General features: G+C 32.8%; 1 protein-coding gene and 1 long non-coding RNA gene across 2 annotated transcripts; both read right to left on the reverse strand.

Moving 5' to 3' along the window:
- Positions 1-27,159: 27,159 nt before the first annotated feature.
- On the reverse strand, positions 27,160-45,368 carry LOC143054168 (uncharacterized). The gene is made up of 7 exons (XM_076227088.1): positions 44,965-45,368; positions 43,894-43,972; positions 42,795-43,216; positions 40,018-40,186; positions 38,685-38,881; positions 37,216-37,264; positions 27,160-31,434 (listed from the first exon to the last, which is right to left on the reverse strand). The coding sequence occupies exons 1-7, from the start codon at positions 45,310-45,312 to the stop codon at positions 27,299-27,301; spliced, it is 5,400 nt and encodes a 1,799-aa protein (XP_076083203.1). The 5' UTR covers positions 45,313-45,368; the 3' UTR covers positions 27,160-27,298.
- Positions 45,369-67,973: 22,605 nt separating this feature from the next.
- LOC143054174 (uncharacterized) lies at positions 67,974-71,806 on the reverse strand. Its single transcript, XR_012971582.1, has 3 exons — positions 71,274-71,806; positions 70,118-70,464; positions 67,974-68,740 (listed from the first exon to the last, which is right to left on the reverse strand). It is a non-coding gene; the product is annotated as an uncharacterized LOC143054174 (long non-coding RNA).
- Between the last annotated feature and the right edge of the window lie 283 nt (positions 71,807-72,089).

Below are 72,089 nucleotides of genomic sequence, written 5' to 3' on the forward strand. Positions count from 1 at the left end.
TCGCTGTCTCAAGTTTGAAAGAAATATGATAACGTCTGATCTGTTTTCATCATAAACGTCTGTTCCGCTGCCCAATGATGTTTGTTTACCAGATCCTTTACAAATTATGACCATAGGTGTTTCTCAATCTGCACAGATAATGTTAACATCTGCATAGTTTTTCATCAAAATATGTACTATTTCATAATTTCCAGGCCCAAAGGCATCACTATTCACCTTGACATTGTCAGCATGTTTGTTAATAAGCAACGTAACGATCTTTGTTTAGCCTTCCTCGCTAGCAATGAACAAAGCAGTCCTCCCGTGCTCATCAATTTAAACGAGAAATTTAACGGTCTTATTTATGTACAAAAATAAACGAAAAACAAATATGTAACACATCAACAAACGACAACCACTGAATTACAGGCTCCTGACTTAAGACAGGCACATACATACAGAATGTGGCGAGGTTAAACATATTGGCGGAATCCGAACCCTCACCTAACCTGGGAAAGTGGTGTAACATTACAACAGAAGAACGAACTATAACAATCTTTTGAAAAAGGCTTAACTCATCAGATGGATACAAATAGAAACATGACGATTTGTTTTCATACCTTTGTCTTTTTCACCATAAATTTATTGACGTGTGATGCCTTTAACTACTGAACTAAAAGAACAAGGGTGTACGTGAACGTCAATTCTGCATTTAATATGTTTTACTTTTATCAAATTATTCTAAAAATAAGAAAATGGAAAAGATGTTATAAAATTATATATTAGACGAAGACAAAAAAGTAGGCTCGATCGTGACGGATGTTACTATAACTATGTGTCCCATAACACTTATTTGTTCACCCTGATTCCCACACATTTTGGTAAAAATTAATATCAAGATTATTGCAATTTTTACTTAAGATAGCAATTTATATGGATACGGATGCAAATGTGTGTAATCGTTTTACACACAATATATACAATCTCTATAACTTGTCTTTATGAAAACAATCAATTTGACTTGAGCTGGAAAAAACCCTACCTTACTGGTTATCCTTACTTTAATAATCCCAAAACAGTTACTTTAGATCTGAACAACAAGGCATATGAGCCTTCCTATGTTAATTTAATAAGTTTCCTACTATTAATAAAAACTTTCAACGGGGTTCTACAGGAATCAGTTTGTTTAAAATATTTACAACTTTGTTTATGTTCTTTCAGACCGGGTCGGAGTAGTCATTCTAAACCTTAAACGGGTTAATATATTCCTAGCATTGCAAATCAAAGCTCTAACAGTGGTCCATATGTCGAAATCTGAGAGTTGATGCTATTGCAATGGTTCTTCAAAAATGTGCAGAGTCGGAAGTAAAGCTGTAATTCAGCACAAAATTGGTTAATTTAAAACAAAAAATAAGATTACACTGACCATTTGGCTGTTTTGTTTTTGTACGTGTATGAAGCAGACTTAATTCAGAACCTTTTAAAAGACAACAAGAAAAATCACCTTGCAAAATATTTTATTTCACTTTCATATTATATTGATGATTTCCTATCACTGAATAACCCATATTTCAGTCAGTACTTGAATCTCATATTTCCCAGTGAACTTGACATTAAGGGTGATACTGATACGAGAAGGACTGCTTCATACGTTGATCTGTTCCTGAAAATTGACACATATGGACTTCACACTTAGCAAAAACATAATCATTTCAACTTCCAAATTATTAATTTCTTATTTCTCATCAGTAAAATATCCTTTACTCCGTTGTATGGTGTTTCAATATATTATCAATGGATACGTTATACTCGTGCATGTTTACAATAAACTGAATGTATGTAAAGGAAAAAGAAAAATCACAAAAATACTGTTCTCCGAGGAAAATTCAAAACGGAAAGTCCCCAATCAAATAGCAAAATCAAATTAAAAACACATCAAACGAATAGACAACAACTGTCATATTCCTTGCGCAGATCCTGCTCCAACGGAGTTATGAGGAGGAAAGATTAAAAATGACACTCCGTAAATTTTATGAACACCATTACAAATTGGTTGATCTATACGATGTGTCTGTGTCTAAACTTACTAATAACATGTTTACCACGTCTCAGATTGTAGTTTAATATCTATGTCGTCTGTCTGCTAAGTACCAAAAAAGTAAAAACAAAAAAGAAACTGCGGACCGAAGAAACACCAAAACGGTAAGTCTTTAATCAAATGGCAAATTCAAAAGCTCAAACGCATCAAACGAATGGATAACAGCTGTCATATTCCTGACTTGGTGCAGGCATAAGAAAATGGAGGATTAAACTTGGGTGTATAGCTAGCTAAAAATCTCACATTTGTTTGACAGTCGTATTAAATTCCACTGACAACAATGTGTGAACAAAACAAAAAAATAGTAAAACATTTCAAAAATAGGGGTATAGAAGTCAACATTGTGTTATAATCTTAATCACTATATACAAAACAGACAAATATGACACAAAGAAGAAAGAAGCACGAAACGGATATATACAAAGTACATCAGCAAAAATGAAATACAAGAATATCAAAAAAAATTACCAAAGCACGATAACACAATGCCGAGATGTATACGTACAGAGCCAGGTCATATGCAGCAAAGGAATACAAACGTTATCATAGAACAAAAACACAATGAAAAATGTAAAAAATCAGAGACTCGTTAAATGGATATCACCATAATCAGACTGAACAGTACACGTAGTATTCATAAAGACAAATAAAAGAATAATATTACTCGTTGTTAAGTTGATAAACAACATCAGTATCCAGAATCATACTTTAAGACCATCGTGTATTACTTGTGAGGTTGGTAAGGATTTTTTTTTTAAAAGACGAGACGTTCTTTGACATACCCTGGTTCGTTAACTTTCTCCTCAGACACTGGTGACGGTTCACATTGTCTGGGAAGGAGCAGCAAGCTCTTGTTTACAGAATAATTTGCAAAATGTTCAATATGCAGGTGAAGTAAGTATATTGGGCCATTCCAGTTAATATCTGCTAAAGGGGGGTGGATTATGCTTTCTGTAAAATCTTAGGGGTGAAATTTTGGGTTTTTTCATCTGACACGTACACTTATACGCAAAAATTTCTGAGGGTCTTACAGGAGTAAATAATTAAAAATAATTACATCTTAGGGGTTACAAAAAATACCTATTTCAGATCTTAGGGGTGCTTTGGAATGAAGACAGTTTCGTATCATGCATTTCATGCATTATCTGGTATTGTATTTAAAATTCTGATGGGTACAATCCTTGCAGTAAAAAATTCTGATAGGTCAATTTTCCCCATGAAAGCCCATCCACCCAATATGAACAGAAACTCTACATCTGATAGGTCTTAATTAATAGATCTGATAGGTAGTTTTTCATGATGTTTTTTTCTGATAGGTATGAAAAAAAAACTCCCCATCCATCCCCACCTGTCAGAAATTAACTGGAATGGCCCATTGCTACTAAGGTGGGGGAAATTGATAATTTTGAAATTAAAATCGTCTCGGTTATCATAGATTCTGGCACGGAGATGATGGTGTACGTGAAATTGGATGTATAAGTATAAAATTGAGGCGGAGTAAGCTATGTCTGGTTTTTTTTAATTTCTAGTTTTGAGGGATATATTAAGGAACCCAATCAGAAAAGTTTCGATTGTTTATGAAATGAACATCGTCAATATATCCGAATGTGAAATTATATGACCTGGCTTCGTTGATCTTTTTATATTGACAAGTGCCTGCAAGGAACACTGATTCATATGAAAATACGAAGAGGTCGCCAAGAAGCGGCTCACAGTTCGTTCCAATAGGAATTCCGACATTTTATTGAAAAAGTCTACCTCCAAATTCAGCAATTGCAAATATGTTGTCCATAAAAAAAACCTCCAGCATACTGATCACTTGTTTCTCTGTGTAAAAGAGGGACGAAAGATACCAAAGGGACAGTCAAACTCATAAATCTAAAACAAACTGACCACGCCATGGCTAAAAATGAAAAAGACAAACAAACAACAGCACACACGACACATCATAGAAAACTAAAGAATAAACAACACGAACCCCAACAAAAAACTAGGGGTGATCTCAGGTGCTCCGAAAGGGTAAGCAGATCCTGCTCCACATGCGGCACCCGTCGTGTTGCTTATGTGATAACAAATCCGGTAAATAGTCTAACTCGGTAGGTCACATTCAGGAAAGGGAAGGGGATTGTAGTTACGACGTAAGGAACATATCCGATATCATTTGTGATACGGTTATTCCATAACGGTCAACCAACTCGTGATGGCGTCCGTAAAATTTACGAAGGGATGGTTTCAACTTCACCATTTGGAACTCTTGGTTTAATAGCTTCCTTGTGAGCAGCAACCCTCTATCAAGAAAATCATGATAGGAAATGCAAGCACGGGAATATCGTATCAATTGGGAGATATATACCCCGTATACATGTGCTGCTGGAATGTTGCTACTTAGAAATGGAAAGTTCACAATTGGAAAGCTGAAATCATCTCTTTTGTCGTAAAGTTTTGTTTTCAACCGACCCTGTAACATGTTTTACCTTTTTGTTAACTTTTAACAAAATATGCCGTATGGTGTCCCAAAGTATAACCTGTTACGATTTTTATGTTAAAAAGCATTACGGTTTATTTCTTTTCCACGAATTTTCAATTTCACGTGTGGAAAGTAGGTAAAAAAATCAAAAGTTTTGATAGAACTTATTTCAGAAAAAGATTAAAAATTATCCAGAAGTTCTTTAGAGTGTTTTAAAATTATACATATGGTTAATTCTACTACCCGGGTGAACAGTTTCACATTACTTGTAAAGACTCTCCCCTTTCACTGCGACAGAATTTTTTTCAATATAATTGACAATTCTTTTATTGGACACACGCTGTTTTTACGGAATTTTGTTAAACTAAGTTAAACATTGTTGTGACGTCATTCTATTGTTTTACCCGTTCTTTATTTCAGTGATTGGACTATCATTTACCTGTAAGAAACCATTATGTTACCTTTAGCTGTCCAATATTTTTAAGAATAGCCCTCCTCTACAGGTAAATGATAGTTCAATCACTGAAATATTTTTTTTTATTAATTACCCTAATTATTTTCATCATGTAAACAAAATTGAAAACAAAGAACAAATGACAATAATTTTTTTTTTTATTAAAGTCACCTTCCAATACAATAATTTTGTCACTCATCAAATCGGTTTCTTTTTGAAAAGCTTCACTTTCAAAAAGATTTTTAACAATACCAGTACTTATATCAAATCCATTTTTCTCATGTTTTTGGTTTGTCTCTTTTAGCACTAATTCAATAAGTTGATTATGCTCGTTTTAAATCTTGTTTTTGTTGCTTTTGTGGGTTTTTTTTTCAAAAGATTTATCCTGGTCTATCTTTAGATTATCAAAATTGACCTCTGCTGTTGCTCTTATTCTCCTCACATCATTTTCAACTACAATTAAAATTAAAAAAAGCAATAAAGTAATGCTTCTAAAATTTGATAGATCATGCCGCAATACAAGGGCCATGAACAACCCAAACCTTATCCTGTGTACAAAGTGCGAATCTAGAACTTCCTTCATGAACTAGGGGACTATAATAGTTTTTATAATATTCAGGTTTCGGCGTTGATCTACAAGTTGTTCTTTTTTAAGTCTGATCTTCTTGCTAAAACATGAATATATTGCAACACTTCGCTTATGAACGACGATGAATATGGGAAGCAGAAGACATTACCACATTTTATCTGTCAAACAAACCAATCGTGTGTCCGATTCGCTCTTTGTTCGCAGTGATCGTTTTATAAAACATTTTTTTTCTAAAGAAAATCGAGACAAAATTACGTTTCGGTAACACTTAAAAGACTCAAGGGACTCAATACACAAATAAACGAAAAAAGAGCGAAACGACCTTGCAGAAAGAAAAAAAAACAGAAAAGGGGGTTGGGGGGGGGGTAGGGTTTTCAGTATTTGTTTTTCTCATTCACCTAGTAAAAAATAAAACACGAGAAGAAACAAGAAACTAATATGAGAGGATTACATTTTGACATATGATATATATAAAACTTGCCATAATTAGCTGCTTTGACTATATCCTCTTTGTAATACACACTGACATAATGTATCTGAATGGATTCTGAATACATATTTGATTTTAATCCAAAGTTTAACACATCACAATCACTAATAACGACAACTCTTACTTCGTTTTTGCATTAAGAATATACTTTCATCACTTTATCCATTTTGAAACACAAACCGCATGTTTGAAAATATGAGTAGTCCTTGCGCACTCACAAATTATGATACATTCCCTGTACGGTCTTATTCTTTATGTAGCAATACATGTTGTTTACCTTTAGCTGTACTTTCTTTTTGTCTATTTGTTTTTAAGTTGAGCAACTTTTTAAAGGGACCAACATGTAGGATGTATTTTAACGTAAAGAAAGTTTATTCACAAAACAATTTTCATACTTGATTAAAATAAATGTTTGCTTGCTTTTTCTTTTGTTTTTCCTTCTTCGACGTGTTAAACAATGTTTTAAGTAGGATATAAGCCTCTAACAGTCCATTCTGTAAAATATTGAACAGGTCTTCGGCCTGCGGACTCAGACCTGTCCAATATTTTACAGAATGGACTATTATCGGCTTATATCCCTTACGTAATCAATACAAACAAGGTAAGTCCCACGATGTTTTGTGCAATGCATAGTTAATTGAAGTCGTGAAGGACTTCTGATTTGCAAAAATCTAAATCTTGTCAAAGAATATATTACCTGTGTGCCCATTTATCCCTAATTCTTTTACAATACATACGAAGTACATGTAGTACGATCTACATACAAATACAAATCATAAGATTCTGCGTCCGCAGGAACATGACCAATTCCCGAGTGTGGCTGTAATGAAAGGCCGTTCATGTCAAAAACCCGATAAAGTAACGCGTTAACATTTAACGCGATAAAATGACATTTAACGCGATAAATGTAGTTTAAACGCGTTAAAATAATTTTTAACCCGTTAATTGATAATTTAACGCGATAAGCAATTCACTACAATAAATGACAGAAAAACTTTCTACTTTCGCCTTAACTAAGTTTTAAGACGTCAGATTTTACTCGAAACCTAATAAATGAAATGGCCGGATGTGTCAAATCTTCGTCAACTAACGCGATAATGTTGAGATTAGCAGCACATTACGTAGAAGCTTCATTAACGCGTTAAATGCAACTTTAACGCGCTAAAAGCAACTTTAACGCGTTAAAAGCAACTTTAACGCGATAAAAGTAACTTTAACGCGTTAAAAGCAACTTTAACGCGTTAAAATGTTATTTAACGCGTTGAAAGATACTGGAACGCGTATAAAACTATTTTAACGCGTTAAAAGTTACTTTAACGCGTTAAAAACTTATTTAACGCGTTAAAAGCTACTTTATCGCGTTTAAAACTTATTTAACGCGTTTAAAGCTACTTTAACGCGTTAATAGCAATTTTAACGCGTTTATAGCAATTTTAACGCGTTTATAGCAATTTTAACGCGTTAATAGCAATTTTAACGCGATAAAAGAAACTTTAACGCGGAAAAAGCAATTTTAACGCATTAAAAAGTTAATATTAGACTAAGAATTTAAGTCTATTTTTAGAAGTTATAACGATTTTAGATATTAGTGATTAACCAATAAGGAAAGCTGACACATTCATTGCTAAAGGACCCGCAGAAGTTGCTTCCAATGTTAGAACACTATTGGCCTCATTACGGTCGAATTACCGACCAGAAGATGAAGAAGATGTGACCGGCAATATATCTCTTGGGTAAAAATAATGATAAAAAAGACATAATCAATGTTAATTTTGTTATACAACAAACATACATCAGATGCAACTATGACCTTGGAAAAGGGGGACCCAAACCCTTTTAATCTACCTTTTAATCCACAAAAAAATGTTTTGAAATGGATAAAGAGACTTAGATTCGCGATTTGTTTGTAATGCTCCCCTTTTTGTGGAGAAAAATTTATGTTGAAATAATAAGAAATCCCTTTTCTGAGTACTTCACTACTTGACCGCGTGACTTTTAAAATTGTCTTCACCCTTATCAGTCAGTTATTCCCCCTATTTTATTTATTTGCGTTGTTAAATAATTTCTTTCGCAAATAGTTTCATTCAGAGGGTTATGTTGTCTGATGAAAAGAAATAAAACAAAATAAACAATAAAAAATATTTCTTTTGTTTTTTACTTTTTAAAATACAAGGTCTTCTTTCACGTCCGCGTCTTGTGATTTGTATGGAGCCTCAACTATCAACTTTTAATGGTAAATTTAATGTTTTTTCATTAAGGATGCTCGCTTTTCATGTTTTGGAATTTTTATCAAATTTTCTTGATCCTCTAGTTCTATCCATTTAAATGCTTAAACAATTATTTGCCTATTGTCCCCCATTTTTCTTTAATAGTTTTCGAGAACAATTATATACATTGTATGCAATATGACTTTACAGAAAAAGGGGGATCCAGCCCTTTCATAACACATTTTGAGATTGATTAAGAGATTTACACTCGCAATCTGATTGCATTGCTCTCCATTTAGTTGTGTGGAAAAAAAACCAGTGCTTAGTTGGTTTCAAAAAGGGGGGGGTCGTCCGAACCTCCCGACCCCCTGACTATGTATATGAACCCTTATCTGATATCAGTCAGTTATTCCCTCTATTTTATTTCATTGCATTGTTTAGATATTTATGTCGCAAATGGTCTAATCAAAAGAAACTAAACAATAAAACAATGCATTACTTTTGTTTGTTAACTTTTTAAAATGTAGGTCTTCTTTTACGTCCGCGTTTTTCGATCAGTATGGAGCGCCAACTATCAAGTATTGTCTTTAATGGTAACTTTAATTGCCTTTTTTCATTAGATAGAAATTAAATCTATCAATTCATTAATGCACTCCTTACAAAATACAAGTGTCTTCTCCCTCGTCCGCAACATTTCTATGTCTATGGAGCGCCAAAATATCAAATGTTGGAATTGAAATAGCACCAGTTAAGGAACAACATTATCTAAATATTTATAGATGATGGGGCTCCTTTTTGAGAAACTTGAGCTTGAAAAAATGGCGGGAAAAGGCTGGCTCGAACTTTTACCGTATTTTTGCATTACTATTATTTGGGTTTTAAAGTAGAATTGTAAACGGTTAACCGTTTGAACGACCGAATACCGAATACCAAAAACGCTCACCGGTTAACCGGACTTTTTTTTGAATTTTTATAGATTTAATATAAATTTGTATTTGAAATCTTAAATAGTTATGTTTTCTTTTAAAATTGTCGTCGTGTTAATTAATTTAACAGATCAATTGTCCAGTATATTGATTGGTATTGTTAATCCAAAAATATAAAATTAATTAGAACTTGTCTCTCCGCTCGTGGCAAGATCTTAAGGAAACATAATTAGTATACATGATTTTTTTAACAGTAACTATAAATTAGTAATACGATTAAATTTTACGATTAACTTCATTAATTCACTTTTGATCTAACATTGTTTAGACCTACATCTGAATGTGCAATCTCCGTCAAGCAAGGCTTTGTCATACTTTAAACGAAATGCTTACTCAAAAATTGTGCAATGCAAGCCAATGTGAATGTAATCAATGTAAACTTGATTTCAAATTGAAAAACTCCACATTATTTTCGGAGACAAGAGACACTGAAAGAATCATCGGTTTCAGACATATTAAATTTTGTGAGATTTTTTTTTATTTTTCAATCAGGAAGTTAGTAAAAACGCCGTAGTTGATATGGCGTATTTGATTATAATAAAAGTCAAACTTTGCCAGGAATCTTCACAGACAAGCCTTTATAATATCCAAGGACAAACTTCAATTCATCGTGTTATAAAAACGTAAATGTATGACTTCACATTGACACTCATACCACATCTTCTTCATGATATCTATGTGTAGGGTACTATAGATAAGGCCTTCAAACATCAACTTAAAACAACCGGTTAACCGGTTAATCGGTCGAACGATTATCCGAGTAACCGGTTAGGCAAAAATGAACGATTTGACAACACTAGTTTAAAGCAAAAAAAAAAATACATCGAAAATTGACATAAGTTCATAATTTTTTACATGAATTGCATATCTATCTATAAACGTTTGGATTGGTCAATTATAATTTTTCTTATGGTTTACACTTTGATGAACCATGTTTCCGGAATTAGTTTTGTAACCTTCACTGTGATTTATTCCTGCGATACTCATGCATGCAGGAATCCCGGGATTTGCAGCTCGGTGTTCAAAATATACATGAAATATTTGCCACTGACCCTTTTCTGTTCTATGAATTTTGACCCTGAGTTTTCTATCTGTACGGGAGAAAGGAAGAAAGACCATTCACAATTTGTCTTATATTTGTTTTTCTCTTTTTTAATTAAATAAAAAAAAAAAAACCTTTCAAATGTACAGTTCATAAGATAAAAAAATATTCCCTGTGGAACACCTCCCCCCTTTTTTTGTGCTCTCTATGTTTAACCCTCGAATTAAGCTTTCCAATCTAATTATATTCAATTTTTATGAAGTTTGGTACGGATCAACACCTTATTATTATATTTGTTACCTGCACATATTTGTGTATGTTTATTATGGTTTTCAATATATTTTTTAATGCAAGCGCTTCAACACACTGATGGACTACAAACATGCATATTTTGAAATCAGCATTTATTCATTTTTGTCAATTCTGCACACATACGACTTGTCTAATCTCGTAAGATCCTTGATAAGATTTGCTTTGCCCGTACGTACAAATCTCCACCATGTGGCACGTTATTCATGTCTTCTGTTATAAGTAGCTCTGTCCTCAGTGTGCTGAAAATGTTATCACCTTCATGAGTTTCATCTCCTTGTATTTGTTGTGGTTCATTTTCATTTACAGCACTTGCATTTGGTTCAGATATCAAATCGCGTAAAGCGATGCAGTCTGAGTTCATGTTGTTTAGAATTCCTGTTACAAAAAGTGCATTGGGACTTCTATGATTTTCAGTTGACAATCCGTGGTTATTGTTTTGAAATCTGTTTTGCTCTAGAGAATAGTTTAATCTTTTTAGGAAGACGAATTGTAAGATTTTGATATCATCTTCGTCTGTAATATCTAGCACACCACGATACTCCAAATAAGTGAACAAATCGTAATATTCACCTACAACATTAATCCCAGACTTCGACCCAATATCTCTCAATGCGAACATTGTGGCAACTTTTGCCCTTGATAGCACTGCCTCGGTCACGCCCTCTGTATTCCTCCATAAACTTGCATACGTCTTCGTTTTCCACACCCCTGTCAACACGAATGCGAGAGGGGACGCCATATGCACTGACTGCTTGTTTAAACAAGCTAAGAACTGTTGCTGACTTGTTATTAGTACTGGCATACAAAAATGTTACAACTCTGCTAAACCCGTCTATTGCTCCATGAATGTAGATGCCCCATCTGAAAATTAAAAACGCATATTTTATAAGAAGTAAATGTAGACACCTCATGTGGAAAAATCATTGCAGCATGTGTAGGTTTTCAAAAATTATGAGTGTGATTATTTTAGCCCAACTGTAACACAGGCATGTTGATTACTTTGAAAGTGGTGTTTATTTTTTCAGTTAGTTGGTTTAGTCTTAGATGCATGATTTTATTTATTGGTTGTTAATGAAGTAGTTGAACTACCTGTCAGTAACTGCAATTTCTCCTAAATCCGATAAGTGTCTTTTTGTTGTTGGATTTTACAAGTATCTGACGAGTTCCATGTAGTATTTTTATGTGTATCCATCTGATGGGTAAAGCCTTTTTCAACTGTTTTTGTATAGTTCGTTATTATGTCGTACATTTACACTACTGTCCCAAGTTCGAGGAGGTTTGGGATCCAACTGACATGTTAACCCCGCCCAATTATGTATGTATGTTTCTGTCCCAAGTCAGGAGCCTGTAATTCAGTGGTAGTCGTTTATTAATGTGTTACATATTTATTTTTCTTTTATTTTTTTACATAAATTAGGCCGTTATTTTTCTCAATTGAGATGTTTTACATTTGTCATTTGACATATATCATTTTTATAACTAAGAACGCCTTAATTTATATACAGTTATTTGGTTCGATAGAAATCAATCAGCCCCAAGTATTGTACAAATATTAGTATAAAGTAATATAAATATTTTTTTTATTTGTATATGTTCAAATAAAGTCACATCTTGCAAACTTTAATGTTGAGCAACTTGTACTACAGATATGTCTTTGTGGATTCCAGATCATGTCGGGGTCCTCGTCACTGTCTAAGTTTCAACAAATTCTCAACTATGTTAATTTCTTTGAAAATAAAGGGAATTATTTACATTTAAACAACAAACGCTGAAGTACTGTGTGTAAATTGTATACAATATATGTAGTATTATTATGTACTTTGTCGGATAAATATACAATATATGTACATTGTCGGAAAATGTAAAATTTATTTGAGCTTTAGAAACAGGACAAAATACTAGGCTCCACCGAGCTGTTCTGTTTCGTTGCGAGTACAAATAAAACATATATTGTTTTTATCCTGAAATTTACACCCAAAACTCGAAACTGTCGTTGCCAAATGTAAATAACGAATAAAGTATAATTGTTCTAAATAATAGGAATGATCTGGTACCTAACAGATAACCCTTGCCATTTTTGGCACAACTTTTTTGAACTTTTGGTCCTCGATGCTGTTCAACTTTGTATTTGTTTCGGCTTTCAAACTTTTGTATCTGGGTGTCACTAGTAAGTCTGGTGGGGACACAATTTCTTCTGGTCTATTAAAATTTTAAACTTTTGTTAGCTATTATTCTTGCGTTTCTTTGTCAATTGTGTCCTCCTATTTATTTATATCGTAGTCCTGTATGTTGTGTTGTCATTTTAATGTTATATTTCACATGGCCATAAAAGAGGGAGGTTTGGCATGCCACAAAACCAGGTTCAACCCACCATTTTTTCCTTTAAAAATTTCTGTACCAAGTCAGGAATGTGGCCATTGTTATATTATAGTTCGTTTCTGTGTGTGTTACATTTTAACGTTGTGTTTCCGTTGTGTCGTTTGTTTCTCTTATTTTTTAGTGTTAATTCACATTACTATAAGACGTGTCACGGTACTTATCTATCCCAAATTCATGTATTTGGTTTTAATGTTATATTTGTTATTCTCATAGGATTTTGTCTAATGCTTAGTCTGTTTCTGTGTGTGTTACATTTTAATGTTATATTTCACATGGCCATAAAAGAGGGAGGTTTGGCATGCCACAAAACCAGGTTCAACCCACCATTTTTTCCTTTAAAAATTTCTTTACAAAGTGAGGAATGTGGCCATTGTTATATTATAGTTCGTTTCTGTGTGCGTTACATTTTAACGTTGTGTTTCCATTGTGTCGTTTGTTTCTCTTATTTTTGAGTGTTAATTCACATTAATTCACATTACATAAGACGTGTCACGGTACTGATCTATCCCAAATTCGTGTATTTGGTTTTAATGTTATATTTGTTATTCTCATAGGATTTTGTCTGTGTGTGTTACATTTTAATGTTATGTCGTAGTTCTCCTCTTATATTTAATGCGTTTCTCTTAGTTTTAGTTTGTTACCCCGATTTTGTTCTTTGTCCATGGATTAATGAGCCCGGTATACTAATGTTGCCTTTATATATTTTATTGTCGGAAATAAAAAAGATGTATTTGTACTCGCTTATTTATGGAAATTAATATATTATATGCTACTATATTCGAAAAACATCAATTGCTATCACTTGCCTGACAAGTTTATGGTTCCCATCTATGTGCCATAGTGAATTCGGAGATGGGACCCTGTATGTTCGTCGTTGAATATTTCGTCTGCTCAATGACCTCGTTGCACAACCAAATGGATCAACTGAGTTACATGCCTGTCGCACTCTTCTCCTTTGAACTGTAATTCCATTATACTTAAGTCGCTGTAATATCGAGTTTGGTCCAATTTTTCTGTTGGTGCCTATAGTATCTTTCACTTTTTCACACAGTTCCTCATCTGATATACTGTGGTATTTCCCCTCACGTAATTTGATATTGAAAGATCTATAAAAACAAAATTATCAACATATACTTTACACAAGATAAAAATATAATGCCATAGGTCAAGTTTAAACTAAAGTCTCTAGCAATCAATATTCATAAATTGACAAATCCCAGCCTTACCTTTGTGGTATGAAACCTTGCAGTACAATTTCAGAGAGATACATACACTTAAAGACAAGTTATTGTCTGGAAATTAGGAAAATGTCTCTAATTCCTTAACATTTGGGCAATTAAGCCAGAACATAATCTCAGCCTTCGAGGTATGGAACCTTGTGATACAATTTCATTGAGAGACACATACTCTTACACACATATTTTTTGGAAACTACAGAAATAATTGTTTTTGGCCCATAATTCCTAAACTGTTGGTACCATAACCTCCAATATAAATTCCAACCTTTCTTTTAACGCAATGTCATACCAAACAAATAGTAATAAATGTTATTAAGTAAAAAAAGTTCCTATCGCTTAATCTATTCCGTTTATGGTACGCTATATCTGATATATAGTGTTGATATTATCAAGACTATATACAAAGATGAAAAGACCTTGAAACAATTCTAGATCTTTTGATACTTTTTTTCTCAGTTTTTATCGCAAGAATACTGTCACTATACAGGAACGTACTCCGTTGGTAGAGTGGTAGATATGAATAGAAACCTGAAGTAAAATTTTGGATCCTTAAAGGAAGCTTATCTGTAAATAAACATGTATAAATGAGTTCAGCATGTTCATTAAGGCATACAGATGATATTTTCGAATCTGAAGTGGCATTTGCTCTATCTTTTCTTTTAAACTATCACAGACAAAATAATCAGTAATCATGGAGAATTTCTATATCTACTGAAATTCATATTAAACATGAACGTCATAATACTTTATGCATCACTTATAGTAAATGAAGAAATCTTCGTTGTGTAATATACTAACCTTAGTCTACGACGTATTGTTGATTCAGACACATGAAATGTTTCTGCAATTTTGCTTGCACTTATTCCATATTTTGTTAAAAATTGAAGTTGACCGGCAGTTATTTCAAAGGCTGGTGAACCCTTTCTTGCCTCTTGTTTTGGTGGTCTGTAACCCTTATTTGAAGTATCTAGAAATGCAAATAAAAATACAAAACATGAATGAAGGACAAACATAAAACAATCAGAATAAAACATGCATATCATGAGAAATAAAATGTTCAAAAATGAATGCTTCATTTCTCGTGAAACTGTGAAATGAAATGCTACTAAAAGATTTGGTTGACCACGAAGCATCATGCAAGAATCTAATACTGCTAGAATTATCAATTTTATTGCTAGTACTTTAATCAATTATCTCCAGTGGTTTTCATACCAAAAACACAACGGAGATTAGTTTTTATGAGAATTGACAGTCTTTACAATTTTCATTTTGATCATTTCCTAATTTTGCAAGGAAAGACTTTTATGTTATCATTGAAGATTGGCGATAAGAGATCGTCCAAAATAAACTAAATGAGAGCAAAATACGAATAGCATACCATCTTCGTCGTTAGCCTCTACTTGGTCCAATGTTTCACCTAATTCAGTAATTGACGCTAATATCATAATGATTTCGTTTTCAGACAAGTGCTCACCACCTCTTCTAACACCATTCTTCAGTATTTTGAGTCTGGAATAAATAATTGTTTTTTTTTCTCAAATGTACAACAAAATTTTTTTTCAACCAATCGTTATAGTTCCAACCGGCAAGTTAATAAAGGGTCTTTTTTTTTTATTGCTATCAATGATATTTCATGTACTAAAAAATGCATAAATCAATTCGTCATCTTCAGCTACATTTTTTCATGGAGTTCTAATACACAGGGACAAAAAGCTAGGTGATAGCCTGTAAGATTTGTCGAAACATCAAAACAACAACGTATACTTGTAATCCCTCCTATACATGTATAGTCCCGATTTGTTTATAAAAGGATAAGAATATTAACAATTACAGGCTTTCAAGAGGCTGTGTCGTTCACCTTGGTCTATATCAATATCCAACAAAGGACACTCTATATTTAATATTGTTTACGAAATAAAATCAATGACAATTTTTTGAGTTTTGTTTTTTGTTTTTTCTTGACTTCTTAGTAGTTAGTAGGATTGTGTCTTTGCTTTGGCTTATCATTTTTGACTATTTAAGGTATACCTATCTATCAAAATTGTGTGTTGGTGATGGTGATGTGTTCGTTGATATTGACCCACCCCTGTAGCGACATATTACTTTGCTGAACACTCTTGCTGTTAACAATAAATCTACCTATAATGCATGCTGCTTACAATTATATCTACCTACAATGCACTTTGCCCAGTAGTTACAGAGAAAAAAACATTTAAAAATTTACCAAAATTTACAAAATTTATGAATAAACTCATCATAGATACCAGGACTAAATTTAGTATACGCCAGACGCACGTTTCGTCTACAAAAGACTCATCAGTGAGACTGACGCTCGAAGTTTTTCCAAATACAGCTAAGGTAATCTATGCCTGAGGTAGAAAAGCCTTAGTATTTAAAAAAATTCAAAAATTTGTAAACAGTAAATTTATAAATATAACCATATCAATGACAATTCATGTCCGCACAAAAAGTGCTGACTACTGGGCTTGTGATACCGTCGGGGAAATAAATCTCCACCAGCAGTGGTGTCCACCCAGTGGTTGTAAATAAACTCATCATAGATACCAGGACTAAATTTAGTATACGACAGACGCGCGTTTCGTCTAAAAAAGACTCATCAGTGACGCTCGAATCCAAAAAAGTTAAAAAGGCCAAATAAAGTACGAAGTTGAAGAGCATTGATGACCAAAATTCCTAAAAGTTTTGCCAAATACAGCTAAAATTGTTTTAAAAAATTGAATTAAAGGACAATAACTCCTTCCGGGGTCAATTGAGTATTTGGCTCAAAATGACTTATTTGTAGGTCTTACTTTGCTGTACATTATTGCTGTTTATTCTATCTATTACAAGAAGTAATTGTAACAGGATGCTGTTACGAAGTCTCTCAAACAAATCTCACATAACTCGCCATTCCTATGGTCCCATCCATTTACAAGTATTCAAACTGGAGGGAGTTGGTGGTGACCACTAAGGACTTTACCTACATTTCATTTGATTTGTTATATTGTCCCATACAAGAATACATATGGTTTAGGGGTGTGGATCTCAACCATTTAAAAGTTTTTCAACCATGTGGGGGTGGAGGTGACCCTCATGGACTCTCACTATATTTCATTTGATGTGCTGTATTCTTCCATACAAGAAAATATATGGTTTAGGGGTGGGATCTTGACCGTTTACAAGTTTTCTAACAAGAGGGGTGGGGTGACCCCCTAGGGACTTCCCTTTCATTTCATTTTATTTGTTTAATTGTCCCCTACAATAATATATATGGTTTAGGGGTGGAGATCTGGACTGTTTACAAGATACTAGCACATTCTCAAATTGAACGGGGTGGGGGTGACCCCCAGAGACTTCCCTCATATTTCATTTGTTTTGTTTTATTGTCCCCAACAAGAATTTATATGGTTTAGGGGTGGGGATCTGGACTGTTTACAAGATAATAGCATATTCTCAAATTGAACGTGGTGGAGGTAACCCCCATGGACTTCCCTTTAATTTAATTTGATTTGTTTTATTGTCCCATTCAAGAATATATATGGTTTAGGGGTGGGGATATGGGCCGTTTACAGGATAAAAGCGTATTCTCAAATTAAAGGGGATGGGGATGACCTCCCAGGGACTCGCCCTGAATTTCATGTGATATGTTTTATTGTCCTTTGATCATTTCTGAAGACTGCGTGTGTCTGTCACTTACAATTTTCAAATTATATTCATTTGAAAAATTTTGAAAATAAAATCCCATAGGATTCTATAGTAAACCCCTCCTTTCTTTCTGACCCTCAAAATACCGCTTAATAGACCCCAATACACAAACAAAAGATTAATGGCTCACCTTGACATATTAGTGTAACATTCTATGAAACCCTAAGTAAATCTGACAAGCGGTTTTAGAGAAAGTTCCAACGCTGCGGACAAGTTCATTTTTAAAGTGGCGGAAGAAGAGGAAGAATAGAAAAACTTTGTTTGGGAGACTTAATAATATTGGAGATAGTAACCAAAAACAGCAAAAATTATCGCAAAATTACCAATTCAGGGGCAGCAACCAAACAACTGGGTGGTCCGATACATCTGAAAATTTCAGGGCAGATATATCTTGACTTGATAAACAATGTTACCTCTAAATTCTTTAAAAGTGTTAGAAACATAAACCTAAAACTGCATTTTACTCCATATGTTCTATTTTTTGCCATGTCGACTATCAAGATCGACCGCCCGTGACACATATTTTAAACAAGATACCTCAATGATGATTGCGTTCAAGTTTGATTCTATTTGGCCCAGTAGTTTTATAGAAGATTTTTAAAAGTAAACGACGGACGACAATAGCTGGGGACAGACGAAGGACGCCATGTAAAAGCTTAAAAGTGCTAAATAATCAAAATACATAGTATATACAACTACAACAACAACAACAGCAAATAAATCATTAGAGTCTCACCTCTTTAAAACATTCGATATTTATAAAACACAATATAATATAAACAGATCAATTTCTAAAAGAGCCACTCTAAAAAGAGTTTTGCGAAACTGTTAAACACACATTAAAATACATTTATATACAACACAATAACGACTAATATTGTGTGTAACTTGCGTGCGTGATTAACATTCTTTTGCAGAGTTTGTTACTGGTAAAAAGGCTGGTTTGTTCACGACGAGTCTGAAATAAAGTGTTTGCTTAAAACATAATTACCTGTCTTGAATATTTTTTCTTGTGGACAATTCTATGGACTCTGTACTCCCAACTCGAACGCAGTAATCTATGGTTGACTTCATTTGATCTAAAAACAACATTCCCAGCATCGGTCGCCATTTTTTGGAAAGGAATAGAACGACCAATTTGATTGGTTATTAAGTAAATGATGAAGGTGCAACTTTTACGCGTTAAATGCAACTTTAACGCGTTAAATGCAACAACGCGTTAAATGTTATTTTAACGCTTTAAATGCAACGTTAACGCGTTAAATGCAACTTTAACGCGTTAAATGCAACTTTAACGCGTAAAATGCACTTTTAACGCGTAAAATGCAACTTTAACGCGTTAACTACAACTTAAACGCGTTTAATGCAACTTTAACGCGTTAAAAGCAGCTTTAACACGTTAAATGCTTTTTCGACGCGTAAAATGCAACTTTAACGCGTTAAATGCAACTTTAACGCGTTTAAAGCAGCTTTAACGCGTTAAATGCACTTTAACGCGAAAAATGCAACTTTAACGCGTTAAATGCAACTTTAACGCGTTAAATGCAACTTTAACGCGTTAAATGTTATTTTAACGCGTTAAATGCAACTTTAACGCGTTAAATGTAACTGTAACGCGTTAAATGCAACTTTAACGCGTTAAATGCAACTTTAACGCGTTAAATGCAACTTTAACGCGTTAAATGCAAGTTTAACGCGTTAAATGCAATGTTAACGCGTTAAATGCAATGTTAACGCTTTAAATGCAACTTTAACGCGTTAAATGTTATTTTAACACGTTAAAAACAACTTTAGTGCGTTAAACACTACTTTAACGCGTTGAATGCATCTTTAACGCGTAAACTGCAATTTTACAGCGTTAAAAGCTACTGTCACGTGTTTTAAGCAACGTTTGATTTAATTAAAGCTTACTTTTCATATGTATATATATATTGACTGATCATGCTAATTAAAAGGATATTTAGATTTACATTTGTCAACCTGTCTTTACGCTTCGTCTTGAATAAATTTTGTTTATATGTCAGGTTTTTCAGATACTTTACTTCGTCTTTTTGCATTAAGTGATGTCTGTATCTAACATTATGGTTTACCATAGGTAGTTTGACGTATACTTACATAAGTCTCTACAGGTGAAGTTTTTTTTCTGCAGATGGTAAATACATGACATATCTTTACTATATCTATCGACCATGCCTCAGTTAAACATTACAATCGGATATTGTTACACGGCTATCAGTCAGGTAACCGAGGCTTTTTTATTTATTTTTTCATTCGAGCGTCATTGATGAGTCTTATGTAGACGAAACGTTCGTTTAGCGCAAATACAAAATTTCAATCCTGGTATCTATTATGAATTTATCAGCTAGCAATCGTGTGTGAACATATTTAAAACAAGAGGCTCTTAAGAGCGTGCATCGAGCATCTAGTAAAGCATGCCCAATAATGTAATGAATCTGTGGCAAAAGTAAGAGGATGACCATTTGATATCCATTGAGGAAGGAGGATGTTATTCTTTATTTTTACTACTTACTAAGTCGTTTTTTTTTCGCCCCGCAATCATTCATTTTCGACATGTTAACCTCTAAATACTGCGTTGTTTTGTAATATGGCATGTACGGAGAACAGATTATTTATCCCCCCCCTAAAATGGGCGCTATTATCAATGCCCTACCTGTAAAGGCTGAAAGACACTGTCTCTTTGTCCGTCCGTTATTAGTCCTGAATTTTGTTTAAGGTTATGATTTTCTTTCTGATATTGTTTGACTCTAACCCCATTGTTTTATTTTGTATTTACATTGAGTCATAGATCACATTTATTCGTTCAGTGTATATTCATTAGTTTTTTTAATATGTCATTTGATTGAGTAAAACCCTTTCAGTTGATATTTTAAAGTGTGTCTTTCTACGTTGTGATATTACACTATTGTTTCAAGTTGGATAGGTGTAAGTGCCTATTTATGGTGCTCTTAAGACACCTTATTGGGTGTCCTAAAGTTAGGACGAAAAATAGGATATATCATAAGTTAAGAGAGCTTCGAGAACACGACTTAGGACAAAGACTTGTCATAAGATAGACTTAGGTCACGTCCTAATCCTAAGATAGCTTCGAGAACACCACCCCTGGTTCATAACCTTGCTACTGAGACACTGGTGTCGATTTATGAAGTCTTGAGTGGTAGCTGCATGATCTTGAATACCGAATAATTGAGAAATGTATATACCATTTGCAAGTGAAGTTGGTGTTCTGATGCTAAGGTGGTGGAAATGCATAATTTTTAAATATAATGAGTTAAAAAATTAAAGGAAATCCGATTTATATGAAAATAAGAAAAGCTCGACCAGGAGAGTTACACAACTGCACCCCATAGGAATACCGGCATCCTGCTGATATCAACCCATAAATTCAATACATTTGCTGTAAATCATAAACGTCACAATACTTATCTCTTATTTTTTAGTGTCTCAAATTTTATTTTTCGGTCAAGTTTTCCAAAGTATACCACAAAACATAAATGAGTAACCTATGGCACCGTTTTTATGGAAGTGAGCATTGTGGATTATTTTTGTACACGGCTTTTTTTTTCTTAACAGACAATGGTGTTAAGTATGGAAAAACATTACCTTTTGTAGAAAAATTATTTTAGAAAATGACCAAAATAAAAAAAATCTAGAAGTTCTTATGAGTCGAAGGACTTGTGGTTTGCCAACCTCTCGCTTTTATCAAATGTTACATTTTTTGTATGTGGGATTACCCAAATGTTCATTTATTCCTAACTCCTTGACAGACGCACGTAGAAATATAATTTACAGGCAAAAACAATATTGTTTAATGCATTGTCAGTTGGAACAAAGACATATTTGTCGTAAACATTGACTCCGTTCATAAAAATATTCTGTTTATAGCATAATAATTTAATTTGCTTAACAAGTATAACGGCCAGGTGGTTTATACATACACGAAGAGTGGGATCCTGTCACTGGATTTTTCAAGTATTCTGCGGAATCAATATTTTGTAATGCCTTTTTTATATAGTTATATGACTTAGGTGCAATACTTTTGGTGAACATTATAGGAACAGATTGATGTTGAAAATAAAGAGGAATTTATGATGCTTCTTCTTTGTTGTGAAGAACGTTGCTATGTCAAAAACAAGAAAATCAATCTTGATGATGTTCTTTCTGTTAACAATCCAAAATTATTTGATTAATATATCCCGAGAACTTGAAATTAAAGAAAATACAGTCCGGCTTCCTCCGCCTCAATTTAAGACTCGTACCTCGAATTTGACATACCAGGTCATCTTAGTACTAGAATCTATGACAAACGAGACGATTTTTAATTTTGATATTATCAATTTTCCCCACTTAAGTAGCAATATACCAACATGACCTCGATTTGGGATTTGTATTTCGTACTAATTCGGTGTTCAAGAGATTGCAGTTGCTGCTCGAACTTTGTAAACGTCACCAGTGTCTGAGCAAAAAGTTGAAGAACCAGGGGTATGTCAAAGAACATCTCTTACTTTTTCTAAGTATATTCATCAGAAGGTACCAAGACCTTGTTGACAAATAATACATAATGGTCTTGAAGTATAGATTATGGGTACTGACATTGTTCGTCATCTTATTACGAGTAAAATTATTCTTTTATCTGTCTTTATGTATTTGACTTTTACTGTTAAGTCCTTTTTATGATATCCATTTAACGTGGCTCTATACTAATTTATTTCGTCATTGTGTTACTGTGCTATTGTAAATTTTTGTATTCTTGATTTTCATTTTTGCTAATGTGCTTTGTCAATATGCCTTTTTGTTGTTCTTTGTTAAATACTTGTTAGTTTTTATTGATTAAGATTATAACACAAAAAAAAAAGAAAAAAAAAGTGCCTATTTAAACGTTTAAACCCACTGCATTTGTTTGCACCTGTCCTAAGTCAGGTACCTTCATAAGTGTTTCCATTTGTTTTTATAGATTAGACCGTTGGCTTTCCTGTTTGAATGATTTTACACTAGTCTTTTTAAGGCCCTTTGTACCTTGCTGTTCAGTGTGAGCCAAGACTATACAGTGAAGGCTGAAATTCATTACTGAGTGTGCTAAATTGTTATCGTCTTCATTGGTGTCGTCTTCTTGTGTTTGTGGTGGTATGTTTTCATTTGTTAGCAGCACTTGTTTTTGATAGTATGTTGTTCAAGATACCTGATACAAATAGGACATTAGAACATGTATGGTTTTCAGTATTTTGAAATCTGGTTTGTTAAGGAGAATGGTTTAATCGTGAGAGGAAGACGAAATGTAATATCTTCATTATCCTCCTCGTCTGAAATGTCCAGGACAACACGCTACTCCAAAAAATGCGAACAGATCATAGTATTCGTTAGCAACATTATTCCTTAACTCCAACCAACGATGTTTTATCGTGTGAAACGATGTTTTATCACGTTAAACGATGTTTTAACGCGTTAAATGAATTAATAATGCGTTTCCTTCAGTTTTAGTTTGTTACTCCGATTTTGTTTTTTGTCAATAGGTTTACGAGTTTTGAACAGCGGTATACTACTGTTGCCTTTATTATACCCCCGCTTTGAAAAAAAGGGGGGTATACTGTTTTACCTCTGTCTGTCCTTCCGTCAGTCCGTCAGTCCATCAGTCCGTCAGTCCGTCAGTCTGTCAGTCAGTCCGTCCGTCCCATGAATATTTTTCGTCACATTTTTCTCAGGAACTACACTACCAGGATTTCTGAAATTTGGTTTCAGGCTTGATATAAGTCAGCTATACCGTGTGATGCGTTTTCAGATTCATCACTCAACAACTTCCTGTTTACCGAACACTTGTTTGATTTTACACATGATAGCCAAGTTGAAAATGTTTCGTCACATTTTTCTCAGGAACTACAATACAAGCATTTCTGAAATTTGGCTTAAGGGTTAAAATAAGTCAGCTATACCGTGTGATGCGTTTTCAGATTCATCACTCGACAACTTCCTGTTTACCGAACACTTGCATATTTTTACACAATTAATATTATCCACTTGCGGCGGGGATATCATCAGTGAGCAGTAGCTCGCAGTTTCACTTGTTTGTGATGATCTGTGAAGTCTGTTGTTGTTGTAATATGTTCGTTGTTGTTCTGTGGTTTGCATGTTGTGTCGACTATTATATTATAAGTGTGTGTGTTTCTCTGTGATGAGTGTTCTTGTGTGTGTGTGTGTGTGAGTGTGTTTGTGCTGTATTTCTGTTACGTCGTGTTGGCATTTCAGCTATATTTTAGTATTGCAATATATAAGTGGGAGATTTGGTTAGACATAAAACCAGGTTCAATCCACCAGTTTGTTTCTATAAATGTTCTTTTCCACATCAAATATAAGGCAGTTATTAACAAGTAGTTCGTTTTTGTGTATGTTGGCGTTTTGTTTTGTTTTTTTGTTCCTGCTGCTCCATGTTTTCCAATTATTTTTTTTCATGTTGTTTTGTTTGTGTATTCTTTTTTTGACGACGATAATATAATTGATGTTTAAATTGATAGTGTTCATATCTCTATAGCTAGATACAGTTAATGTAGAGATTATGTTGTTGGTATTTGTTCTATTCGACAGTTAAATTATTTTCATATCTGTATAACTTAGTTAGATATGGAACGTAATCTCTGATAAATTAGTAGTCAGTTAGACGTAAGTGATGACTTATTTCTCAAATTTCTTATTATTGACTTTTGATGTTTATGCAAAAGAGGACACAGTTCACACTTTATTTATGCCAAATATGGCCTTGAATTTCGACTTTACCATAACATTTCAAAATGGACATTATTTATTATGGTAAAAGAAATATCATCATTAGTGTGCATTATAGACTTCAACAATGTTCAAAGTCAACACAACTCGGGTATATTGTAAAATAACGACGATTTTGTGCATTTTTGTAACAACAACCTTGAGGAAACCTTGACCCCAACATAGGATCCAAAATGATGTGCAGCTAAAAGTTGCATTTGATTACATTGAAACCTTAGACACAAAACCCTTCTGGATCAAGAATGGCGTACAAAATAAAGAATGTTGAACAATTATTGAAAATAAAACCAACACTGGTCAACATTTTGGGGAAATCTATCTATGATTTCAACGGCTCTGGTCTGTCTATTTAAGGAACGATTCTACCGAATGTTACATGTCAAGAGATTTATTTTTGTCATGAACAAAACAGCTGTAATCATTGTAATCGGAGGAAAAAGTGCTCACCCATCAGCTGGATAATACGACAAATCATTTAAAGGTAATCCACATGGGGTTTTTGTCTTTGGTTTGCTGTCATATTTCAAGATGTTCGATTGTTTGTTTTAATTTTGTATCTGCTAGTGAGATAGGTATTCTATGTTAGAGAAACATGTTCAGTTCAAAAGTTCACCTTTTGTTCATATTAAGTGTTAAAAAAATACATTTTCACTGAAAGACAAAGATGGCCTACTCAAAAGCGATACACAAAATGAAGATTCAATATAAAACCAGCGGTGTACACTAAAGAGGATTTACTTAACTTGCTTCATATGATTTATGTAGGTGATTATTTTTTGAAATATAGGGATTTTTAATCTTTCTGTCAGCAATGGGTTGAAGCCTTATCACTACCAGCACTTGTCGAATATTGATTTAAGAAAATATTAAAACAGGAACAGGCACCCAGTATATTGTTGGGTTCGTGTTGCTCAGTCCCTTTTTTTATATAACTTTGGTAACTCTCGACTATTTCTTATATATGGGCTCCTTGAGGGTAAACGGATTTGTGAATTTGTTTTCCTTTCCTTTTCTATATTTTGGCAATAATGCTGTCTCCGTTTCATTTTATATAGACAGCAATGTCCGTGAGTCATATTAATATCTTTGCCCACAGACACCTTTCAACTTTTGCTAAATGTATGAGGAATTTTAGCGCCAAAGACCTGATGTAGCTATTCAGTATCCATTCTACGTAAAGCAAAACTACCCCCAAATCTGTTATGCTTTACTTGTAACAGGATATAACGGTATTCTAATGCAATTATTTTGTAACAATTGTTCTGATTGGATAACAGCAAGCGTAAAATTCTCTATCTCCTTGTCTGTAACTAAGGAAACCGACATTTTGAATTTCGGAATGTATTGACATGTTATTTCTACAATAATAAACAAAAAACTCACTTGTTGCGCCTAAAAATCTTCTTTTTATCAAATTTTATTACATTCTGAAGCGGCACAGAAGCCAGAAAACGGCCGGTGTTTATGTTTGACGCCGGAAGCATACCTATGACGTCACCTAGTGTAGGGACCAAAGAACATAACATCTTTTCGCGGAATTTTCTTTAAAGACCATTTTACACTGAAATAATGATTGAAATTTAATTATAAACTTGTTTTGCATTAGAATAGAGATAACTGTATTGTATTTGAAGCTTTGCGGACGTCCATCGGTAGTTTTACTGTCGCAAATACCCGTTTACCTGTCTCCGCTCCGCGTCGCCAGGTAAACTAGATTTGCGACAGTAAAACTACCGATGGACGTCCTTAAAGCTTCAAATACAATACAGTTATCTCTTAATTCATATTATTGTATCGGGTTGATCATGATATAATTAACACGGTGGATGTAATTTTTGACGTAGGGTCGGTTTACCTGTAAAAAATAAACCAATAAAACACAAAGTTCACATCCTATTTTTATTCTGGTAGCTCAGTAAATTCTATTAAGTATTTTATTACTAACAGAATACACATAGACACATTTAAAACGTCCTTTACAATTTTATTTACTTTTAGCAATTCAAAGCATAAATAACCTTCTTTCCCTTCCGAACCAACTGGGGGGGGGGGGCGGGGGGGGGTCGTGTTGCACAGTGTTTAGATTTCTTTATGTTACTGTGTACACTGCTGTTTGTCTTTTTTCATTGTACGTGGTCATAGTAGTCTTTTTCCAATGTTTGACTGTCCCTTTCTTAACTTTTTTTAAAAACAAGAAAAAAATATTCAAATGTGCTTATGTGATTCAACCTTTTTTTGTTGTAAATTTGAATTCCTTGTTTATGTTTGGCAATCAATTTCTGCCGTGATTGTAGAAATGGGAACCCCAAAAATATGTGGCCAACGTTTCATGAAATAATTGAACATGTTGAAAACGATAATGTCTGACTACGAAACATGAAGCTGATGAAAACGTAGTCAAATAGTACATACAGAATCAAATTGATGAGTATTATTTATTGTTGTGCTAATTTCGGGACGACACTCAAACATATTTAAACAAAACTTTCAAATGACGTTCACTATATTTTGTTATTAGAAAGGCATGTTGTATTGTTCATTTTAATCTAGTCCTTTTCGGTCACTCTTTTGTTAACAATATATCAACTAATTTCATATCTTTGATATCTCTAGCGTAAGACAATACTGATATTCCAGTCCTTCCAAACTTATTGATATCGGCCCCATTTTTTATCAGATTTTGAACTATTTTATAATGATTGTCGTTAAGATTTTTTAGTTGTCCAAAACGGTATGGTGGTTTATTACGCCTCATGTCACTATAATTATCTTCTTGCATTCGATAACGAGATCCTTTAAAGGAATTAAAGTTCCTCCTTAACATGTCATAACAGACTGATTTCTCACAATCGATATTCGTAATACACGCGTATAAGGGTGTAGTACCGTGCTTGTCAGACGCATTAACATCAGCCCCTTTGGCAACCAATATTTTCACAGTTTTGTAGTTTCCTTCTACACACGCTGTATACAGCAATGTTTGTTCGCGTTTACTTACTCTATTGATAGAAGCTCCACGTTCTGTTAAAAGTTTGAATATTCTATGATTACCACATGCATAAACAACATCTAGGCATGCTATTTTATGGATGAATGCCATTTTAAATGTCGTTTTAACGTGAGCCCCTTGATCTAACAGATATTTTACTATAGTATAGTATCCACCAATACAAGCAGCATGCAAAGCTGTCTGACCAAACCGACCAAAGGAATTAACATCAGCTCCCTTCAGTAGAAGAAGTTGAGCAGTATCTAAGTAACCCTCTCGGCATGCGTCATACAAAGCTTTGTTTAAATTTGCTGCGTTTTTAACAAGCAAATCAACTATTTCATAATATTTTCTTTGGTATGCTGCAAACAATGGAGTATATCCATATCGTATGGTACTGGCAAACACATTACCGTCATTGTCATGTGGATAACTGTGTCCGTCGACAGTCAGGTCTACATTCGCGCCATTTTTTAACAGAACGTCAACTACTTCCCTGTGTCCTCTCCTAGTTGCTAAACACAATGGGGTTTGCTTAAACCAAATGGTGCCATTCAGACCTTCCGGTGCAAAAAAAATATTTATGTTCAATCTGGCGAGTCTCTCTTCAAGAAGTGATGATCTTGCTTCTCCATTCATACATACTTGAAACAGATACTCATAGTTTTCAGTACTTTCTCTCGTATGTTCAATTTTAACTCTTTTGTGACATCCCTTCGCCTCGAAACATGCTATTGGCATTAATTGGATGCTTCCGTTGGTAAGGGATATAAACCGTGCTGGATTATGATATAATGCTTGACTCTCTAGATACTTTGCTAAATCATCATTCCCAGCAATGTCCGCTAATATAAAGGGTGTATATCCATTTTCGAATCCTGTCTCAAGGGCACCTACATTTTCAAACCCGTTACCCATGGCCATGTATAATGGATATTTACCATATTTATCTGCTTTGTACGTGCCAAATATTCCTTTGTCGGTTAAAAGCTGGCATAAATCAAGGTTATCTTCAAGGCATGCATAGTGAAACAATGTTGTCCCGTTTATGTCTGCCTCATTTAGATCTACCCCATTCTCTATTAGCATTTCTACTACTCTATTAAATCTTTTTTTGCATGCAGAATACATAGGTGTACTTTCGTCTTCATTGCAATGATAGTTAAATTCTGGCCTTTTTTTTATAAGTAACTCAACTATTTGATGAAATTCATGTGTGCATGCAGTACATGTTGTCGTATGAGTATCACTGAACAGTACGTCATCGGATTTTTGTAAAAGGATTCCGATAACTGTAGTTGATTTGTGTTCACAGGCGACTTTCATGAGCCATTTCCAACCACATCCTTTATAGCCAAAATCTCCCCGTTTGAAGCCTGAATAGATTCCTTTACACATAAGAATTTTAACTGCTCTTTCTTTGTCTCTCTGAACGGCACTTAACAACGCTTGATTTATATCAGCTCCCTCGTCTTGAAGCATTTGTATTAAGATACCATGACCTTGTTGACAAGCAGCGACCAGAGACAGTTCTCCACTGTCCGTTTTCATGTTTACATTTGCCCTATTTTTGATGAGCGATTTGACAGTTTCAACGTCTCCTCGCATACATGCTGCATACAGCGGTGTCCATTTGTATCGTAGCAACTCACTTATTCTATCAGGTATGGGTTGGTAAGATGTTTCTTTTGGGGTTCCAGAGGTAATGACGCTCTCATTTGTTTCCAGTTGGACATTTTCTGAAGTATTAAAGAGAACCGCATCCATAATTTTACACCCCGTCTTTGACACATCTGCAGGGGTTTGCCCATTTCTATTTGTTATGTTTACATCTGCTCGTTTAGCCAATAGTGTTTGTATGACCTCTACCGATCCGTTTCTATACGCTTTGTGAAGACATGTTTCTCTTTCAATATCTAGCATGTTTACGTCTGCATTATTGTCCACGAGAAACTTCACTATCTTAGTAAATCCTTCTTCACATGCAATGGCTAACGCAGTTCTCCCTTGCATGTCGACAATATTCACATCAAAGTCTTTCGTAATCAGTGTTTCAACTATTTGATCATGACCTCCATTAGTGGCACCTATAAGTGAATCGCTACATTTAAAAATATTTGCTCCGTTTTCTATCAACATATTGACAATGTCCTTATGACCCTCTAAACTTGAAACGTACAAAGGTGTGTGATTATAAATATTTTTTTTATTAATATCAGCACCTTTCTCTATCAGTATTTTTATCAAATCATAGTGTCCACCAAAACAAGCAGTATACAGAGGTGTTTCTCCGTCAAAATTAGTTTTATTTATTGCAGCCCCTTTATAAAGAAGAGATTTGACCGTCTGTAAGTGCCCATCCCGACACGCTGCTGTCAACGGTGTAAATAATCCAATTTGAACATCAATAGCAGCTCCTATAGAAAGAAAATAATCGACTAGATCAGCAAAACCACGTAAACATGACACAATAAAGGTGGTCATCCCGTTTTCGTCTTTTGTGGTAATCAAACGCTTTTTTGTGTCAATATCTAGAGCTCTAACAACATCTAACAATTTATGTCTATATTCTTTGTATCTCATTTGCGAGTTGTTCAAACATAAATGTATTTTTCCATTTAAAAGGTCTGTTCTTAACCTATCATTATATTTCTGTTCATCAATTGACGAAACCATTATTGAAAATTCAACAGGTGTTTTTTGTATTGACTCTAGTTGAACACGTTCACGTATTAGTTTATCATCTGCAAATTTGAGAACCGGTGCGATAAACGTTTTACCAAAATAACAACATAGAAAGTCAAACATTTTATCGTGTATTACTTTGAATTCCTTATCTACCTTAATAAAGTAAGTGTCCACACAAGTGTTAAGTTTGTCTTTAATTGCCGAGAGAGGTGTGTCACGTCCTAATCTGCAGCAATCAAAAACGTTTTTTAATTTCATTTCTTCGTCAATGTCTAAATCGTTGGGAACATCGAAATTAGTTTCGTTGATTGTGCCGTAGTATATAACACAAAGTAATAATGCACAGAATTTTTCTTTATCAAAGGTTTTCAATGTATCCCACTCATCAGAAAACGTTTGATATGGACTGTTGAGAAATTCATTAACATCAAAACCGTCATGCTTAGAGTAGAGAAAGCTTATCAATGGCGAAAACTCAACCTTTTTTACAATATCTGTTAATACTTTATCCTCCACTTTTAGATATTTTCTAGCTAGTTTCAATTTATCTTCAGTTGAATAGTTCTTGGTCAAATCGAACTGTTCAAGAATACATTTTAATGTTTTTTCAACGTTATCCTCTTTGACAATTTCAGTACGACAAGTGGCTAATATTTTTGTCTGACCCTTACGTAGAATAAAGGTGACAAATTCCTTGATTCTCATCCAGTTCTCAATATACTTGATATTTGCTGTATATTTTCCACATATGTCATCTACAAAAAACACCTGACGAACATTATCTTTATATCGCTTTTTGATATCCTTCACAGTATTGCATGGTACTATCGAATACCCCTCTTCCTGACATAACTGCAATGCTATATTTTGTGCTGTCAGGGTCTTTCCCATTCCGGATACTCCTGTCAAAAGTACACAATGGTTGCTTTTTATGATTCCTAATATTTCTGTAAATATATCTGTTTTGATAAAATCTTTACTATTCTGCTTCCATCGTTGAATTTCGGGTATATCAGCATCTGCAAAAGCAATCGAGTTTTAACAGAAATATAGATTAAATAGTCAATCAGGCACCGTTGTTTGTCCTATACTTCATAAATTGATATATGCCAAATAAATGTTTCGTTTCTGACAGTAAAGTGTTCATTAAATATTAAGAATATAAACTAGAGCTCTTTTAAAGTTAGGTCTTGAAAATCAATAATTCTGAATAGGCGAGTGATATGAGAGCCAAATTTACATTTTTAATGCACCTACCTAACACACGGCTAAATTATATATCACTGGAAAGCTAAGAATGTGTACTTTCTAAATATCCCGGTCGTCAATAGAAATTATGGTGCATTTTTTATTAAATCGAGGTCAAAGGTCATGGGTGCAATTTTTAATTCACGGATACTTCCATTAGAAAAATCGAACCAAACAAATGCAAAAACGAAACAATTTTACAGGAATGCAGTATTACTGTTGGGAAAATATATTTCTATCATAGTATTAATTAATTTTTGTTGATTTTGACGGTAACGCATGTTACGTAACGTTTTCTCTCGGAGTCTTCGAAAATCAACCATTAAGTCACACAAATGTATCTGTAGTCGCCCTTGTATTATCTAAATCTTATAATACCTCCATATCATTTGATTGCACGAATTTACAAACATATATCTGCAAATTTGATATAAATAATCCGAAACAAAATATTTGAGGCAAGGGGGAAATATAACATATGACGTATTTTTAATTGTTTAGAAAAGTCCCATGATGAACTGTACATTAAAATTGAGGAAGAGTATGGTCTCCTGTTAATTTGAAAGCCTGCCAACCGCTTCAAGATCAGACAACCATAGGGCAGATTTTTTTTAATTATTGTTGTGCAATATTTTGAGGTTGGATCATACCGCAATTTCATTCACATCACTAAATCAGATATGATAAGAGTACTAACTAACATTACTAAAATGAGTAAAGTGCTACTAGTATATTTATATCAACAAAATTTTAATATAAAACATCACAAGGAAAATATGATCACTCATTGTACGTCAAACTGTGTTTGATTTTACTTAAGTCGGCCGCCGTGTATCTTGAGATATCTAATTAATCAAACAACACTTGAAAAAGTAGTTTGTACTTTTTTTAAATTACGCTAGTGATGACGTTCGGCTTCTTTAGCACTAAGTATTACTTTTTTATATCTTGTTTCACCGCTTCAAATGGAGGACAAGGTTATCCTAATATTGAACTTTTTATTTGGCTATCTTATGTTAAAATCACGTTAGCGTATTACCTAAATGATCGAAACGTAGGACCAATGGGATGTTGGACCATTTAGGTGTCGAAATATTGCGATATCGGAATATTATAGCTTCATTTTAACTTGTAATCTCATCATTCTTATCGGTCAACATATCCATACAAAGATAGAACTTCCTTGACATGGGCATATATCAGTACAGCAGAGGTTTTGCTCAAAGCGGACACAAGATCTACTATATACAGATTGAATTAAAAATTTGGAATGGACATGAGGGATTTGTCAAAGAGACACCAACCCATTCAAAAAGCAGGCAACGGCCGAAGACCACCAATGGGTCATCAATGCAACAAGAAACTCCCAAACCCGGAGGCTTTCTTCATTTGGCCCCTAAACAAAAATGTACTAGTTTTAAATGATAATGGACGTCATACTAAGCTTCGAGATATCCTCAAGAAATTAAAATAAAAAATCATACAAAACTAAGAAAGGCCAGAGGCCCCTGATTTGGAACAGGTGCAAAATTGCGGCGGGGTTAAACATGTTTTTGGAAATCTCAACCCTCCCCCTATACCTATACCAATGCGTGAACAGATCAAATCTTGTAGAAAGTTGGATGACATCATACCGGACCGATGTTGCCTTTTAGCAAACCAAAGTCATACGGAGAACTTTTATTGTTTCTGTAGTTAGGTCGACATTGTCTTGGATAAAATCTTGACCCCCAGCAGAAAAATATTGTCATGTAGAATGTATGCCCCTTTTTCAATTTTTCAAATCTCCTGAGCAGTCACACTTGTTAATAATAGTTATCAAAGGTGTGTCCATAAATACGGTGCATTTGTAATAATAAACCTAAATGAAAAAGTGTAAAAAAAAATATTTATAGATAATATACATTCTACTAAAGCCATACATCTAAGAACTTTGTCAATAGGAATATCGTACGCTTTATTAACTGCCGCAGATGCGCCATCATCCAAAAGACAATACAGAAATGTTTTTGAAGCAGGTGGCATAATTTCAATTGAATAATCCAGTGAAATGTTTTTAGATAATGGATATTCATCTGATTGGATTACAACTTTACCCTATATCTGCTTCCGTAAAATACTAGTAGCTGCATAAAGTGCTTGCAACCAGTTTCGCAGTCACTGCTCAGATCTTTAAATTTGACAGACTGTATATCACAGTCATTTTAAACGAGTACTTTTCCGTCATTACGGCATAAGACAAAATTATAGAGCTACTGTATACAAAGGCCTTGTTGATGCTGTATACATGTAACTATAAATTGACCATATATTTTTAGTTCTTGTTGAAGCTGATAATTTGTTGTGTAGTTTTCGTGGCGGCGATCCTCGGGCAGAAATTAAGCCCGGTTAACTGATCAAGTAACTAAAGTTGTGAACCAGAATACTTCCTTGTGTACGGGCACGTCATCTTTAATCGTCGAAATGTTAGTAAAAGCTGTGTTATGTTCAGAATTAAATAGCTCTTTACTTTTTCAAATTTTGTAGCAAATATTTAGCGATGCAAGCTCGATGGTATATAGATTTAATAGTAAAATTAGCATGAGTTATTTTGTAAATCAGATCATTGTAGGAGATATATGTAGTAACACTCTATACAGCTTGAGTTTGCTCCTCATGAGGATACCTTATGAAGTTGTGTAACTTGCTTATAGGCTTTATACATTTGCAATATTTACAAACAGACAAATCAGAATGAATTGTAGATCTACTGCCCTCGTTGATATATGAGAAGAGACTGGTCGGTAGAATTGGTACATGTATTACAAAATCTTTGTACAGACAAAACAGAAGATGATAGGTTGTGCTTTCTTTTGAAATATTTATAGCAACTCTTATGATATTTTGTATTTTTAAATGGGATGTTTTCATTTTTTTCATATTCATCGACCAGTCTTCTGTAAACTTCATCTTCTCGTTTTCCCACTGCGGCAATACAACTGTATCTTCATTTAAGTGTTTAACTACATAGTTTCTATGTAGTAAATGCATGGACAGACTATGCATATCTGTGTCAATCAATGGATAGTTTTTTATTTTTAGCATAGGAATGGTTTCATTGTGAACTGGACTGTGAAAATTTGACACGACTCGGAAGATGTTCTACAATTTTCCGATACGATTCCTTATTTAGAAAGGGGTGAATTTTCAGAACTCAAAAACTATGTTTTAATTTGATTTGATCTTAGTTTCGGACGATTTTATATCATTTTAAGCTACATTGAAGTTAAAGATAGAAATAGAACCGTTTAAATATGATTTATCGTACTCTAATAGCACTATTAAGTACACGGAAATCGACTAATATATTCAGTAAAAAAACGATAACGAAATAGATAAGGGATTTCGGAAACTAAAGTGATTTTACCCAACATCATAAAATTACAGAAATTCGTGATTTTAAGAAATGTTGAGATAAAGTCTTGATCTTGAATGAAAAAACGATAACTGATGAGTAATTTGGTGTGTTCTAAAACGGATAAAGTGCAAAAGCATTTAATAAAAATTTAATTGTAGATCCGAAAAGGTCAGGATTATGAAAATTTTCGTACAAAATGTCAAATATTTAGAAGGAATGCAAAAGCATGCGAACTTACAGTTATCAATATTGTTTTTCATTATTCTAAGAATCTAATTGACTTAATTATTCTGTCTAAAAGAAGAGATACGACTTATTTCCTTTGCTTGAAAAACATGTCGTAGTTTTAAAATTTTCAACTAATTTCTGAAATAAACGTCAATTTTACAAAAACTGCACCGTACGATTTTGTGACGACCGGGCAAAAATCAAAGTTAAATCATTATTCTTTCATTTAAAACAGAATTTAGCCGTGTGTTAGGTGGGTGCATTAAAGTCCTTAACTAGACGTCTTTTTCAAATATTACACTCGCCTAGAAGGAAAACATGTCAATTCTATAACGGTGTTACGATATCTTTGAACAAACAATTTCAACCCCTGATTAAAAAAAAAAATAAGCCAATACCGAGGAAGGACAAACTGCTTTAGTTATTATATGTACTATGATTACTATTTCTTTTTAAACTCACATTAACATAAAAGTGATGATTTTGATAATGCTTCAGTTTTCGAATGTATAACCCAAGATGGCCACTAGAGAGGGACTTCGATTAACATAGGACCATATGGACAATACATATAATTGTCTTCTCTTAGAAAACCATTAAATGGAATGAAATAAAAGTAAAAACATGGCATGACTGTTTAATGAGTTGCTGACCAAGTGTTGCACTTTGACGTCGGTCAATCATCCATGATAGCCGCCAGAGAGTGAATTAGTTTTACATAGGAACCTACGGGTAATACATACAAATGTTTTGATTAGAGACCCACGTAATGGAATGAAACAAGACATGAAAGAAATGAGGTGCTGTCCAAGTGTCCAATTTTTGGATTGTAGCTGAACATTTCAAGTTCAATTGGGAAACTATTTGCTGTTTCCATTGTTAAACTCACGGTGCACCTCAGATATGCATTATAACATTGCATTATACGTTATAGTTGAAGACAAAACGTTTGTCATTTGTATCATACTTTACATGAGTGTGGGCTCGAGGCAACATTATTGGCACATTTCTTTATTCCAAGTATAAAATTTACGAAACTTATTACTTAATTTTGTTCAGCAGGACTCTTATCTATAAAGCTATGTTTTTCAAAAGAAAGAATTATTTTTTCAGGCTAAATCAATTGCATTATAGTATAATTTTTTACCATCCAAACTTCACGATTATATGTTAATATAATAAGACGAACCAAAGAATAAATAAACAACAAAAGTAAAAAAAAAAAATTAAAGCAATACGTCACACAAAGACGGAAGCTTTGCGCAATGAAGCATGCATAAATTTTTCTCATACCAAGATGTGTGTATTTATTTATTAAAGTGAAAGTACAAACACATTGTCAGTTGTGTTCATTTTAGGTCGAAAACCGAATTGTTTACTGACTTTGTCTTCCATATACATATTATTTAAGAGTGAAATACCCCTATAATTGTTGGTAATATAATTTTCTTTGTAATTATTTTCATCTGATAGAAAATTTTCGATCCCTTCTATATTTGTTTTATTTTCAGTTTCTATCCAGTAACCCTGTTATTGGAAGGGATTTTGAGGTTTTCAGATGCCAATGTACGGCATTCAACGCATGCTTCACACTGTTTTTTGAGACTTATGCTTTCAAAGCCTATATCCATTTTGTGCCCTTTACCCTATTGAACGGACTATTAACTGCTAAACGATCCTCAGATAATATCTTGAGATATCTTTTTAGTTCATTTTCATACGATATCATGATACATAGTGCATATAGTTTGAATCATATCTATTGAAAATCATATATTCCAAACTAGCAATTTTAGTGACTTTATTTTGAATAACATGAATAAAGAAGGGTATTTATTTTAGAAAAATATTGAAACTTATAATGCTTATCATTTTCTCCTACACTGAAATTTATTTTGGAAGATATTGGTCTTGTTATTGAACATACCATATGATGATCCATACTCCATTAATGTCTTCCCTTGTATAGCAACTGTCTGAAGAAAAAAAAATGAGTCTATTAGCTGCCCCCAAATGTCTGAATGAAGTTAACAATTACATTTCTTTACAACAGGTAGCAGAATATATTCCCATATAAGCTATATAACACAGACAAGAAACAATCGAACAATTTCAACTGCTTCTCCGAACTAAAGTCACTGTCTTCAAACACGTACCCCTTTACATTTGATCTTTATTCTACTTAGTAAAGTAAATATCACACGCTAATCTATATACTTTACCAGTCTAAACATATCACTGTCAATCGATCGTCTTATGACGTATTAATATATATATTTTTTTCAAAACCCACATCAATTTTTAAACAAATAATACGATTTCAATTTTCAAGACTATGGATTAACGAAATCATGAAACTTCAATATGTAAAAGAAGAGGATGTGATGTGATTGCCAATGAGACAACACCCAACAAAAGACCAAAAGACACAGCTATTTAAAACTGTATATCATCATACAACCTTCAACAATGAGTAAAGCCCATAGCGCATAGACGGCTTTAAAAGTTCGGAAACAAATAATGTTAACAATTTAAACGAGAAAAATAACGGTCTTATTTATGTACACGCTATAAACGAAAATAAATCTGTCAATGGATATTGTATGATAATTCTTATATGATTGAATATTAGAAAATAAGTTTATATGATTTGTTGAAAGAGTTCTTGACGTTATCTATTTTCGATAGACAACGTTGACCGAACTACTTTCTGTAACCAATGTAAAAAAAATAGCGACGATACCACAAATCAGCTCGACGTGAAAATAAATATTTTCACTTACCGTTCATCTTTGAATGAAATAATTCACACAACATATTCATTTGCACGATTATCAGATATTTTTAGATGTTTTCTTGCAGATAACGGATTTCCTGAAGTACGTTAATTTTGTTATGCTTGTTTTAGTGAACAAAATAATATATTCAAGCACCTGGCCAATTCAATAACACAAATCAAAGAAATAAAATCTTACATGTACAACACAACAAAATTTTAATTTTATTGCACATCTTTATGTTTATAAAAAAAATGACGCACGAAAAAGACACGAACACAATATGTTTGGTTTTATACAGTTTAAATGTACAAATATTATACAATAATCATTTATTATCTTTTATGTAATCTTTTAATAATCGACTTTTTCCTATTCTCTCACCGCACTATAAAGCACGAGTAACAACTGACCGAAAGCGTTCAGTGTTTGTTTAAACTAATGTGTGTAAGATTACCCTAGTCAAAAATATTGTTATGTTTCAGTTTTTATATCAAAGTATGACCGTTTCTGTTAATCACACTGTCCTTTGGTAAAAAAAAAAAACCCAGACCTTTCATGAATTCATGAAACAACTGCACAGAGTTGTAAGGAAATCTTTATGATTTAGACAACTTACATTTTCAAGAGTTGATATCCTTTTTCCATACTGTCTGAGCGTTTCCCCTATATCTATCAGCGCTACGTTTACTTTTTCAAATTCTGTATCAGCAGTCTTGTATATAACTTCAGCATATTTCTTAAGGATCTGTATTTGTTGTCTGATTTCATTGGCTAATTCACCGCTAATGGTATAACCTTGCAAGAAACTCGTTCCTATAATTGTGGGTATGCGAATGAAAAATTACTGCAACAAACAGTGACTTGTATTGATAATTAAAATAGTTATTTGAGCAGCAGTTCATTTTTGTGTTCATAAATAGTATGTTATCACAAGATAAATAGTAGGGTGCCCAGTCAGCACATTTTATTGATTAGGGTTAACGAAATAGCATTTGAGAGGGGAGAGTAAGCCCCACCGAAATATTGATGTCGTCGTTGTCTACGATGGGTTTGGGTCAAAGGTCAAAGCTTAAACTTCAAGGAAAACACAGAGTCGACTTAAGCCACCTGGTCGCTCCTGCATTTGTGCGTTTATATCACTATAATTTCGAATAATTCAAAAGATTATAACTAAAGTTTCTTTATTTAAGATTATTTTTATATCTGTATTGTACAATATGGTTCAACATTGGCATTTGGAAACACATAAAGTTGTAAACCAAAACCAAAACAGGTGTAATATTAAGAAAGACTACAGTGAAAATGAGGAGGGTTGTAACAATATATATCTAGTTAAAATTTAGTTCTATGATTTCGTTATCCTCATATGAGCTCATAAATACGAGCACGTGAGTGAATGTAGATAATGATTTTAATCAGTTTGAAACAATAACGAGAAATAAGCTTAGCTATAGCAGTAGCTATCAAGTTTCAATGTCTTCTGTAAAGTCGTAAGTCCACCGACCAGGGTTAGAACAGATAGGTAATTTTTTTTTTTTTTTATCGCATTCGAAGGACGTTTCAGAATGCGAGGTATACATCATACAACCTGATGGTGGAGGCGACAACAACGTTAATTATTTGTATATCTTCAAATACAAGAGGATAGAAGCATCGGATTATCATACTTTGTACATGGATCTATAATGTTACGAAGTTCACGTCTGTAATATGTTTTTTTTTTGTCTGACCTCATTTTCATGGTTAAGTAAGTGTTTCAATTGTGTGATTGACTGTACCGTTGGTATCATTCGCATCCCTTTTATCATGATTTAATAGTATCATTGCAAGGTCTACATACATGTCGATTATAAGTATGCGTGACAATTTTCACTATGATAAATGGTTTATGAAATGGTTATCAGAAAGAAAAAAATAGATCTAAAATCAACCAAAATATAGTTTATTACCATTCTTTCTCCATTTGTCTAATTCGTCAATCATTTGCTTTTCATCAGGTGCATTTAATCTCAGAAGATAAATGAGATCTTCAATCAGTTTTAGCGACTGGACGTACTTCACATCATCCCAGACTGTGAAATTACAGTGAGCCCAATCATTTCTTACATTAGATTTGACCTAAAATATATACGGAATGCTTGCGAAATATGTATTTAGTTTATATAAATATACAGTTTATGTGTATTTGATACACAACATACAGAAAAGCACAGTTTCGACACTCAATATAACGCTGATAAATTGTTGATTACATTGTTGATTTACTGGACATGGCTATAGAAATACCTTCATATATGTTCATTCGAAGAAGAATATTTGTGAGGCGTAAGACTACATAAAGATATGAGGGCATAATTAGAAATAATTCATGGGGCCATGAATGTATACTGTTTTTACCACTGATTATACTGATTAATATGCTAAATATTTTACCACGAGCGACAGTGAGGGGTAAAATATCGGCTTAAAGGACAAACTCATGGTAAAATCAGTATGAAATCAAGCTCCCATGAATTATTTATAACTTAAGGTTCATGTGGACCCTTTGGCTAAAATGGCCGTATTTTCACCTCAACATTTACTCTGAGTACAGACAATCCTGCGCATCTGTAAAGAAAATCAGGCATAGCATGCCCTAGATAAAATACTTTCAAATATATTTTATGTTTTAGAAAAATAAAAACTTACCAAGATTTTGCCGTGCACTTTTTTTCACTCCTCCAGAAGGTGCCAAAATAAACTAAGTTGGGAAACAGGTTTGAGAACTTCCCCACAGGTAATAATTGAAGTGAGCAGTATTGATTGACATGGACATTAGATGGACAATAGATACATGACAATAATTGGTTATTTAAACTGTGTACCTGAGTGAACCATATCAAGGTAAACTCAACTGTTTGTGAATTTTATCATCTTCTGCAGGGACGAAAAAAGTATACGGCAAAATTCAATTAAGTTATGAATTTTCAAAATCATACAATGCATTTAAAAAAAATTTATCTAGTGCATGCTATGTCTTAAAATGTTTCCAGATGCACAGGTTTGCCTGTACTCATAGTACATTTTGAGGTGAAAATACGGCCATTTTAGTCATATATGGTCACATGAACAGTATAGGGCACTAGCTGCCAAATTCATGGTCACCAATTTGACTCAAATTCTCATATTCTATTTATAACAATGTAAAACAATTTCTCGAACTATCAAAAGTACAAAACAATTTGCAGGACATGGTCTCGATAAGATAAAGCTCCGTTTCGTGTGAATTTTTATTTTAGATTAAAATTTTATGTTTATCGTCGTTTTTACCTTTATGAGAATGATTTTGTATGGATTGAATCAGTTAATCAAATTATTTACCTTTGTTTCACTTGCAATGTTGACATTCTTTTCCTTTAAATACCCGTAAATTGACAATGCATGCGTTATTCTATCTCTTTCTACGGGGTTAAATTGGAGTTCACATGAAAACGGAATTAATGAGATTGAATTATTCACTTGCAAGTGAATAAGTCATTATCAATGTTTATGAGCTTAATTTGAGACAATTGAACCATTTTACTCTCAGTAATGATTGAACAAAAACAATTCATACTTTTGATTTTTTAAATATCTCGTAGCTAGTGCCCCTTTAATAGGAAACATACAGCAATTGTTTTGGATCGAATCGCTCTAGGTGAAGGCAAATATTTGACATTCCCATAAATAAACGCACTATTGAACTGACGTAAAAAACGGTGCAAACTGAATCAGTAATATGCTTATACTATTTCCAATAACGTATTTAGATGGGTTTGGACTAATGTAATACTTTTTATAGATATATATTTATAACACATTTAGTATCAGTTGTTAACGTTTTCATATTGTGATGGTTTTCTGTTTCATAAGCGTGTATTTTCCATTAAAAGGCTTATTTTCTGAAGTCGTCGTTCTATGATGTCGGGTATTTTATTCATAATAAGGCATATGACTTGGTATACAATCGTAACAGCCAAAACAATATATTTATATTTTACCACCGGTGTGTACTCAAAGCGTTTGAAGAACGTCATATTATAATTCATGGTTTACTGATTCAAATTCTCCTTTAAGGGGCTCGCGGGTATAAATCATTTTTTTTTGTTATATAAGATTTCGCTTTATTTTACTATAAATGAACTTTATCATATACTTAATAGAAAAATAAAATAAAAAATGGGGTCACCGTTTATTTAAGCTCACAATCTGACTTCGAAAGAGACACACACTTTTGTAAAGGTACTTTTCTGTAGAACTAATACATGTGATAAGAGACATAGAGATAATAACGAAATAAAAAAGGAACTAAATTACAGAAATCGCTCACATTTTTAAAAAGTTTAGTTGAAGTACAGCTTTTTTGAAAATGATAACAAAAAAATAAAGGTCACCGACTATATTTCAATTTTAATGCCAAAAATGCAATTTTTGCACCAAAGGAAGATAATTTGGAACTTTTTGAATGGTGTATAAATTTCAAATGTCATCTTGGTCCAAAACGAATTGATTGTTTTGGATGATTTTTGTAGCATATGATAAAGTAACAACTAAAATAAAGTAATTAATAAAATTTATAATGAAAAAAAAAAAGGTTTTAATTCTTTCATTATAAATTTGTACCCTCGAGTATTCTTAAATGTTTCAATTACGCATAAGTTAAATAATATTTTGTTATTTTGACAAGTAATTGTGGTAATATTCTTACATCGTTTGCAAAAGTTCGTACATTTCCAGGAAACATGTCAATCTTGTCAATCATTCCAAGCAGAGCCGATGAATCACATGACCCATCAAACGCTGTGTAATGTGCCATGTAAGTTTGGAGGAATAGCTTCGACAAATCAACTGCATTCTGTACCTTGTAATCATAAAGGTGTTGTCGATAGCCATGCGTTGTCTTATTCATATTGATTGGCTCATAATTAAGGTACACATTTCTGACGCCATTTGTGCGAAGATGTCTTGGATGAGATTGTTTGTCAATTTGATCTGAGAGCTTGAGTGCTTTGTAGAAGTTGTTAAGAACAGGCTCCACATACTTTCGTAAGGCTGGCGATAAGATACTATGCAAACCAATTCCAACCACGAGCCATCTTTTCTTGTTGACATCTAAATCTCCTGGTGGACCTGATAAAGATTTCGTAATATCGTTATTAATTTTTTATAACATTCTCAACAATCGTACAGTCTCAGCATGGACTACGGTTACACTTACTTGAGGTAAATCTTGTCCTGGAAATGGTTCCTCTTATAGTTGATGTATTCCCTCGGTTTAAGTTTTTATGCAGGTTTTTTTTGCTTAATCGAATTATGTCTTTTGAATACCGTTATGCTACCTTTGTCCAAATTTTCTGTATTAATTTAACTTTGAAAAAAAGACAGAGTATTCAATGTAGAAAATGTTTTAAAATAATATATAACGAGCAAAATGTCGCTTGCAATCTTAAGAAAAAACTGACTGTGAGTGTCGATGAGCTAATCGTCATGTACTTCAATATAATATGTAAACTACTCTAAACGTAATTCATGGCTATGATAAACTGTGAGCTCTCTTTGTAATGGTTGACATTATTTACTTGGGTTTTTATTGATAGTCTAACTGAATATAACTTTTTCTGAAGTCAATCAAACTACATTTGTACAGCTTTAAAAGACAAATATTGTATATTATTCAATATCAGCATTATTTAAGAATTTTCGAAATTAACTTGATTTGAAAGGTTGTTCACATGCAATCGCTACCTGCTTTTATTTTGTAAATACCAGATAAACACTTAATATTAAAATGAGGTAATTGTTCTTACCTGTATGTGACGAATATTCCATTTCGATTAATCTTCTCTCTAATTCGAGCGGAATGGCATGCTGTATCGGGTTTGGATTCTGAAGGTAAAATAGTTTAAATTTTTATGTTCAACAGCTGCCAGATATTATTCACGGCATTGTAACTCAGTTTTAGTGCAATGAAATAATTAACCACCAAATTGTCAAATCAAATGTAAAGTTTCCATTATGAATTTACGGAGGTAATTACATGTAAATGGACGGATGCTACCCCCTGATTTTACTACTTTACTTTACTGACAAAAGTAACATTTGCGTCAGATACAGGTTGATTTTGGAATCTTGTTAACAACAGTTAAGAGAAATTTTTGGCAATATACTTTTTATTTGCTTATTGTTCAGTTAACTTTTGTACTATCAAATTGTATACTAGTAACCGAGGAGAAAAGACTTCTTAGTTTCTTAAAGAAAAAAAAACGATATTTGATTTTGCTTTTAGACTATATGGAAGAGTACATAAGCACAATAACTGTCAGATCAATTTTAACATAACTAAACATCTTAATATCGTTTCACGGATATTTCAATTGTTATCCATTCGTTTGATGTGTTTGAGCGTTTGATTTTGCCATTTGGTAAGGGACCTTTCCGTTTTAAATTTGTTCAAAGTTATTTTTGTTTGTGATATTACTTTCCTTTACCTTACATGTTCTCCCATTTATTTGTATTGTAGTCCTGTCATGTAATGTTGTCATTTTAATGTTATATTTAACATTGCAATCAAAAAGGGAGGTTTGACTAGCCACAAAACCAGGTTCAACCCACCATTTTGTTTCTTAAAATGCCTGTACAAAGTCAGGGAAATTGTTAATGGTATGTTATAATTCGTTTCTGTGTGTTATGTTTCTGATGTGTAGCAGTGGTATACTACCGTTGCCTTTATTTTACTTTCCACTGTATATCTTTCAATTAATACAAAATTATCACAAAACATCATACATATATTTGATCAATGGACAACTTTGTCATGCTTTCAACCAGTTTACGTGAAATAATGAACTTAAACACTTCTTGTATAAATCTTAACCTACTGTGATTTCTATTAATGTCTTTTTATTTGGTGGGCTTCCGTCACTTTCAGCTGACCTTCGTTTCCTACTGCTTTCAAATTTTGAATTGGCTATCTCTATTCCAATGTGACACAACCGAATTAAGTCACTAGCCTCCAGTTTTTTATTCAACATTTTTTCTACTTTATCAATGGACACTGACAAGCTTTTCTCCAAACTATTCATCAACTGGTTAACATCCAAAGTTCTCAAATCAACTTTTTCTGTAAATTTATTGGTTTCTTCAAATTCAATATCATTGTTGAATTTCATTATTAAGTCCAAATACATTTCCGAACTAAAATCACAAAGTTCTTTTTCCAGCAGCATTTTCAAAGGTTTGCTTTCCCAAAGTACTTAACTATCGATTGTTGATAACTAAAAGTAGTTCTGGGGAAATCGTATCTGTAAAAGAACATTTTTGAAAATTTTGAATATTTAACGATATAAACAAAGGTGCGCTACAACCTTAATTCAACATTTATGCCATTAAGACCGTATCAATACATAAAGGCTTTCAGCATATACACTGAAGATATTTCGTACTACTAACGTCTTTTCAACTAGGCGTAATTTTTTATGGAATCTAACTTTGGAAATTGTAGCCGTGACCAAGAATACAAAACTAACCGTGACCTTTCTGTATGTCATTGCGTTGTAATATGTTCAGATCTTTTCCAAATAGTAATATGTTTATTTTTTAATAAAAAATCTTTAATAAACATGTCTTCTCTTAATATACATGTATGTGGAAGATTGTCAAATATCTCCCCACTATCTTGTACTATAAAAGTTTATTTAGATCATTTAAAAAAAACTGAAACCATGAACCCGATTTTTGATGTTTTGACAACAGTTTATTTCAGTTTCGTTATCCGATTATACCAAAGCTTAAGTCAATTTCTGTAAAATACAGAATTATAGATTACAAGAAACTGGGTTACCTTCAGTTTTAATTTTGTTTTGTTTTAAAAGCTTTAAAAGAACTGCTCAATTACTCATCCGAAGGACCTTGGTTACCCTACAATGTGTCCTGTAGTTTAAAAGATTTTTTGTTTATTTGTGTGTGTGTGTGTGTGTGTGTGTGTGTGTGTGTGTATTTTATATAGTTTTTCATTGACTTCTTATTTATAGTTGCATTTGGTGTGTCAGAAAATATGAAAACTCTACGTTTGTGACGTCACATGTCAAACAATGACGTCATTCAATAAATTGCGTCACGCCCGAATGACCGTATATTTAGGACCCATTTTGAGGACAAATATTTCTTGAAAAGCTTACATAAACTATAAGTGGACTTCATGTAAGAATGAAAAAAAAAATAGTAGGGGTGTGATAAAGGGTATGATAAAGGGTGCGCATCAAAGTTGCGCGACAGTTATAAGTTATTTGTTATATAGTAATTGATCAACGCAAAAGAGGATCAGACACAAATAAAACATACTCATAAAGTCTTAAATAAATCTTATACTGACATATAGTATTTGATCAAAGCAAATGCTATTCTATTTAAGTATTTAATAAAAAGAACATAACATGTCATTTTTCATAGCAGTCTGCTCTCGGGATGATAAGGGGTCTGATATGAAAAATGCCATGTTAGGTTCTTTTCATCATACACTTTAATAGAAGACATACAGACACAAACTATTTCAAATACATTTGTTGTAATATTTGTTTTGCAATTTTGATAATATATTTTCCTAATTCAGAATATTTTCTTTGTATCTAAATGTTTTATGTTGACCACAAAAATATCTACCATGGAGGTATATTTTACGGAATATGCTGAATGACGTCCAAATGTCATGCGATAACGGTATATCAAAGCATGCGATAATAACCGGAAGCAGTTGATATAAAACGGAAGCAGTTGATATAAACCGGAAGCATTGTTGATAACAAAAGTCATATCACACGGCTAAGGCAATTCTTCAATTTAATGAATAAATATATGTACAGATACGTTTTATCCTCGGGTACATTTATACTATTATTTTGTATAAGTATATTATAAAGGGTGCGCATCAAAGTGGCGCGTTATACATTAAACAGCCGGCTATTTATCAAATATACCAAACTACTGTATACTACTAAATAAACGATAAATTATAATATAACACTCACATGTAAGAAAGATACCAGGCTTAAATTAGCCATTACTGGATAGGATATGACAATATAATAGTATAAAAAGTGTTTATATCATATAATGCATGCCCAATTTCAATCTGTATTGTTATATTTATTGTATTGTATTTTGAAGAAGACTTTATAAGTATCTTTTAATTGAGTCTGATCCTTGTTGCTTTGATCAAATAATATATGTTTAAACTAATAACAAGTGTTTAAAATCTTAAATAAGAGGCAGTGCTTTAACGTAACTGAATTTTAATAATCCAAATCAATTTTAATCTGCACTTACGGTAAACAAGTTGTTCTTTTAAATGAATACGATTTGAATTGAACCTAACAGATTAAACATGCATTATATAATAAACACTTTAAATATTATTATATTGTCATATCCTATCCAGTAATGGCTAATTTAATATAAAAAAGAAGATGTGGTATGATTTCCAATGAGAAAAATGTCCACAAGAGACTAAAACGACACAGACATTAACAACTATAGGTCACCGTACGGCCTACAACAATGAGCAAAGCCCATACCATATAATCAGCTATAAAAGGCTCCGATAAGACAATCTAAAGTAATTCAAACGAGAAAAACTAACGGCCTTATTTATATTAAAAAATGAACGAAAAAAAAATATGTAAGACATAAACAACAACCACTGAATTACAGGCTCCTCACTTGGGACAGGCACATATTGTATTTGGCAAAATTTTTAGGAATGTTGGTCCTCAATGCTCTTCAATTTCGTACTTTATTTTGCATTTTTAACCTTTTTTTTATTCGAGCGTCACTGATGAGTGTTTTGTAGACGAAACGCGCGTCTGGCGTATATACAAAATGTAGTCCTGGTATCTATGATGAGTTTATTAATTATACATAAATAAGCCTGGTAATGTGTTATTTGAATAATATGAAACAGCAAAATCTTATTACGTTTTGAAGACAGACCATGATCTTATTTTTGGACAAGAATGGTAAAACAATTGTGTAGACTTGTATAACAGTCTGATGTGTCTTAAACTGTCCGTTTATAAATTTACAAATTATTGACAAAGATTCAACTCCCAAAATTGGCAAAGGTCATATAATTTTTCAACTGTTCTTATATTTCCTGGACTGTCAGGTGTTCAGCTTTGAGCGTACCTGTTGAACATCAAGGTATTTCAGAAAAAGCAATTCAGATGCATGAAATTAATTATGTTGTTTTATGCAATTTGTCTAACCTCTATAATATGAGACGTCACATGGAACCCAATAAACGATATTATTGCATAGCAATATAATATTTCCCACAGATAGTAACCAAAAGTTAGCGTGCAATAAATTCCAATATTGCACTAGTGCAATAAATCTTCAAAAGTCATGACGGCATCAACGACAAATCTTAGTATGAACCAATTTTTACTTTCAAATATTATATTGCTATACAATAAATGGGTTATTGCATGAATATTGTCCCTCGTAGAACATAATTATATTGCACTCGCAAGCTCGTGCAATATAAAATTCTACTCGGGACAATATTCCCCAATATTCATGCAATAAACGATAGTATTCAGAATCCCTCTTCAATATTCCAATTTGCCGTCTATATATTGAAGTGATCATCCTATTCATTGATGCCCTGTGTAAGGTTTTTATTGCATGTTTAAGTTTTAATACATATGTCGTAAAAGGCAAAAGGAAGATTCGCATGCCTAACCCGACCCAATTTTGACCTGTAAACAGTTCATACGTCAGAGAAGTTGATGGTTGATGTTGATGTGATGTGCATGCTGTGCAATTTATTTGGCGACTACTGTTATCCTTTTTTACTAAGTCAGTGTTGGATCCAGAGATTTTCATAAAGGGGGATCATGACTAGCCTAGGAAAAAGTCGGCTCCAGTCATGCTTCATTGATTCACTATTTAATTCCCACACAACGGGTAGGGGTCGAGGCACCCTGTCCCCTTTTAATCCACCTCTTTTAGTATTGAAAGTTAAACACACTTTAAAAATCTATATAACAAGTTACAACAGCCCCCCAGTAATTATAAACCCAACAGAGCTTTAACATGATCATATTCTAAAATGAACAGAATGTCAACGTGTCTTAATGCTTTGTGAATGCAAAAGTTTGCAGTGAACAGAATTTTTGAAAATGTTTAGTTCGATTCTGTTGGCTTGAAGAGTTTTAGATTTTAACGAGAGAAATTTATGTATTACTGAAAAATTATTACACCAGGGTTTTCGATATCACAAACTAGTCAAAACATTTACTAAATTTTATCATCGGTATAAAGACATCATTCGTAAATATAGCTCAACATGCAGACTTCTAATACGTTCAGGTATTTCGCATCCAATTTTTTATGGAAATATTCTTTATAAAGCACAAAGGTGTTAGTATTCACCTCAGAAACTTACAAAACCTTTGAATATACTTCTTAAGAAGGGATATAATTACGATACTGTTGTCAAGTCATTAAAGATTGCATATTTCGGCGTTAATATTGAGTCACTGATAAGGTCTTTGCATCGGAACTAAACACATTTATTCTAAAAACAGTTGTTGGCATGACACGGGTTATGTTCTTCTCATATATGTTATGATGGTATGATACTAAACCCCTAACAGGAAGGATTGTGCCTGATGTTCATATGATGAAATCATAATCTTTCAGTCAGTTTAATTGAAGTCTGGAGCTGGCATGTCAGTTAACTGCTAGTAGTCTGTTGTTATTTATGTATTATTGTCATTTTGTTTATTTTCTTTGGTTATATCTTCTGACATCAGACTCGGACTTCTCTTGAACTTAATTTTAATGTGCGTATTGTTATGCGTTTACTTTTCTACATTGGTTAGAGGTATAGGGGGAGGGTTGAGATCTCACAAACATGTTTAACCCCGCCGCATTTTTGCGCCTGTCCAAAGTCAGGAGCCTCTGGCCTTTGTTAGTCTTGTATTATTTTAATTTTAGTTTCTTGTGTACAATTTGGAAATTAGTATGGCGTTCATTATCACTGGACCAGTATATATTTGTTTAGGGGCCAGCTGAAGGACGCCTCCGGGTGCGGGAATTTCTCGCTACATTGAAGACCTGTTGGTGACCCTCTGCTGTTGTTTTTTTATTTGGTCGGGTTGTTGTCTCTTTGACACATTCCCCATTTCCATTCTCAATTTTATTGAAGAGATGGTTTTTATAGGCCGTTAATGAATTTTATAAGCCTCGGACTGATGGGCCTGTGGTTAAGCACTTTTAGAATAATTTTTGTTCATAATATATGGATACATTCAATTAGTTGAATGAGATGGTTATGTTGTGTTTTGCTTTGAAGATAATATGTCCAGTTTTTTTATGTTGTGCGACTGTTCAGAATTTCTGTTTTTAGAAATTAAAAATAATCAAGGTAGATTTAATTTTTCTTTAAGAAAGAGAAGAGAGGGACGAAAGATACCAGAGGCACAGTCAAACGCATCAATCGAAAGTAAACTGACAAGGCCATGTATACTAGATGGGCTTACCACATTCAGAACATTGTTTTACATCTGTCATATATGTCTTCAAACTGGAGTAAAACAGCCAGTTTATAAATTTAGAAATTGAACATGTTCTTTGATGATTTTGTTTTGAAAGGTTGAGAAACTATTATCGATTCAACAGCTGCAGATAAAAAAAAAAGGTTTTGAATTAAGGAGCTAGGATTTAATAAGTGCGTGCTAATTAATAGAATTTTATGATCCCGTTTGAGATTAAGTCATTATACCAAAGAATAAAAAATGTGTAAAAACTCATCGGAGATACTACACTTTTGCACACGATCCAATGTTTGCACTTTTGTATTGGCCGGAAAGGAGAAACCCTATCTATACAACAACTATAGCCATAACTTATGTTTCATTTTGGGAAATAAGGATGAAGAAGATTTTAATTTAATTCTGTGTTGTACAAGTACCTACAGTGTAACATGCGTACCCATAAGTGCCCATGTGAAAACAGCTGGGTTTATTTATAAATCAATCATTATATTTTACCAATACAATTTTAACATTTGAATATCGTTTTGTTGAATTTATTAATTAAATTTGTGTTATTTTTGTAAAGTATGCTTTTAAAATTAACGTATGAGGTAGCAAATGCCTATCCCTTCGAAATAAAAGTATTAACATGACCTAAAACATACAAACCTATAAATAGTACATTACAAGGATATATATTTAGAATGGAATTTCCAATAGATAAGAATACGTCACTGTGTTTATAATTGTAAAGAAATCATTTACCATAAAGAAATCACTTAAAAATCATGTTTAACAGAAATGCTTGTACTTTAACGACCGATATATATATATATATATATATATATATTTATATATCAATATTATTTTGTTTTGTGTATATACTTTCAAGAAAGGATGAAGTGTCCAAGTTTGTATAAAATGTGTCATTATTCTACAAAAGGGCAAACCCTTTAATTGTTAATATTTGTTAATAGTCCCGGAACTTATTTTATGCCTACATAAATAAATGTTGGTTAGTGTATCGGCTGAAACTAAAACCAACGAAAGAGAAACCTGTATATGTACATGCGGTAGCAAATATTTGCCCTACTTAATAAATATATAAGCATAAATTCAAAATACACAAACCTGATTGCGTCCATTTAAATACTGCGTTCAAAGTTATATATTTTTAGAATGTGGTTTTCCAATTAATAAATGTGTCACTGCTTTTGACATAATTTGAAATAAATCATTTTAAATAAAAGACTCCTTTGTAATTGAATTGTCGTTTGCTTTAAATTGTTAATATTGTTGATCGATATCTTTATTAGGAGCATAGTGTACAGTAGCAAGGGCAGGTAATAATGCATCCGGGGACGTATATGTAACATGTGTAACGCGTTGTTTTTTGCAATCAGACGGAAACCCAGTTGAAATAGAACAAAAGAATCGAAGCTCTTTGTTAGAGAAGGCGGTAAAGGCTTACTGTTGAGTATTTGATATATCATCTCGCTTCAGGTTCTATCATGTTTATATTTCAAAGCTACAGGTTGACTTTATTACATAAAAAATCACAGCACGAAAAGATGAAATATATGGGTCAAGTGAAATACCTATCTAATGAATCACAAAAATTAGTAGGTGTGTTCGAATAGCTATGTTTTTACTAAAAGTACTTGACGACAGTCTTTTAAGTTGGATGATGAAAATGCATATCTTCGAAAAAATATTATTTTTTGTGTGTTATAACTAGGATTTATCATCTTCAACCACTGAAAATTTTTAGTCTGTCCTTCAATGAAATATCTAATTAGAATTTTATTTCATGTTTAAGAATTTTCGTAAATTCCACCTGACTACCGATCAGACAATAGTTTTAAGTTGAATCAATGCTGATAAAAATCATTAACTGATGCTCATTAGCTAGTAGATACATTTGTCTTTTAAAAAGACAACTGACATATAAAGATCGTAATGGTGCTATGTTGATAAATATATCGGTTTTCAAGAGAAAAATTGGTAGCACGCCACCCCTACAATGGCTTCCATTTCTACAATTGTGAAAATGAACTGGCGTAATGGGGAGATAATTTTGACGAAGTAGAATCCTAACTGCAATGTTACCAAATTTAGTTTAATTTTAACAAAAATTGAATCCTTGGGGTTCTTTGATATGCTGAATCTAAAAATGTACTTAGATTTTTGATTATTGGCCCAGTTTTTAAGTTGGTCCAAATCAGGGTCCAAAATTAAACTTTGTTTGATTTCATCAAAAATTGAATAATTGGGGTTCTTTGATATGCCAAATCTAACTGTGTATGTAGATTCTTAATTTTTGGTCCCGTTTTAAAATTGGTCTACATTAAAGTCCAAAGGGTCCAAAATTAAACTAAGTTTGATTTTAACAAAAATTGAATCCTTGGGCTTTTTGATATGCTGAAGCTAAACATGTACCTAGATTTTTGATTTTGGGCCCAGTTTTCAAGATGGTTCAAATCAGGATCCAAAATTATTATATTAAGTATTGTGCAATAGCGAGAAATTTTCAATTGCACAGTATTCAGCAATAGCAAGAAATCTTCAATTGCACAGTATTGTGCAATAGCAAGAAATTTTCAATTGCACAGTATTGCGCAATAGCAAAAAATCTTCAATTGCACAGTATTGTGCAATAGCAAATATTTTCAATTGCACAGTATTGCGCAATAGCAAGAAATATCTAATTGCACAATATTGTGCAATAGCAAGAAATTTTCAATTGGAGTTATCTTTCTTTGTCCAGAATAGTAGTTGAATCAACTTAAATCATTCACTATTACTACCAACTGATAAATTAAAACAATCTTTACCATTCAGTGATAACAAGCACTTTATATTACATTTTAATATTTTATGATGTATTTAAATGAGTAGTTATTGTTGCAAACTCCATTAGAAATTTGAATTGAGATCAGTTTTGGAAAAAGGGAAAGGGGATGTGATAAAAAATGGGGTGGGGGGGTTAAATTTTTCTCATTTCAGATTTCAGAAATGAAAAGAAAATTTCTTCATTTTTTTGAGAGGATTAATATTCAACAGCATAGTGAATTCCTCAAAGGCAAAAAAAATATTTTAAGTTCATTAGACTACATTCATTCTTTGTCAGAAACCTATGCTGTGTCTATTACTATTTAATCACAATCCAAATTTAGAGCTGAATCCAGCTTCAATGTTGTGTCCATACTTGCCCCAACCGTTCAGGGTCCAATCTCTGCGGTCTTATAAAGCTACGCCCTGTGGAGCATCTGGTTTTCAATGAAATCACTTAACAAAAACCATTTAACATAAACCATTTAACAGAAATGCCACTTTCTCTAAAGACCTATAGATGTATTTTAAATATATAAACAAATTCTAGAAAGTGTTGTGATTAGATCACACTCATACTAATTTTTGTTTATATTATCTCAAACTTATATATAATGCCTCAACAAATAAATATTTGTCTGTTTTTTAGTATGAAATTAAACCAAACAATGTGAAATTTGTAAATGTGCATGCAGTAGTTAATGTTTGGCGACTACTTAATGAATATCTAAGCATAAATTCAAAATACACAAACCTGATTGCGTCCATTTAAATACTGCGTTCAATGATTTATTTTTAGAACGTGATTTTCCAATAAATAAATGATTCACTGCTTCCGGCACTATAGTCATAAAATCATTTTAAATAAAAGACTCCTTTGTATTTGAATTGTCGTGTACTTTAACTGATTAATATTATTGATCTATATATTTATTAAGAGCATAGGGTACAAAAGCAAGGGTAGATAATGATACATCAATTATGTAACGCATGGTTTTTGGAAAATTACCTAAATTTTCTGAAGAAAAATAATTGACCTCATCAAATCCGGAACGTGAATTTTTAAAACTTTTTGCAAAGTAAAACGTTTTGTTTTATCTGAAGAATGCAAAACCTTCAACGAGTGTATCAAGTTTGAGGCAAATGAAGACGGTTTACTTTTTCTATGACCAATTTATTCGTATACTTGTATGAAAGTAATCGGATATCGGTTTGTACGGCGGCAACAGCTGCAAAATTATTTTTGCAATAACACTCTGGCTTCCTAGTTTATTCCTTGCTTTAACGCACGAAAAGCATCCATACGGTTCTAAAGGCCAGGCATTAAGGGCGGAATATGAAGATAGACTGGGGAAAGTTTATATGTTTTATAATGTGTCGAATAGATATGTTATCCCGCCCTTCAAGATTGTTTACAAATAAAGAACAAAAAAGCATAACAAAACAATACAATATAAGATATGAAAAGGATGTAATGTTTGTTAAACATATGTTACCAATTTTTAATGTGAATAACATGATAGAAATGTCATTGATAAACAGCAAAAATAAATCAATTTAGATAATATTTGGTTTTAAGTAGTAAACAATTAGAAATTAAAAACAGAACAGGTAGTAAATTCATAAAAACTTATATATCAGTTATAATATTGAGATTTTATAGCTTACCTTTAACTATGAAATAACATGTGTGTTAAAGATAAATGAGTTATCCAATTAAATGTAAGAATCAAACATTCTAAGATTCTATGCTTAGCCAAATCATTTGCCCACGATTACAGTTCCGTAATTGAGACCCTTCTTATCACATCTCTCCTAGACTTTTGTTGATTTTAGTGTTGGTTAGACTTTTCCATGTCAGAACATTTTATTTCCAGTATTTATGTACAGATTTTGCTGTGTCATGAATATATCTTTCTCTCTCTACCTTCGGTTTCAAAATTAAAAGTTCTTCACATGGATTTTCCATGACATTAGGTTAATTTTTATAACTTAACCAAACATAACTTAATTTGAGAAACCGACAATCTATATCCTCTACGTATGCGTCCATTCTTTGGTTGTGAAATGGAGGAAAACAGTTTTGGTGAGCAACTTCTGAGAAAAAATGATGCATTTAAAACAATCTTGTTTTCACAAAACTATTAAGATATATGACGAATATCGATCCATGGAACAATAGCCTGACTGACTCTTTACAATTTAACTATTTTTGTTTTCATTATAAGATTAAAAGAAACGCAAAATGTTCTGCTCCCGATGAAATATATCCATAAACGCGGCAGATTCGACACTTTTTTTTGTAATAAAAGAGAATACAGAGTTGTAATAAAACAAATGCATTCAAAAAGTTTTTCAGGTTAATAACAGAAGGCGAATGGCTTTGTCTTGTGCTAACTGTGGAACAACCCCAATGACTTTATGGAGAAGAAATAGTTTGTAACACACAGGCTTAACTATATATTACATCATGAGACTATCGTTAAGATATTAAAGAACAAAATATTAATTGAAACTTAGTTTTCAAGAGCTTTGTTTTGACTGAAGTATATAATTGGGCAGAAAGCGGGGATTATCACAATTCATAATTCATTATAATATAGTTATTTCATCATAAATAATATAGAAAGCCCTGAAGAACATTATATCCTTATACAATCTTATAAAACACAAGGACCAATTATTACACATAATATATAAATATTTGTTTATCAAAAAAAGTTTCGAAAGATATGTTTAATCTTTCATTAGAAAAACATCGTACACAACTAAGGTGTGATGATAAATGATCCTTAAGACTAGACACATTAATTAGTCTTTACCATAAACATAGAAGTCGGTCATAGTTCATTTATTTTTATATAAACGGCGACCAGTTGTCCTTCCTATAATGTGTTTCGATCTGTATATAAGTTTCACCATAGTTAGGGCATCACCTGTTACTTAAAACACTCCTAAAATTAGAATAGTCTTGATCTTCACCCCTTTAAGCAAAATGGATTCATCCAGATGGAAGTATATAAACCAGCTCAAGACAGAGAAACTCTGTCAGTGTTGTGTTGGCCATTGGGGAAGTAACATCGGATATTATTTGACTAATCGATTACTATTAGTTAAACATGTCAGGAAACTTTCATAATGTCTGATGATGGCAGTGAAACACATTAACAACAGCCCGTATCATCTGGTGATATATTTACCATTTTGCATTTGTTAGAACAGCAAACCGCCGACTGGGTTTTATTAGCTCGGAATGGACGGTACAAACTTACTGTAAAATGGACATCCGGGAAGATAGCGGAAAGAGAGATGTCGACATTACCATCTAAAAAGAAGTCACCAAAGTCCCGTTCTGAAAGGAATAACCACAGACTGAGGACATTTTTGGCCAAAAAGTCTAAGTCAACTGAAGAGATTAGAACTCCAGCTCAAATGGTAGACAATGACTCCTCAAACTCTACTGAGCTATGCTATACCGCTCAACCAAAAGCGACAGATTAGGCAACGGAAGCACCGGCTGAGCTAATCTCTAAGAAAGATGAAGCTCCTCCACTCCATACAAAAACATCATCACCAAAAGGTCCCGCTCCCTCTGTTGGTGCCGATTGTAAATCGACAACTGGTAGAGAAAGAAAGGAACGCCGCAGACACAAAAAGGGGGAGATAAAAATACCAAAAAAAAATCACATCAGACATTCCACAAAAGACTTACTTGCTGGAAGTGGAAGGAGAAACAATAATACTAAAAGCAAATTGTGACACCTTAAAAGAACAAGGACTGATAGAGAAACAAGACAATGGAGTCTTATATAAGGATGTCAAAGGAATCCATGACCATTGGTTAGATGTCAGAAATAAGAGGAACTTTCTCCACTCAGAACATTGAATGAAAGACATCGAAAAGATTGCAGAATAGAATAATTTGTATCTGAAATTATTTAAATAAAGGGCGATATAAGCCCAGGCCCTGTAAGATTGTTATACGTTCTTTTGTTAAGGGGGCAAGTAGTGTTGCAAGTTATAATATTGTGGAAGTGTACTAGTGATAATACAAGGTGTTTACTTATTGGTGTTGCAAGTTGTACTATTGTAGAAATGTGAATATGTTTTAGCCTCTCCAAGTGTGTTTGTTCCTGTTTGGTGCCTATATCAACGATAACCACATGTACTTAATATCAGTTTGTGATTGTATGAATTTTTTTATACAACAGAAAACCATTTTTGCCAAACGTATTAAATGTTGTATTTTAAGACACTTTCTAGTTTTGCCAAAAATTCGAAATTACATTTATTTTGTTTTATGATATTTAGTCTAATAAATGTGGAAAACGTGTTTTGAAAATAAAGAAAATTTTCTTAAATTTAGATATTTTTTATTGTTAATTTAAAGATTTGTTCAATAAGAAAGTTTCCAAATGATTATTAAACAATTTACGATTCTTATCTATAGAATAATCTTATCAACTTTAATTATGTCAGTCTGTTCAAAAAATTTATTGTTATTCATTATGTAGCTTGTCTGCAACTTTTAAGAAACAGATGTTATATTGAGGTCATGTAAATTGTATATGTATTTGTCATTATATGTATAGTCATAAGTCATCAGGCAGTTAGTCACGCTTGGACTCGTGGTATATTTTTTTTATAAACCACAGAAGAATCATCCTATACCCTTATATTAGTTGTTGAGACCATTACTTGCCATTTAATGATAGATTTCCAGATAACAGGACCAACATGTCTTGCCTGTAGTTTGACAAATACATTCCAAAATATAAATTTTGTGTTGTTTTTATTTTTATGCCCCACCGTAGTGAAGGGGTCATTGAGTTTTATCAATGTCCGTCTGAACTTGAACACAATGCGTATTACCACGAAACACAGATCAAGTTTGAATTACACCCGATTGCATTGAGTGTGTAGGTGCAGGTATTATCATTGGTTAGCTTGCTTGTTTGCTATCTGAACTTTGATGCCATTATTAGATAAGTCATACTACCCCCCTTTCGAAGTAGCATAGTCCTACAGATAGATAGATTGGATATTTGTCGGACTAGTCTACTCTTAAAGGAGGATAGTTTACCAAGCCTAATTAAGAATCCACGGTTCAGCAAGCAAGCAAGCAAGCTAACTTAATATATAGTACCTTAACCTACACACTCTATGCAATCGGCTGTAAGGTGGTGTCACTTCTATATTTCTAGAGTAATGACATTTATAGATTCAAATATTGCTGATTTTGTGTGTGTCCATACTGTAACTTAACTTTGCCGCAACCAAATTTTATGAATTTTATACAAAATTCTTATTACCAAAAAACAAAACACAGATCAATATAAAACAAATGTGGTATGATTGCCAATAAGACAACACATCACAAGAGACCACATTACACAGAAATTAACAACTATAGGTCACTGTACGGTTGTTAACAATGAGCAAAGCTAATACCACTTATTCAGCTATAATAGGCCCGAAAGAACAAAAGTAAAACAATTCAAAGGAGAAAACTAACGGCATACTTTATGTAAAAAAAGGCTAAAGGCTACTGACTAAACTGGGACATTAGCGTAACAGTAAAACATAAGAACAGACATTAAAAATATTAACTTATCAGATGAATTAAATTTGAAATACATCTAACAAAAAACAGTTGACGTGACCGGGTACTTACTTGTACATCCCTACAACAAATAGACCCTGAGTCTTAAAGTACTCGCAGTTACTGACAGCTAGTTTAAAGCCAAAAACAACTTATAAAAAAATCATGAACCTAAGACCAAAAAAGAACTTGGTGGCGTCCAAAAGTTATGCTCTTTATAACATTTAATGCATGAGGGGGCATCATTTGCATGTGTCCCATGGATACATGCCACTAATTTTGACTATAGTTTAAGCAAGAAGTTGCGCCATTTGTTCGGAACAAAAGAGGGGGTTAAATTTGGTTTACAGAATATACTTTTTGACTCCTAATTGACCAGTCTTTTCTCTTACTTCTTAATGCCGCGTGTGTAGCGGAGAAGCAGCAAATATTAATTTGAAAGTTTTCGGATTGACCATACCAGGGTTTGAATAAAAAACCAACCGCACTACCGCACTAAAAGCGAATTAGCTACCTGGAGACCACAGAGGCAGTTACGTAGTAAGATATTGGTAAAAATTTAATTACCCGTTAATATGAATATTGCATTGGCAATTGTTCTTTTGAACAGTTTAAAGCTAATTAATAAAAAAAAACACTTCAAAACAGAAATAACAATCTAAAAAAGCTGCGCCATGAGTTCGAAAGGTAGCTTACATCAATAGATATATACATTCCCCAAAATTTCAAGGAAACTGCATACTTTTGAGTTCGTGTCCAAAAAAATGAAAATCCCTCTTTTTAATGAATAACTCAAGAAGTTAAATTTTGATATTTATAACAAGAATGTTTCCACAGTACACGGATTCCCCACTCGCACTATCATATTCTATGTTCAGTGGACCTTGGAATTGGATTGATAATCTAATTTTACATTCAAATAAGAAAGATCATGTCTCATATGGCACATTTGTAATAAGTTTCAAGTTGATTGGACTTTAACTTCATCAAAATCTACATTGACAAAAAACGTTTACCAAAAACTTTCAACCTGAAACTTGCACTATTATTTTCTATGTTCAGTGAACCGTCAAATTGGGGTCAAAAGCTATAATTTGGCATTAAAATTAGAAAGATCATAGCTTATAGAACATACGCCTTAAGGGGGACAAACGTACGGACAAAACGAACGAGCGTATGCACAAACCCGAAAACATAATGCCCCTCTACTTTCCTAGGTGGGAAATAACAATCAAGGGATATCATGTCTATTGCATATAAAACAATACACAGAAAACTAAAAAGAGTATGCAAAAACGAACCGCACTAAAGCATAATTATAAGACAAGCTGTTTGATTTTACCATTCAGATTCGATATTTATTATGTACATATACATATTGTTTTACTTCATCGTTCATGTTCACTATTAATTTATATAACGAAATAAGCAGATTAAATGGTTTTGATTGCATTGTTTTACAGTTGGATATTGTCAAATGTATAAATAACCTTTATAATAAAATGATGAAATATAAATAGATAAACTGGATTTTTTTTTTATAGATTTTCGTGATTGCATTTCTGATTTATCAGTATTCGTGTATAAGGCTTATTTAGTGATAATGATTTTATGTAAAATTCCTATCATATATTTGCCGCTGGAAATTAAGCAAACAACAATCATTCAACCTTTCTATGTTTTATTTCTTTTACCCTGAGATTAATATATAATAATTAGGTATAGATTTTCTATTCATGGTTTTTAGACGAATAATAAACATCTTTTCAAGTTGAAGCAGTAGTTAAACCGCCCAACTTTCTTTGATTTTATTCGAATTCTTTTCCGAGTCTGATTTATAGAATTTTAAGAATTTAGTGATAGCTACATCAAAAGCATTTAGGTAATGAACAGTGCAGATATTGAAAAATTGACAATTATGAAACTAAATTTTGATAGGTCTATATGTATTTTATATGAAACATGTGACAAGCTGGTATATATATTATTTGGAGTATTTTATTTATAGAACAAGGTATGCATACTGTAAATAGATTTTGTGTTTGGAAGTTGTTTGCAATTTCTTCTAATTTGTGATTGGAAGTTGTATTCATCTTCAGTGAACTCGTTTGTATCTAAATATGTAAATTTTGTTTTGATTAGAAAGGTGCTATTTTTCTTGATATGTTTTTGTTTTTGATAGTTCATATAAGATAGACAATCAAAACACTTCACAGTACTATTGACAATATTAAAGGGGAGATAATCAGAGTTATTTTAGAAGTATGTCCTAACCAATCGGCAATCCTCGGGCGACTCCGCTATTCTCCTTCTATGAGGTACGGAATCGACCGAGTTATGACGAATGATGTCCTAACGTGTTGTACTTAACATAATCATATACGTGGAAAAATACCCCCCCCCCCCCCCACCCCTAATTAATATAGCATCGAATGGTTGTGCTTGATTATTTTTATGAGAGACAATCAAATAAAAGCAATACCTACAAAGTAAGAAAAACTAAGAAGAATATTTACGCAAGTTTGTCAATAGTAGCCTGGTACTGAACTGGACAAAATGGGCTACTGCTCATGCAAAGCTTTCTAAGATGAATGTGTATAGCATATAGGCATCTTGGAAAACAAGTATGTTCTTTATTGAAAATAAAAATGTATGCCCATACCTATATTCCATATCAATCAAGATAATAGCACATTTTAATAACAAATTAGCATTTAAAATTTATTTTGCATAATTATGTCAGAAGGGTAAATATTCTAAACTCATATTTATTTCAACCATATTTTCATATCATACATTTGGTCAGTCGAGGTGTTTTCCACTGAAATACTAGACTGACAATTTCAAAGACTGTTACAATATTTTTTTTTTTAAATACTTGTACGGTAACATCTAGTCGCTGACTTATATGTCAATTCGCCGTTTCAGAATATAATGCATTCTGGGTAATATTTTCAAAAGCGTACACCAAAACGTTGTGATTGGTTTAAAATGTTATAAATAATGGAAATTCAACCAATGCCATGTACGAACAATGAGATTAACCATAGCACTTAAGATTCTGGTGGAAAGTTGTCTCATTGACTATCATACGTATATCTTTGTATTTTTATATTGGATATATTTAACATATACAGAGAGGCAAGCTACTCTTTTAGATAAACAAAAATAGAACTATTTCAAACATAGTCTCTCAGTACCAAAGGACTTAAGATTTAAATTACTTTGATAATTCATTAGAGTTGTGATAAAAATGATGGTTGAATTAACATATCAAGTTTTATCTTATTTCTTTCCACATTTAAATGCTTTGTATTTATATACTTAAAAACTTTCATAATTGTTTATTTTAATTTAAAAATGTGTACAATGGACATCTATGAAACGAAGGACTAAAGGTACCACTTTTTTATACAGTTAGAATAACTTTCAGTTTTGATGTTTTCTTTCATCTTTGCATTGGGTGTATTACACAAAATACTATACACACAGCGTTACCTGAATTTAAAAGTTATTAATCCAACATTTATTAATTCAAAAGTTTTCAGCAGTTACTCGCTAAGTTCACCTAAAATGCTATTAGATTATCATTTTACTCTGGCCAATATTGTGTAAGTGAATCTTGATGATAATCTAAAGTGAATGATTATTGGTCTTATAGGTGTTAAAAACGTGTTTAAAGAATAAAGAATTTTATTTAATTTAGATATTTTTATTGTTGATTTAAAGATTTGTTTAAAAATCTTATATTTTTTTCCACAAACATTTCACGATTTTCATGTGTACAATAATCTTATCAACTTTTATTCTGTCATTCTATACAAAAGATTTATTGTTATTCATTATGTAGCTGGTCTGCAACTTTTAAGGAACAGATGTTCAGTTCATCATATAATTATATTGGAGTCATGTAAATTGTATATGTATTTGTCATTATATGTATAGTCATAAGTCATCAGGCAGTTGGTCACGCTTGGACTCGTGGTATATTTTTAATAAACCACAAAAGAACCATCCTATAACCCTTACCTTAGTTGTTGAGACCATTACTTGCCATTTTATGATAGATTTCCAGATAACAGGACCAACATGTCTTGCCTGTAGTTTGACAAATACATTCCATAAAATAGAAGTTTGTTGTTGTTTTTATTTGTATGCTCCTACCCTAGCGGAGAGTGCATTACGTTTTATCCTTGTCCGTCTGTACTTATACACAATGCTCATTACCACAAAACACAGACCAAATTTGAATTTCAGCCGATTGCATGGAGTGTGAAGATAAGATATTTGGTTAGCTTGCTTTCTAGCTGAACCATGAAGTCATTATTTGGTAAGGTATACTAACCTCCTTTCGTAGAAGCATAGTCCTACTGACAGATATATTGGATATCTTTCGGACTAGTCTACTCTGAAAGGAGGATAGTTTACCAAGCCTAATTATGACTTAACGGTTCAGCAAGTAGGCAAGCAAGCTAACTTAATATATAGTACCTTAACCTACAGTCTCAATGCAATCGGCTGTAAGGTGGCGTTCCTTCTATATTTCTAGAGTAATGACATTTATAAATTCAAATATTGCGGATTTTTTTGTGTCCATCCTGTAACTTGGCTTTGCCTCAACCAAAATTTATGAATCTTCTTATTACCAGAAAAACACAGATCAATATAAAAAAAGATGTGGTACGATTGCCAATGAGACAACGCATAACAAGAGACCAAATTACACAGAAATTAACAACTATAGGTCACTGTACGGTCGTTAACAATGAGCAAAGCTCATACCACATATTCAGCTATAATCGGCCCCGAAAAAAAAGTAAAACAATTCAAACGAGAAAACTAACGGCATAATTTATGTACAAAAAAGGCTACAGGCTACTGACTAAACTGGATCAATGGTGTAACAGTGCTACATAAGAACAGATTGTAAGAATCAAATGAAAAAATCTTAACTCATCAGATGGATTCAATTTGAAATACATCTAACAAAAAACAGTGGACGTGACCGTCCAAAAGTTATGCTCTGTATAACATTTAATGCAAGAGGGGGCATCATCTGTGTCCCATGGATACATCCCACTTATTTTTACTATAGTTTAAGCAAGGAGATAGTTGCGCTATTTGTCGAGAATAAAAGAGGGTGTTAGATTGGGTTTACAGAATAGAGAAAAATGAACAAAGAATTAAATATTAGAGACAATAACAATCAAAACCAAGAAGTAAACAAAGACTCATAAAACCAAAGGACATTGACATCAACAGTTATAAACAATAAATAAGAAACAACACGAACTCCACTAAAAACCGGGAGTGGAAACAGGTGCTCCGGAAAAGTAAGACGTCGCGTACGTTGTTGGTGTTAGTTTTGGTAACGTTATTTTGACGTTATTTTTCATGCATTGTATAAATAACGTCGTACTTTTTTTTATTTCGTGCAGCTTAATCATACAGCATAATTTATATGAGCGGTTTGCTTGACTTGCTTACGTATAGAACCGAAATGCAAAAGCGGCACATATTTTTTTAAGTACAGTTAAATTAAAACGGAAAAATAATATTCATTTACATAAGTATCCCCTTGGACAGATATTTTCTCTTTCTTTTGATTGAAACAGGATAGTTAAAAAAAAGTTTAAACCACTGTCTTTTCTGCTGCTTTTTCTTTTGTTTAAACATATTTATTTATAGTGGATTGGGAAACAAGTTATTACAACTTAAATTAATCCGTTTCCACTTTGAGGGTGCGAGTGCTTCCTTGTAGCCTTAGCCTGCTCTTTTCGAAATCTAAAAGGGTGACTTTTATGTGCAAGAGATATTGCTCTCTCTTAATAAAACACGGGTCAGTCATTTATCGCCCCCTTCCGACGGACTTTCATTGTTTTACAAGACCATCATACTCGCAAATGGTGTCAAGGGCTTATTTTTTTATCCGCTTTTGATAATTTCCGAATAAAATTTTTATTAGTTGAATGGTTTGTTTCATCGCCTGTATTAAATGTTAAAAGAATCAACAGTTGAAAGCAAATTCAAAATTAACCACAATAAAATTAATTTAATCTAATCTCAACTATGAACAAGAAAACAGATAAGCGCAGATAATTTTAGCGCAAAACTACATTTTTTTGTACTAGGAGACATTTTAGCGCAGACATTAGAGCCCATTTCAGCGCAGGATTAATCCGTTCAGCTGTATTTTCGATAGCCCAGTTTAGCGAAAACTTTCCTAGTTGAATAATACTAAAACCACGAACATCAATTTATGCTGGTTTAATATTAAAGTTGTATGTATATATATATGTTCACTTTGGTTCATCATGGAAATAAAAGAAATTCTATAGTTGTCACTCAGCTATTTACGTTTTTCTTGATACTATCATCAAATTGCAAACAACAACATATATAAAAATACAATGTATAGGCGAATGTGCACCACAATCTAGACAAGATAAGAGAAAAATCAATTTCTACTGCAACTTTATCAACAGTATTGTACTGATTGTGCATGGGGTTTCTCTTCTAGATCTCGCGCATGGGTCTTTGTTTTTTTAAGAAAAAGTGTGCAAACAAAATAAATATTGAAACAAAAATATGAAGAAAAATGCAAGGATTAACTTAAGGATGTTTCATTAATCCAATCGAAATTGATAAAGAAACATGCCAGCATTTTTTATCCTTGCATGTTCGTATGTCCCTAGAAACACACTATCCATTCTTTCTGATTTGAAAATGTGCAATATAAATTGATCTTTTTTCTATTATAATCGTTCGTACTTAGACACCAGGTCCCATGTACTGAATAGAGAACATTCAAACTAGTCCCCCAAACTGCCTCAAATAATAGATAAAAGGGGATGGAGAGTGTTTCAGAAACATTAAACATGTTAAGAAAGTTTGAATAAGCATTCAATGACATATTTGTCGCTGGACGTCAGATAAACAATGAATCAATACACAAAAATATGCGCCAATTTGGGTTACGCAATGTTTCAACCAATCTAATTATTATAATTAAATCATACTATTGGTAGAGAAATTCACAATTACTTATATCAAATTGACAATTTGTTATTTCTAATTGATAATTTGTTGTATCAAATTAATAATCTGTTATATCAAATTGATAATTTGTTATACCAAATTGATAATCTGTTATATGAAATTGATAATTTGTTATATCAAATTCATAATTTGTTATTATATCAAATTCATAATTTGTTATCTCAAATTCATAATTTGTTATCTCAAATTCATAATTTGTTATATCAAATTCATAATCTGTTATATCAAATTCATAATTCGTTATATCAAATTTGAAAAAGTTAATTAGCATGGCAGGTAAAGGCTTCCGCAATTTTCGACGTTAGGCACTACATGTCAAGTTTTACAGAACGTAACGTCAAAACGAGTAAAAAAGCATGGTGTGACATTATGACTAGACAAAAGTAGTCGCTGACTGTGTCGTTAATACTTCCGACATGTGATCGAAAATGGGTTTAAAAAAATCCCTGAACAGTAGATTTTAATGTTATATATAGTATTTTTTGTGCTATTATAATTTCAAATTTTTCATCCTCCAAAACTGTATAATATGACTTATCATACTTGTAACAAAAATGTAAAAAACGGCGTTTTGTGACATTTTGACTAGACAAAAACAAAAAGATCGCGTTAATTTTTTTTTCAATGTTTTCTCTGAAAAACTTCGACACAATTTTTTTTCATACACTTAAAAAAAAAGTTTTCACGTTTGAATAAAATTTCATATCGTAGAAAAGACTGCAACTGCCTATCACTTTTCATAAGACACTTAACAAATACGCCAAAACGCCAGAAAACGGCGAGTGTGACATTTCAACGCATTTAATAAAATGAACAATTTAGGACATAATTTTAACAATACTTACTAATTGAAGACATAGAAAGTTGTATATTTATTGTATAATTTTGACATAGGAAGGGTGGATATGTAAATTGTGGTTTGGATCTGCAGCAATCGTTCGAATTTTGAAGACCTCCGAAAAATATGCGAGATTTGGGTTTTGTGACAGAAATACAAATTTCAAAAAATCATTAATTCTGCCACGATCTTTTGAAATGTTGTAACACAACTTTTTATTCTTTTTTCCTTATAATATACGAAATAAAAAGATATATCATTTTCGGAATAATCTATTTGAATTACCTTTAAAAATCACTCTTAACTTCACTCCTATCCATATTTTTTTTCAATTTCCGGCTTGACCACAAAACAAAGTGAACTTTTCGTCCTGGTCAGACGCGTCCAGTTAACGATGACGTCATAAATAAAACCAACACCATTAACACCAAAGACTACTCTTGCTAGGAGTACAACTTTTTTTTAATAAGTTTAAAAAATGACAAGAATAACTTCAAAGCAACGCTGATCATATGTCGCGGTGTTACTTGTCTATACGCTCAAAATCAGTGTTATTAGGGATCATTCGAGTAACAAAATGAATACAAGTATTGATTTTAAGGCATATTCCATTTCTACTTTTAATTACGCACATTTTGATATATACATTTATATAGTTATCAATTCCGAAACTTCTAACAAATGCAATAAAGGCGAACTGGAAAACAAAACCCGTATTATCACCAACATCGTACGCGACGTCTAAGCATTTCCTGCACCGTATACGGCACCCGTCTAGAATTAAAGGATCTCAATCCACACCCTCATACAAGTAAGACGTGATTTGGAAGCTAAGTCAGTGTATGGTAGGCAATTTGTTCATAGCAGTAAATGGTCACCCTGACTAAAACTGAACCGGCTTTCGTTCCGTTTTGAGTTCATGAATTGCGAACAGTTTTTGAATCCTATTTTTTCTAAATAAAAGAGATATTGCAAATGATTTTACCATAAAACGAAGTAAAAATAGTAACAACAAATATCTAGAGGTCAACATCTTCAAATGGACCATGTCAATACAAAAAGTAAAGTGTACACTAGAATTAATGATATTTCAAACTGAAATTGGTGGAAATACTTCGCACATAATGTATAGAAGCCCTATTTTGATTATTCTTGGTAATTTTACATTAAGTGGCTAATATTATTGCGTACTCTGAATTATACACGCTATGCAATTGAAGCATTTTAAGTTTACAATCTGATTTTAGAAGATAGCAACAGATCTTAGGATTTTCAAAAAGCGTTCCTTTCAAAATCATGAAAATAAACATTGGATGGAGAGTTGTCTTATTGGCACTCATAACACATCTTCGTTTATCTTTGAAAATAAAATTATACTTAAAAACATCCGACCTAAAGGCATACTTGGTCATCTTGCTGAAAAGTTAAAAACAATACCGCAGCAATTTTTTTTTTAATTCAAACTGGTTACCCCAAAACACATTTTTGAGACTCACGTTTATATTTTAATACAAACAAATATTCTAAGTACCGTCTTTTCTCGGTAGTTTTTAAATTTGACGCTCATTTCAGTTTTGATTTTGGCGAACCACTGCTTGTTTAAATGTGATTAATAGACGTAAGTTATTTGATATTGCACAAATCCGATGTCAAACAAACATTTAATCTCAGTCGAATTCATCTGTCGTTTTGAAGCTTGTTCCCTCGGGTCTGACTCGATTACCCTTTGTCATCAGCATGAAAGTACGCGAAACACTTTTTGATGCGTTGTATGGAAACGGAGATTCCTGAAAAATATATGATTATTTCAATAAGTATGTACTATTCGATTTGAGGCATAGTGAAAGTGAATTTATAACATATATGCTGTCAAAACTGCTGCTTTCTAATGTTCGTCTACCTGAAAATCTGGTAATGAGGGTATACATATAACGGATAAAGTTGGTTAAGACCCTTGGTTTAAACTCAAGAATTGTATTGATTGACCTTTATTTGCCTTACAACCAGTGACAAATATTTGAGACAAAGCCAGGACGGAAACTTATATTAATACGACAGGAAGGTTGGTTTATGATTGCCTAAAGTACAGGTAAATTTTTCATGCATGTACAGGATGATGATTGGGTAATGACGGTCCACAATAAAGGATAAAAATTATAATACAAATTATTAAAAATGGAGCGGCAGAGATGCAAAAGATACGATTTGGAAAGTTAAACTTGTTAGTTTTAACAAAATAACAATGGAATGAAAAAGAATTATAGACCAACAAGTCCACACAACTCAGAATAGAAGACCAACAATGACCAAAGATAGAGCCGCTGGAACCGCAGGAAAACCGGAGTGATTTCATGTGCTCCGGAAGGGAGGAAGATGTGCCCCAAATGTTGCACCAGTCCGGTTGTATTGCTTGTGTAAGTTCAGTCAATTGGGAGGTTAGAAAATTTTGCTGTGAATAGGGCCACAAAACACAAAAGGACTATTCAAATAGTTGTTGCTCATTTGTTCCTCAACGGAAAGAAAGTATTCTACTATCCGTATCGTAAACTGTGAAAGCTTTTAAGTTATTAATCAACAACAATCAATGATGGCTTAAACCTCTACAACACCTGCGACAGTGTAGTAAAAGCACAACATAGGGACAAAATGCAAACATCAGTTGGATTGGGATTATTAGATTATCCTCTTCTCCAAAAATGTGACATCATAGAATTAGACTTATCAACAAATTTGAACTCATATGAGCATAACGTCGTGGAGGATGATCTGCTTAATCATCCGCAGCAACAAAGTTCATCCCAATGTTTTGGTGGGGTTCGGGTTGCTCAGTTTATGGTTTTCCATGTTGGGTTTTATCTTTGGTCCTTTTTGTTTTTGTTTTTTACCATGGTGTTGTCTTCGTCTTTGAGTTTGAATACCCCTTTGGTACTGTATCATCTGCATGTATTGTGATGTTCTGGCGGACGCAGTTGTTTACTTATGCGGCATTTAACCATTATACATAATCTGACAACCAAAATTGTATAACCGACGTTACCCAACCCGACCAAAAATGTTATTTGAAAGCTCAATATAGTAAACAAGATGAAAATTTATACTTATGTCCATTTAGTTCATCGAAACCGGAACCCTGTTGCGTAATTAAGTTACTGCAATACACTTACCGCTCTTTCGACATGTTTTGGTTTCCGGTCTACTTTTGGTTCTGACTTAGGTTTGGGCTCTTTTGGTTCCTGTTTTCTCTTTTCTTTATCTTTATCATTGGGAAATCCATAATCATAAAACGTATCATATTTGTGGCCCTGGTAATCCTCAATTTTCCGTTTAGTAATGTCGTCTGTCGTCCGTGTAGGGGAATATCCTGTCTTTTGCTTGAACGGGTCGGTAGGCTCACTAAGTGTATTAGTTTTCTTCTTTTCGAACGGATCGATGGTTGGGTTATAAGTCTGTACTTCATAGAGACCATTCTTACTACTGATGTTAACTTTTGATGGAACATAGGTTTTACCAGCTGAAAATATTTATAATACATTAGCAAATAATTTAATTTTGGTTGTACCACGTCTTCTGATTGGCTATTTTGTTCTATCAACTCATATACATAATTATGTCATGTAAGCGTGACGTCTTCAAGTTTTTTTTTAAGGTTTATTCCATAGAAATGAAATATGAAATAAGTTTATATACGAAAATACACACACTAAAATGTGTGTTACCTTAAAATTGATAGTAAGTTTATGCAAAAAAAAATGTTGTATATAATTAGCAATGAGACAACTCTTCACAAGATACAAACAGATATATCTAACAAAAACACAGAGTGGACGTGATCATGTATATCCCAACAACAAAAAGACACTAATTACTGATCTGAGAGTACTCGCAGTTTCTGACTAGAAAGGTTCGGTTGAGAATTAAACTTTATGACAAAAGAGATAGTTTATTAGTTTAATCCATCAAGAATTACTTTGAAATAGAAAAGTCGTCACTTTGGGCTTCTTCCGATCGGCATTCAAACCCTTGCCTTGTTTATTTGCCTTTCGGGATGTACAAGTACGTAGCCACGTCCAATCTGAATGGCACCTGTTAATCCGATGCCTCATGTAAAGAATATGTATTTTACCAAACATGGCCGCTATTCTTATTGAGTATATTGTTTTAGGAATGTGTCCTATGCAATTGCTTACTAGTAAATATACATGTAAGTATTCAAAGCACTTCACAAAGGGAGGAATGCGTTATAACATTGTTGATGAAGTATTTGCCACTGGACGTTACCCAAAACAACATTCATTTTATCAATAAAATATTTACACTTACAAGTTATACTTTTTTCAGTCTTGAAGTCCATTTTATAATGAAATCCTGAACGAGTTCAGTAACACGACAGTACAGTTCTTAGTTTTCTTTTACTATTACTGTACAATAAAAATATACTCTACTGAAAATCACCAAACACTTGTATCGCAATAGTCTACTTTCGTTCGTGCCTTCGACCTAATTTTTTACAACTATATATATAACACTGCGAATTGCCAAAAATGTTGATTACGCAATATCAACAAATCTATCCGTTTATCCTATCTGATTTTAATTCACCGTAAGACAACTTTATCGACTACAATTCTTATTCCTTAAACTATATTTTCTTTAAGATATATATCCATTGCTATAAATCACCACGTTTTGAATTATAATTTGTCAGACCACAATCCACTAAGAATGTCTACCTTTTTATTAGTTTCCAGTATTATACATAAAAAATTACGATATGGTATGATTGCCAATGAGACAACTCTCCACAAGAGTTACAGTTTGTCTCAACTTCTCCTTACAATAAAACCGATCTATCTTGTTACGATTTTTATCAGGTAAAAAACTTGTCTTAAAAAACCAAACGTCATCCGATCCTTGTTTCTATATAAACAGTAAAACACACGTTATATATATATAAAGTAATATATCGTTAAACACTAGTAAATTTACTTAGGTTTTACTCCAAGGCTAAATTATGTGAATTTTAAATCTCAAATTAAAAATTTAAAGGGAAAAATTCCGTGGTTGATTTTAAGTGCATCCGATTTTAAACCAGAAACGTCAAATAATCAGTATATTTCATCAGTAATATTTGAAATG

This window comes from Mytilus galloprovincialis, chromosome 12 (genome assembly GCF_965363235.1).
Source record: "Mytilus galloprovincialis chromosome 12, xbMytGall1.hap1.1, whole genome shotgun sequence".
NCBI classification, from domain to species: Eukaryota; Metazoa; Mollusca; class Bivalvia; order Mytilida; family Mytilidae; genus Mytilus; species Mytilus galloprovincialis.

What these genes read in the sequence shown, in the direction of transcription:
- LOC143054168 (XM_076227088.1), bottom strand. Translation starts at nt 45,312, where the DNA reads ATGCTGCTGGAAAAAGAACTTTGTGATTTTAGTTCGGAAATGTATTTG. An exon ending in GGAATATTCGTCACATACAG is followed by an intron (nt 43,217 to 43,893) that starts GTAAGAACAATT and finishes AATCTTTATCAG; the next exon opens with GTCCACCAGGAGATTTAGAT. An exon ending in TACGAACTTTTGCAAACGAT is followed by an intron (nt 40,187 to 42,794) that starts GTAAGAATATTA and finishes TATATATTTTAG; the next exon opens with GTCAAATCTAATGTAAGAAA.